Source organism: Peromyscus leucopus, chromosome 8a, assembly GCF_004664715.2.
Source record: "Peromyscus leucopus breed LL Stock chromosome 8a, UCI_PerLeu_2.1, whole genome shotgun sequence".
Classification (NCBI taxonomy): domain Eukaryota; kingdom Metazoa; phylum Chordata; class Mammalia; order Rodentia; family Cricetidae; genus Peromyscus; species Peromyscus leucopus.
In genome coordinates this window covers 41,856,799-41,928,887 of record NC_051085.1, presented here as the reverse complement: position 1 = coordinate 41,928,887, position 72,089 = coordinate 41,856,799, and the positions used below count along the sequence as shown (strand labels likewise).

At 45.0% G+C, this 72,089-nt stretch overlaps 1 protein-coding gene across 1 annotated transcript; it reads right to left on the bottom strand.

Moving 5' to 3' along the window:
- Window positions 1–37,556: 37,556 nt before the first annotated feature.
- On the bottom strand, window positions 37,557–51,739 carry Iyd (iodotyrosine deiodinase). The gene is made up of 5 exons (XM_028858205.2): window positions 51,530–51,739; window positions 47,537–47,728; window positions 46,157–46,316; window positions 40,940–41,096; window positions 37,557–38,791 (listed from the first exon to the last, which is right to left on the bottom strand). Exons 1-5 carry the CDS (start codon window positions 51,693–51,695, stop codon window positions 38,609–38,611), a joined length of 858 nt encoding a protein of 285 aa, XP_028714038.1. The 5' UTR covers window positions 51,696–51,739; the 3' UTR covers window positions 37,557–38,608.
- Between the last annotated feature and the right edge of the window lie 20,350 nt (window positions 51,740–72,089).

Genomic DNA, 72,089 nt, shown 5'->3' with positions numbered 1-72,089 from the left:
TCTAGGAGGTCCAACACTCCTACACAGACATACATGCAGGCAAAACACCAATGTACATGAAATAAAAAAAAATAAATGAAGGAAGGAAGGAAGGAAGAATCTAGAGATGGCTTAAAGTATACAGGAGAATAACCACAGGTCCTGTACAAATGCCTGTACAAATATATAGAGGACATGAGTGTCTAGAACTGGGTATCTCAGAAGGTCCTGGACTCAATCCTTTGTGGACATGAGGGGATCACTGTACTTGGAGAGACTGAGTGCCAGCCTTGTTCTAAGGACTTTGCACTTACCTTGTACTTAGAGTTCGTAGCTCTTTATCTACTTCTAATGTAAGGAAACAGAAGCAGAGAGATTTGTTGTCCAAGGTTACAAACAACCAGCGCAGGATCCCAGAGCCAAGGCCAAGCACTGGGCTCCCAGCTCTCGCCCCGCTGCTGTGCTTCAAGGCCTCCATGTATCCCAGATGTGTCTGTGACCTTTCAACTCCGGCTCAGTTTCTATGCAGCCAAGCGTCCTAGCTTTATTTCTGTTGCTGTGATAAAATAGCCAACAAAAAGCAACTCGCTGGGTAAAGTATACATTTTAGCTCACATTTCCAGGTTACAGTTCATCATTGCAGGGAGCTCACACAGAAGCAGGACCCCGAGGCAGCTAGCAAAGAGGAATGCCTACTTACTGCTCATCTAGCTTTCTCCATTCTTAAACAGTGTAGGTTCCCCAAACCAGGAATGGCATTCCCACTTTCCAGCTGGGTTTTCTCACAAGCAAGGCAATCCCCCACAGACATGCCCATCCTGATGCAGACTTTTTTTTTTTTTTTGCCAGATGATGCTAGGTTGTGTCAAGGTGATAATTAAAATGAAGCATTGCATCATACTCACTTGCTGTCTCTGGTCTAAGACCACTCACATGGCCTCCTGACTCTATCTTAGTTAGGGTTTTATTGCTGGGAATAGAATAGACACCATGACCATGGCAACTCATAAAGAAAAACACTTAATTGGGGCTGGCTTACAGTTTAGAGGTTTAGTCCATTACCATCATGGTAGGAAGAATGGAGGCATGCAGGCAGACATGGTGCTAGAGAAGCAGCTGAGAGTTCTAGATCTGGATCTGAGGGCAGCAGGAAGAAACAGTGAACCACTAGGCCTGGCTTGAGCTTCTAAAACCTCAAAACCCACCTCCCAGTGACGTACTTCCTCCAAGAAGGACACACCTCCAATACTGCTGCTCTCTATGGATCTACAGGGGCCATTTTCATTCAGACCACCACGATCACTTTTGAAAAGTTGATGTGTTGCTAGAAGTACGTGATGGCTTCCCTCCCAAATTGCCACAGATTATAATCCTAAATAGCAGAAATTACTATCCCTTAGGCTGGAGGCTGCTTCAACTATCTCTGTCTTTGTAGATGGCCAACCTCTGTCTGTATCCCTTCACATTGTTTCTCTCTGTATGTGTTATTCTTTGTTTCCAACTTTCCCTTTGGTGGAGGCACTATTCATATTGGATCAGAACCCAGGTTAATGATATCATTTTTAACTCAATTATCTCTGTAAAGACCCCATTTCATCGGGTCATGCTCTGAGGTCCTGGGGATTAGGAATCTAGCGTACCTGTTGAGGCGGGCACAGGGCAAATCATAATGCATGCCCACCCCCAAGCCAGTCATAAGGACAGGGAGCTACCATACATGGCTAATGCCAATGAAACTCATCCATTAGGGCTTAAGGTGAGATCCACCTTCTGTGAGACTGCGAGCAACATACAAAGCAGAGAGAAAAGAAAGATGGTCATGAGGTAGGCAACTAACCATTCCTGGACACCCATTTTCTTTACTTGTGAGGAAACTGAAGACCAGAGAGGTACAACAGCACAATTAGACCACATAGCAAGTTAGAGCAAGCCTTTGTTTACTTTCCTGGTACTGTGTTAGTGGGTTTACCCATGTGTTCTTTTCCTAGAAAAGAGAGTTGATTATCCTTTCCTCTTGTATGGATTCTCTACCCAGGATGCAATGGGGGAAGAAAAGACCCAGGAACATCTCAGGAATCTTGCACCCTTCCCTTGTTACAAAGGGAATTCTGGGTTCCCTTCTAGCTTCACTCACACCAGCCACTCCTTTGATGCTTCTTGGATGCAGCTAAATGTTTTGAGGCAAAACTCAAAACTAAGGCAAGCCAATGTTACCTTTGAGTTTTTCCCCAGATGCCTAAAGCACAGATAATTGTGGCCATGGCTGCAATGAGCTAATAGACAGAGACCAGGGGTCGGGATGAGGGTGAGGACTGACCAGACTACAGTGTCCTGTGGCCAGAACAGTCTACAGCAGGAATGACTGAAATTCAGGTCATGCCTCCCAAGCTCTTCTTAGACATGAAATCTTCAAGTGTAGCTTCCCCACAGACCCCCATCACCCTTGCCAGGGCCCATTGCCAATGATCCTCTTCAACTTTCCTGTCTTTGACTTCTTTCTTCTGTCTTACAAAGTATAGGAAGCACATGCATGTGCAGTCCCCAGCCCACCAGGAAAACCAACCAGAACAGCCACACACTAATCATGTGCCCTGTATCTGTCTTTGCAAGTATAAATACTTAGGCAATGCAAGGGTTAAAGGAGTGGTTGACATTTCTCCTCTAGTTTGGTTTGATAAAATATGTGGTGATTGGATACTAGCTCAAAAAGGTCATCATCAAATCTGTAATATTTCTGTACATGGGATGGAGAGGTAGTTTTGTGGCAGAGCCATTGGTCTACATAGACAAGGCTCTGGGCTCAATCCCCAGGTCCACAAAACAAGACCTATGTGTATGAATACATTTGCAGGCTATACTGTGTATATTAGCTTGAAATTACATATGCATAGGTGTCTACATATTTTGAATACAAGAGTATCAAAGAAAGCATGCATCATTTGTATGCCTCCCATGAAGAAATGAATCTCAACCTTGATATCCAGAGTTTTTCCTTTCCTGCCTTACCCTTGTTCTTCCATATCACACATCACACACACACACACACACACACACACACACACACACACACACACACACAGCATTTCTAACGATTTCCCACTTTGGTTCTGCCCCTCATCCCACCAACCCTGCTAGGTGATGAAGGAAGACTCCCCTCCCACCACACTTTCACTCTAGCCCACCGTGTAGAGCAGCAAGTTGTGAGTGAATAAGTTGGGCTAGGCAGCTTGGGTTGTGAGGACCTGAACCAGGATTTGGAGTGAAGAGTGTCTAGCTTCTGGACACGCGACTTGAAATATTGGCTCTTCCGTGAGAGGTGCTTGAGACAGCAGCTCCATGCCTTCTGCTTTCTCCAAGTGGAGGTTTCCTGTGGGCATGAATCCCAACCAGAAGTCCCCAGATGGTGTATGGGGCACAGCAGAGGAGACTTTCCTCCTTTGCCCCCCTCTTCAGACTTGAGAAGACAAGGACAGAGGCTACAACTCTAAATATGGCAGAAGAGGGAGAATTGGAGGTCAGGGGTAAAGAAGAATCATAGCCATATGAAGAGGGGAAAACGCCAAGGCAAGTAAGGAGCCTAGGCTGGTTTCCATGGTTACAGCAGAGGCGGCCCCCAAAGCCTTCTGTTTTCTTTTGCCCTTGCTTCCTCTTCAGATCACATCCGGTCCAGCTCTCACCTCCCATTTGTCACGGGTTGGTCAAGCAAAGAGAAGGGCTGGTTTCCTCAATCAGTAATGTTGGTACGGCAGGTTGCGGGGTTCGGCCCTTTCTTGTACCTTACAAAGGAGCCTGCAGCATCTAAGGCGAGGTCTTATCTAGTGGCAAAGAAGTGGTGACAGCCCTTAGTGATGGCGCACTTCCTCTGTTAATTGGTTCCTCTGACCCACTCCAAATTCCCTCACTGCCGACAATTTCACTAGTCAGAATTGGGTGGGGTCATTTAAAGGATGATCCTCCACAGGAAAACAATGTCAAGGGTTTAGGTAATTTAAGAATCCAAAGGGGGGGGGGAGAGAATATATCTGACTTCCATGAATGCCATTCACTTTGTTTTCAAAAGCTCATTGAGAGATGACCGAAGCCAGTATCTTGACATGTGGCATCTCTTCGTCCATGCTATTTTATGGGGTGGTGTGGGGGGAGGTTAGAAAGCTGAAATGTGAGTTCTTATCTTCTAAACACTTACCAAGATTCACACCTAAGGTTATTTTCAACTACTTGAAAGGCAAATGAGCCCAGTGATCAGTTTGGAGTGCTTTGAATCTGTGTGGAAACTGGTATGTGTGGGCCTAGTACATATTACCTAGGGTTTTCAATTTAAGCTGCCTTTTCAATATTAGAATTCGAGTTGGGGATGTAGCATAGTGGGTAGAGAGCTAGCCTCATTAACTAGAGACCCTGGGTTTGATTCCCAGCATTGCCTGAAACAAAGTGTTGGAGACACACACACACACACACACACACACACACACACACACACACACACACACACATCATCATCATCATCATCATCATCATCATCATCATCATCATCATCATCCCAGACACTCTGGAGGGAGAGTAGAAGCTAGAGGATCAGGATTTAGAATTTATGCTTGGCCCCAGCAGACTACAGGCCCACCTGGGCTACTTTAGGGTTTCATTTGTTGATAAAATCCCAGGTCTAGAAATTCAGCCATCTTTCTGTCTACAGATGGCAGGCAAGAAGTCTGGCAAGGCAGAGAAGGTGGTCTTTAAATCCTTAGAAGATCCATATCTACCATATCTGGGTAAATGTCTACCCAGATAAATGGAACCATGAAGACCTACAATGACAGTTTAAGTTTTCCACTTCCATCCATTCATAATTCATTCAATATACTCTACTTGAATGTCTACAGTTTGTTTCCTAAAATTAATCTTGACTCATTCTCTAGGTTAGACCATGGTTTTGCTTGTTTTATGTCGTTAGGGAGGTTTTGGTTGTTTTGTTTTGTTATTTACCAGCAAGAAGACAGAAATTTTAAGACATTTAGATACAAAAGTTGAAGAAGGTTATCATATCTAATGGACTGAAAAAGAAGGGGTAAGGATCTATAGGAAGGAAGCCTTCAGCAGTTCTGCTTGGCCATACCCAATTTGAGTATGGCCATGACATGTCAGGTTGATAGTTAACCAAGACCATGGGGGAGCTAAGGACTGGAGCTGAGAGTTTGGAAACCATCAATGCATAAACTTTTGCCCCCATGACAATGACTGAACTTAACCTTAGAAATCCTACGACTGAGCCCCAGAGCACAACCAGGAAATCTGGGGAGATTAGGCCAGTGGGATAAGAGGAAAATAACAGTATTGGTGGTCTGGAAAGCACGTGTTTTAAAACTGAGAATTGTTTAAATGCTATTTATTCAAGTGAGTCATGGGTTGAAAAGCAGCTGTTGTTCTGATTGGATGAGAATGGACCAGGACACTATGGCCTGAATGTGACTGCCAAAGTCTAAATGCTGGAAACTTCATTAGGAAACTCCCACCTTAATGGCATTTGGACATAAGGTCTTTGGGAGGCAATCAGGACTACATGGGGCCATGAGGTTTGGGTACCCATGATGGCCTTGGTGACTTTACAAGAAGAAACATACACTTGTTCTGTCTTCAGATGCCTTTCTCCATGTTTTGATGCACCATGGCCCTCATCAAGATACCAGAGTATGTTCATGGACTACCCAACTTCCAGCTTGTGAGCTAAAGAATTCTCTATTCTGGATGAAATAACTACCCCACCTCTAGTATTTTGTTATAGCAGCAGATCAAGATGAGGGTGGTATTGTAGCTAGTATCTGTGCAGACATATGGATAAAACCCTGATTGGAAAAGACTAAGAAGAGAAGGAGCAGATTCTGTCTCCAGGGGACCACTTCTCTTACTAGGGAATGTTCCTTTCATTTTCCCTTTGAATCTGAGCAGCTATTTTCTCTACCCAGCTTCTTGTGGTCTTTGCTGTAGCACACAATGATGCCCTCCTTTTTGATGAGTATCCTCCAGATTGTCCCCAAACTAAATAATACATTCATCCCTCAACATAGATCTAAGCAAAACACCATTCTCCAAAGAAAAACATTTGTCCAGTGCCCCACTTTTCTGGAGGGTTAGACTGATGTCCTGTGCTATACTTATTGTCATATGATCCAAAGTAAAACAAGGTTAATTCTTAATAATCCTGATGCTAACAACAACCAGATTTTGCCCTATAAGAATGTAAATTATTTCTAAAATGAAATTGGAGGTAGAAGTTTAATTCCATGTAATATCTAAATGTAGAGCTACTTCTAAAGATTTCATCATCTAGAAAAAGGGCAAGTTGTGGTTGTACTTTATTCTTCTATACAGGAAAGCATAATCCTAAAAGATGCTGGAATGCTTGATGGGGTTTGGGTGGACTGTCCCCCATAGAGATGACAACAGCCCTGAGTGAGACCATCAGGTTTAGACAGTTCACCTGGAACCTGGCCGGAAACACTGCAGACACCTCATTCTGTGCTGTCCCCTCCCCAGCTCATTGGCATAGTTTAGGTCCAGAATGTTCTCCTAAGGACCGTGTCCTTGGTCCACAGGTTGGCACTGTTGGAAGATGGAACTTTGACGGAGGTCATTAGGTCATCAGAAGTGTATTCCTGAAGGAGATTCAGGACCCCTGTGCTGGCTGCTTCCTCTCTGGTTTTTACTTTCCAGAATATCAAGTGATAAGTGGCTTTGTTCTACCAAGTACTTCTTCAGTGAGTGATATGCTCTCACTAGGAGCCCGAAAAGTTGATTGTGAATTCTGGAAATAGCCCTCCCTTAAATTATACTCTCTTCTTTCTGTCTTATTCATTCATTTACTTATTTAGTTGTGACTTAAAGCAGAAAGGTTGAAATAAGGTGTGCATATCTTCATGAGCATGAAGGGTCCATGGGTTGGCTGGTCATCAGGTATCTAGGTTTGCTATAGTCTACTTCTGTGCACTAATTGAGCTCCGAAATTCTGCATGGTCTTGAGTTCTTTGTGATGTGGATGGTTTCTCGGTTGCAGACAGCCACTGAGCTTGGATGGGAGCTGGCTTTAGTGAGTATATGACAAGTCAGACTTCTGTTGGGGAGATTTGGTTCCTACATATGCAGAGACTGACAGGGTGGCAAATTTCTGCTCAACCACACTCATTGTTGCATTCAGTCATTTGGATCTGAGCTGAGGCCTACTACTGTTAGGTCAGATTTCCTGAGAACTTTCTCACTTAACTTTGACACAACAATCTCAATGGTCTGTAAACTGCTGGCCTCCCAACCAGTGAGACTAAGATTGGATCACAACCTTACAGCCCAACTTCAGAGGGAGCAAGCTCCCAGCCAGCATCTTTGGAGGGCTTCTTGACAACTTTCTCACACTGCTCTGGGCCAATTACCTGCCACAAGTAAATGGCTTTTGTGCTCTCACGCGTTTCCTTTCTTTTTTTAAATCGTACACAGGATCTCACAGCCTCCTGGACTGTCTTTGGGGACTCATCTCTTTGTAAATGGATGTATTGGTCAACTGCAAGAATTGATCTGGTTTTACCCTCCTAAGTATATGGACGGAAAGCCTCAACTAAAGTATTCATTGCTGCATCAAGACCTCAGTGTTCATTTTCTTCATCCTGGTGGAGGTCTTCATCTGTAGCACCAAAGACTTCCTCAACCCATCAACACTGGTCTGTGCCAATCCTCCTGGGGAGCTCTTTCTATTTCACGATCAGTGGGCCACCCCATGACTTCCTTGTTTGAGCGATAACCTCTAAATGTTCCTCAATCTTCCATTTTCTCATACTCACAAACTTGCAGAGGTTTGGAAAATTCCCCATAGTTAGTTTCTGATGATTGGGAAGTCACAAAATTTTCATGAAGTGGAAATTACCTCCATGCCTTTCTTTGAGCACTTTTGATAGACTACGGCTGAATAGGCATAAATGATGTCGGTCTCAGCATATATTGCAACCACCTTGAGTTAGACAACGAACACAGGAACTCTTGGACTTAGTGTTTCATCTCACTCACATGCTAGCAAGAAACACTGTTTCTAACCCATGCTAAGAGTGGTTGAGCCACAGATCTGGAACCCTGTGAACATCTGGTGCAGATCTGTGGGTGGCGGCTGGACTCCTGACTTCACAGTGGAGTCCATTAAACCTGTATGAAATCTGTCACACAGGTTTCTGCTGTGGTCTTTGAACTGTAATACATGAATCCTAGTGCCTTCTTGATGACAAAGCGTTGATGTCAGGGTGTAGCCTTGAAGTTCCCTGGACCCTAAGGTGTTGGAACACTGCTTCCTTGATGTGGAACCCTTCTGTCAGGAGTTATAGCTTGTTCGAGGATTGCTCCGGCTCTATCATAGAATTGAATAAATGTAGCAAGCCAGCAGGTGACAAGACAAGATGTTGATCCACTCTGGGTTGGAAGCTCCTCCTCAGCCCCTGGCACCCATATACCCAAAGAGTCTGGAATGTTCCGGTGGAAGTGCTACCTCAACTCCCCTCCCCCACCCCTCTCCCCAAACCTGCACCCTCAAAGCTGGCCAAACAGCAGCCTCTCCCCTAGAACTGCCCTCCAGTTCCAGACCCCTGCCCCTGAGTGAGTCAAAAGCCAAAAGCCAGCCCCTCCCTAGGGCTGCACAAGACCACACCTACAGGGTGCTTAAGGCCTGGTAGCCATTTTTACCCTGTGACTCTACCCTAGCCTTCCCAAAAGTAACCCAGGATTGCTTTGCTCTGTTCATTGAACCTGGATTTATTAATTCAGTTTGATTTGGCTTAATACATCAGGGGCAGTGGGAACCCAGCAACTGTGGATTTAAGACTTCTATGGTTCCTTCTTAAAAAAAAAAAAAAGAGCTAATTGTCTCAGGCACATTATTCTAGACATTTTAAAGCAGTAGCAAATCCACTGGCAGCATCTCTTCTTTATGAATGCAGGGCAGTTAAAGAAACATAAAAGAGATGCTTTCGGACTCTTGAGCAGTTGCTCATATTAGCTAAACCCAATTATTATCCAGGAATAAAATGAACAGTTGCTGGGGGGGGAGAGGGGGGAAGCAGTGCTGGAAAGGAATATAGAATTGGGGGAAAATTAAAGCTGGGAAAGGAGTATCCTCAGAAATTACCCAGTGGAGGGGCTGATCTCCATCTGTCCTAGCCCAGGCCCCACCCATCTCCACCCCTATCCCCACCCCCAGCACCAGCAGAGGAAAACAAGATCCTGTCAGCAAGGACCTCCCATAAAAACCTCATGTTTTTATCTTTCTTCCTTCAAATGTGTGTGCATGTGTTCATGTAGGGGCGTGGAAACGCACGCGTGCGTGCGTGTGTGTGTGTGTGTGTGTGTGTGTGTGTGTGTGTGTGTGTGCACGTGTGCGTGTGCGTGTGCCTGGAGCAGAGGTCAATTTCAGTGTCATTCCTCAGGCACCATCCACCCCCCCCCCCACACACACACATACGCACTCTTTGAAACAGAGTCTCTCACTGGAGTGGAGCTCATTGCGTAGGTTAGGTTGGTTAGCCAGCAAACCCCACGGACCTGTCTGTCTGTTGCCCCAGTTTCTGGGGTTGCAAGCACATGCCTGGCTTCTGTGTAACTTAGGTTCTGGGGATCAAACTCAGATGTTCATGCTTGCTCGGCAAGCACATTACGGACTAAACCATCTCCCCAGCTCAAACATTTATATATAATAAATAGAGTCCCTCTGGCTTCTTTTCCTACATTTTTACTGTGAAAAGTAAGTCCAAGATGGAAAAAAAAAAGAAGTCTTTTGTTGTACTTCAATGCTAGGAAAAGGGTGGTGAGCGAAGGTGTGGTGGAGTGACCTCATGCATATATTGACCCCGCCACCCCCGAGGAGCAGAGCAGAATAATTACCACCCCCCACAGGCACCCCCCCCCCACACACACACACCCAGGCTGGTTTATCTCCAGCGGCCAGAGCTGCCTGCCTGAGCCTTCACCCTTTGCCGCTGGCTCAGCAACCCATCAGGGGAGGCTGGAGCAGTGGGGTCCCTTCTTGTCATTGTTGCTGAAGCCTCTTCCTGCAAGAAGTTCCACAGGGTCACATCCTGCAGGGATGTTAGTTCTGCACAGCTGGATCTAAATATTTAAAGGCACCCTGTGCATATAAATTGGCTACTCAGCACATTGGGGGAAGTTTTATTCAAAAGCCTCATCTCACTCTAAATTCTATACACAGAAGTGCTATTTATTATTCCAACGTTATTGGCCAACTGATCATTGCTAAGGACAGTGCAGAAGTGTCCTTTCCCTGGGTCACTTTATTGTACTGGATTTCATAAGGCCATTTCCATTCAAGTAGATGATGTGCCCTGCACATGTTCACCCCACCCCTTCCTGCCTCCTCTTCCCCACCCCTCAAACACCCCCTAGACGGCATCACTTTACTTTTATGTCGCCCTTGTATGTGATTTCATTCAGGGTCAAATGGAGCAGCTGTCCAGAGGGGAGGGGCATCCTCCTTCCTCTTGATCCTGGGCTCTGCAGGATCCTCTCAAATGACCTTTGTTCTCAGGGTTCTTGGGTCCCTGAAGATTTCTAGGTTCTAACTTTCCAGGCTCCTCACTTCTTCTCTGCCGCACACTTCCTCTTAGAGTCTTTTTTGCCACATAAGCCCACTTCTGCCCCACATTCCAGCAGTCACCCGACCTCCCAGACCTCAACTTCACTGGTACGAACAAGTGGGTGGATAGGCTGACAAGTCACACCTCACACACCGGACACTGGGGAGCCCCGTGCTGCCCCCAGACACTGTCTCTCAAGCTCCCAGGTTGGCTGTCACTCCAAGTCTGGTCCTGATACCCCCTCTGACGCCCCTCAGCAGACACCAGAGGTGAGACCTTGGCATTCAGGGGTCTTAGGACAGCAGGAGGTGCTTTGCTTAAGGGAACCTTATCTACCTGGAATCAGAACCTATCATGGCATCCCTGCCAGCTCACCCATGGATCTTTGCAGCTTCCGGCTCCTGCGACAGGCACCGTGGCCTGGGAAACCCCGGACTTCCTTGGACCTGGATATATAACAGAGGGGTTGCTGACCATGGTCACTCACTCAGCACTTCACTTACTCCCTAATTGGCCCCTGGACCCTCTCGCTCCAATTCCTCCCCACTCCAGAAGTAGAGTTCCTTATTTTCTTTATTATGAGGGGGCTGCTCTGTAGTGCCCAGACATATTCACCAGCTGCTGCCTCCATTCCCATACGCATGAAGAACGTCCCTCACCCTCTGAACCTTTGCCTTGTAGCTAAAATCACATTATTGACTATTTTCGCCAAATGGCTTCAATGTGACAGTTTTCTAAAAAAGGAATCTAAATAAATTACAAAGTTTGGGGAGCTAGAAATGGAGGGATTCAGCAGTAGAGCAGACAGTCACAAAGTAAGGGTATTGACATTTATACAAGTGTGTTTACAAAACCCACCCTCGTGTTTACAAAATATGCTGAATGGCTTTGTCCATCCAAAGACAGTACAACCTGATATGCTGAATTCCCCAACCATGAACCTCTGGCACCCGGGTCTGGCAGCGCTTCCCTGAGCACCTCACTGACAAAGGTCTTGTTTGAAGCAAGCGACTTTCAATCCTTTGCAAACTCGCTCTACTGTAAGCTAAAGAAAAACAAAATGGCCTCAGGACAGTGCATCCTGGCCTATGTGCCTAGAAGCTGGATGGACTCTCTCCAGGAAATCAGACACATTTCGAAAGTTGCATCAAGCTTTTGTGGGTGTGCAAAGTGTGTGGCTGCTTGTGGGGGGGGGCCCAAGATGATGGTACGGACTTAGTGATGCAGACTGAGCTGTTCCCACTGCTGTGAGCATCTTAATAATGTCTTCATAGGAAACTGATTTTCATTGTGCGCCAAGCCTTTCATGCCCATTCCTGCTTTGGGGCCCCCGTTAGGAAGTGCCTGGTAAAATGACGCTTCAGAACCTTGTGCTCTGTGCGTGATTGCTTATTAATTCACGTGCATGCTTGGAATCCACTCTGGTGACTTCAACCCTCCTCCATGGTAGACTGAGCTTTCAAAAGCGATTTTCACCCCTTTTAAAGGTGCCGGCCGGGGCCAAGGTCACAGGAGTTAGTCTGATCTTGGGGCTCTTGTGCCCGGTGGAAATAAAATGTTACCTTTCTTCTCTCCCAGCCAGCTCAGAAGGGCACCTCGATCACCCCAGGTTTCTGTTCAGTATTCCAAGCTGGCTCTTTCCATACATACCATAACGGGAGGAAATTGGTAAGGCAAATTGTTGGACGCAAATGCCAAGTTTAGCCAACTGAAGCTTGCTGGCATTTGTGGCAACGGACTAAAGGTAAATACAGAAAATGAAAAACTACCAGCATGGTGGGCACTGTTCAGAGTTGAGACATGAGGTGTGGGGGCTGGAACTGGGGAGGGTCCCCAGAGACTGACTATAGGTGAGACCCATGCTCCTCCCTGCCTAGGGGGACGATGTCCCACAAAGAGATGGAAGATGGCCTAGAAAGGATGTGGGCTTGTGCTTATGAATATTTAATGTGTACCTTTTAATGGTTTGGGTTTTTTAAATAATCTTATTTAAAAATAATTCTGACTTCATTCTCCCCCAAAACATAAAGGAAGGCAAAATAGTGCTGAGAAAGCATTTCTTGTGGCTTTCTCCTCACTTTGCCCATCTTCTTACCCAGACTCATGGCTCCCTGGGTATATTTGAGGTTAGGAAGACTCTCTGAAGTACTTCGTCCTTCCTCACCACCCTCCCACAGTTCCTGTCCTTCACGGAGCCCATGCCTTTTACTGGAAGAATGTCTGAGTGATTAATTACCATAGACAGTCAGGCTAATTCGTGGACCCAGAGTCCCCCCTCCCCAAGTCATCCTGGAGAGTCCCTCAAGTGGGTGAACCTTGTGCTTGCTGTGAACACAGACACGGGAGAGTTAGGCTGCTTACCAGCCTGGTGACTTGTGGGCACAAGCTCATGCCGAAAGTCCCAGAAATGACACAGATGACAGGCAGTCGCCACCCCTGGAGTAAAGTACAGATACAGTCAACAGTGAGGAAGGGACAGCAATTGTCCATACCTTGCTGTCCTACTGTGTGTGATCTTGCCCTGACTGTGCCTTGGTAAATCAACAGATATGACCCCTCATTGATTATAAATTGCCTTTGGGGTATGCTATTACATTTTCAGGACCCTGATCCGAGAAAAAGCAAAAGGATAACTTCCTGCTAGGAATATTCCTTACGGACTTGAAAAGTAAGTAACCCAGGTAAGAGCTTTCTTCGCTGTTTATTGAGACACTAGACAAAACAAAAGAACAAGATGGTATGACGATAGCAGCCGAGGATTGTCCCTTGCTCTGTGACGTCTCCTGATGGACCACATTCCTTGTACATTCCTAGATCCGTCTGTACTTCCTAATCTTTCACTTCCTGCATCCATTCTGTCTGTCAGGGCTTGAGTACGAAATGCCCCCTGCAGGCTTGTATAGTGAATACTTGGTTCCTATTTGGTGGCGCTATTTAGGGGGGTTCTGGAAACTTTAGGAGGTAGGACTTAGCTAGAGGAAGCAGTCACTATGAGTGAGTCCTTGGAAGTATTTTGTCCCTAGCCTCTTCCTGTTTTACCTTCTGCTTCCTGTCTGACTGCCATAATGTCCTGCTCCCGCACATACTGCCAAGCAACCATGGACGGAACCCTCTGAGGTCATGAACCAAACAACAAACAAACAAACAAACAAACAAACAAACAAACAAACATCTCTCTTTGCTTCTGTCAGGCATTAGGTCACCATGATTATAAAAGTGACCAATACATTCCCAAACTGGCAAAGGGACAGCTCGTGGCCCCACCGATCAGTTTTCCGCCACGTCGCCCTTCTTTCTGGGGCTCCCTTCTGCTCCTAGGTAAGGCCCCACATCACCTTGACCCACCTCCTCTCACTTCCATAGCGTCCTTCCTCTGAGGGCGTTGCTCAGAGCAGGCAATTTTCCAGACACTCTGTGTTTTCTGGCCTCATGCCTTGGGCCAGAGCACCTCTTCCACCTGGACCAAAGGTCAGCACACTTCTGCTCTCCAGAGCCAGATGGTAAATATTTGACGCTTTTCAGGCCACACAATCTCTGTTGCGGCAACTCAACTCACAGAAGCAGCCCCAGGCACAATGTAAACAAACACTTATGGCCGTGCTCCATTGAGAGGCTGATTCACCCAAATTGACATTGGACTTTTTATATGGCACCATAAAATGTTATTCATCTTTTGATACTTAGGACCACTTAAAAAATGTAAAAACGATTTGCAGTTTGTGACTCTGACAGAACAGATGTGGGGGTTGGACTGGGCCTATGGACGTGTTTGCCCAGCCCCATCTAGACTGTGGCTAGTTCTTCACAGTCACCTCAAATGTGGCCCTTTGTGGAAACAACTGAATTTGGGGAGATGTATGGCTTTGAGGGTGGAATCCACATGAATGGGATTAGCGCCTTATAAGCCCCCCTCCCCCAAGAGCTGCCTTGTCTTGGCCAGTATGTGTGCACACAGGGAGAAGATATCATCTGTAAACTAAAGATCATTCTCTCACCAGATGTGGCATCTGTCTTAACCCTGAATTTCCCAGGTCCCACAATTGTAAGAAATGAATTTCTGCTCTGCGTAAGCCATACCATCTTTGGGATTGCATCCCAGCATCTGTAATAAGCTTAAACAGTGTGGAATGATACTTGAAACATGTGAACACTTAGAAAGGAGAATGATGGTACGAGAGGAAGAAGGTACCTTTCTCAGGTTCTAACTGGAGCCAAGGATGGCTCTCCTGACTCATAATAACCAGCCCTGCCCAGAGCTCTGAATTTCTCTAGGAGGAACATCCTCCAAATGATTCCTTTACGCCACAGCTTGAACCACACTGCTCTGTTAATCACAGACTTCTTAGTGCTCACTGATTCAGGCTGCAGGAAGGATGGCATGATGGGGAACACAGCCACTGGAGCCCGGGTGCTTGACTACAACACATGTTCCCAGAAGTCACAGCAGCCGTATATACACACAGAAAGCACTGAGTAGCTTAGTAGATCACATTGCACTCCATAGGTGCAGGTGAGCAAAAGCGGACAGTAGTCTGAACAGTGGCAGAATACAGAATGGGAGACATAAGGTGTGGTAAGGGAGCTGTTCCCAAGCCAGCAGGTGTAGCACAAGCCTAACTTGATAATTCAGTAGCCTAGATAGGTGTACAGCACAAGAAAGATGCACAGGCATGCACTATGTGGTTAGCCTCATTGGGTTTGATCCATCTCTTACTCTTAGGTGACACTGGACAGGTTATTTCAACTCTCCTTACCCTGGTGCCTAGTCAGTAAAAGCGTGATAACAGCAGTTCTTACCATACAATTGTGAGGTGAAATGAGTTCATGTATTTGAATGACTTAGAATAGTATCTGTAATGTGGCTAATAGCAGGCTATCACTACCATCACTACCACCATCACCACCACCACCACCACCACCACCACCACCACCATCACCAGCACCATCATCCTCACTATCACCACCATCATCAACATCATCATCATCACCACTACCACCACCATCATCAACATCATCAATATCACCAGCATCATCTCTACCTCCACTACCATCACCAATATCAAGAATCTACAAGCTAGTAATATCTAAGGGGATATTTATATTATCAGGTTAGTGCTTAGTAAATAGTTGTTAAATTGCTTTTTTAAAAAACTGACTTCAAGCTGCAACTGGGTTCTTCTCCATTCAGCATGTACTTTACTCCAACAGATGATGCCCTCCCTGTGGGGTCTTCCCAGAGAAATCTAGTTGACTTTGGGTGATCTATGATGAACACTTCCTCCTTCTAAAATGGTACTCCTCTGGTTTTGAATACTGATTGTAACTTAGAATATGTCATTTAAACACTCTAAGACTTCATCTGTGAGTGACAGCAACCTCCCAAAAAAGTCCTTGTAAAAATTTAAATGAATAGCACTCTACTTAAGGGATCACTTCTCAAAGAGCAAATCAGTCTTGAGCTTTGGGTACCGACAGACTTGGGCTGCTCTCAACATCAGTTGGTGAAGCTTCATTTTGCAGTGGACAGCAATCAATAGAGAAATGTGTAACAGGTCAAAGTTCTGAGAATAAGAGACTGCGCTGAGCCTCAAATAGAACATCTATATTAACCTCACCATCAATAAGGCTCAGGGAACATGGTGGAAGAAGAGGCAGAGGATGGGGAGGATGCTTTGAAATGCTGTCCTCAGGACTGAGCATAGCTGTTACATCACGATCTCACAGCAGCTGTGGTTAGCTACATCAGATCTACACAAGATCAAGCTAGACAACATCCTGGCATAGATGGGGTAGATGATCATCAAGCCCCATCCCATACTGAGGACCTACTGGCAGTAGAGAGTTTCTGAGGGCAGGGGGAAGAATCCTTATTGAGAATATGGCCAGTGGTAGTTTTACCATGCTCCCGTGGATGGCCCACATCCATGCTCATATGAGCAGTACTAACTGGAATTGAGTTATCCAAAATCCATAAAAACAAATTAAAAGACATGAAATTGGTGAATGTATATTAGGACGAGTGTCAGGGAAGTAGGAATAGGAAATTGGGGAGCAGATAAGATCATATTCTGTTGTGTACATGGATGAAAATTTCAAAAATAATGACAAAGTTTTAAGTAAAACAACCTTTCTATGAATCTTGGCTGTCAACAGGAAGAGATTTAAACTCACTTAGGAGACAAGCCCAGATGTCTGTGAGAATGTTTCCAGAGCAGATTAACTGAGGAGGGGAGACTCACCCTCAGGATTGGTGACAGCTTGCGATGGGTAGCCCGGCTGTGAAGCAGTGTGCCTGTTGCCGACTCCATTCTCATCAGACACCTCCACTTTGGATTTGTAACCTGAGCAGAGCACCAGGCTCTCAGCTTTCACCACTTCTGCCTCCACCGAACTGGGACTCTGAGGCATCTCACTTCATTGAATGAGTAGCTACTGGGTTCTTTGTCTTCCACTGTGCAGACAGAAAGTCCTGGATTACCCAGCCCCTGATACATAAGCCAATCTCATAAATCCCTTTTGTATATACATTCTATTGCTTCTCCTCTTCCAGAGAACCCTACCTAATACACTGGCTAAGGTAAACTGCGTATTAACAAACTTGATCTAGATGAAGGGGCAACATTTTTATGAACATTAAAAACAAAAACAAAAACAGTAAAGCCACTTAAGTCAGCGTTTCTTAACCTATGGGTTGTGACCCCCAAAGACCACCAGAAAACACAGATATTTACATTATGAAACATAACAGTAGCAAAATTACAGTTATGAAGTAGCAATGAAAATAATTTTATGGTTGTGGGTTACCACAACATGAGGAACTGTTGGGAACAAGAAGGTAGATACATGTAGTTAGCGTAACAAAAGTTATATTTTATTATGCTAAGGGTCATCACACATTACACTCTAAATTCTTAACTATGGTACTAAGCCTATCTCCCCAAGGCTACTCAACTGTGTGATACATTTTAGCTGAAGGTCAGGTCCGGTCTCTAACAGAAGTCTCTGATTTGAGGGTCAAAATCCCACGGGAGACTCTTCATAATAGGGCAGGTCAAGATGGCATCTCTCCAGACGTGGAGAGCAGATTACTGTTCTTGGTCTCTCTCTGAATATATCCGATCCAGTGGGAGCCATGGTATTCTAGGACTCTGTCTGGTTTTCTTGAATGAGTGATGTCACTGAGTTCTGGTTATCAGATGCAGCCTTGGGTGTAGCGGGGATCCTGACTAAGCTATTTTTACATGTCTAAAAGGCATTTTTTACTATGCTCATTACAGGAAATGTATTAAAGGGTCTCAGCATTAGGGAAGTTGAGAACCTCTAACTTAAGTCAAAGAAGTTTCTAACCAAAGGTACAGCATCAAGGAGTCCATTCTCCTGCATTTGTTGACCTTGTGACCCAGGACAGAATAACAGAAAGTACAGACAGACTGTGCTAGCAGTCCCCATAGGATATATCGCTCCTGAACTTAGTGGCTTGAACAATGACCTTTTCTATCTCTTACTATATATTTGCAGATCAGGAACTTGGGAGAGTCTTGACTGAGCAGTTTTGGCATGGGGTCTCCTGGGACCTTGTATACTGAAGATCACAGAGGGCGGAGGCCACCTGCAGCTCTGACTGGCACGGGGGATTTGATGCCAAGATGGCACACTCACATGGCTGGCGTGTTGGTATTGGCTGTTGGAAAGATATTTCATCCTCTGACATGTGGGCCTCTTTCTTTGTAGGGATCCTTGAGTGTTTTCACAGTATAGCGGCTGGCTTCCCTCACAAGCAAGTCAGCTTAGAAAGAGCGATGAAGCCACCAAGATGTCTTTGACCTCTTCTAAGAGACCACGCTCCATCAGTTTCAAAACATCTTACTGGTTACACGGTGATCCGTCTTCACCCCCGAAGGACACAGCACAGGGTGAATGTAGGGAGGCAGGAATCATGGGGCGTCCACATTAGCAAAGACGTAAGCAGGTGGATGTTTAAGGAGGCTGCCACAGAAACTAGAGCAGTGTGGTTCTCAACCTTCCCTACACTGCGACCCTTTAATACAGTTCCTCATGCTGTGGTGACCCCCAACTATGAAATTATTTTCATTGCTATTTCATAACTAATGTTGCTACTGTTGTGAATCATAATATAAATATCTGTGTTTTTTGATGGTCTTAGGCCAACCCCCGTGAAAGGGTCATTTGACCCTAAAGGGATCACGACCCATGGGTTGAGAACCACTGACCTAGAGCTATTTTCATCAGGAGGAATTTGAATCAACTTGAAAAATATCTGCTTTCCTGAAAAAATATCCTTGGTCAGAACCTCATGTAGCTTTCTTAGACTAGACACAGAATGGACAGAGAAAGTCATCTTCTAGGGCTAGTGTGTTCTTAGTCCTGTCTGGGTATGGTGTGAGCAGACTGGTTTTGTTGAACAAATGCATTAAAGAGCAGAGCAGGGCATTTCTTACCCTTAAGCTATAATGTTTTGAGCTTCATATTTCCTTGTTGTGTAGTAGAGACCAGAATAGTTTACCCTGATGCCCAGGCTCTCTTCTCCCTGAGCTTGCTCTTGGGGGAGTTCCCACCAATGGAATCTAAGCAGGAATGATATGTCACCTGTAGGCCGAGGCAGCTGAGTGAACTGTGAATCCTCCATTCTCTTCCCACCCCCACCCCCACATTTTTAATCTGTTGATAGGAAGCAAAGCAAACCTGACGGAGGAAGCCAAAGGAATAGAAGACTGTAGAATCACCAGATGGAAAGTACCTGGATCCCTGAGTGAGTACTCGGAGCACAGCTGTCTCTGTCTCCTAAGAGACACCTATCATCCACGCTGCACTGTGATGAATGTGGTAAGTATTCCCCTACTGAACCTGTCTCTTGTATCTGTATCCATCATTACTTTCTACAGCCAACATCAAGAACAAATCATGTCTTCAACCCCTTGAGATTAAATTTAGTTGTTATAAAACTGAATCCATGTCTACTTTCTTTAATATTTGTGTTTTCTTATAGGATGTGCAATTTAAAAATTTTAAAAGTAAAGGTGGTAGCACACGCCTTTAATCCCAGCACTTGGGAAGGCAGGGGCAGGTGGATCTCTGTGAGTTTGCGGGTAGCCTATCCTATGGAGTGAGTTTCAGGACAGCCAGGACTGTTTCACGGAGAAATCCTGTCTGGAAAAACCAAAAGGGAAAAAAGAAAAGTAAGAGTATCAAATTGTAAGGTGTCAATGTATTATGCCAGAGCTTATTTAATAGTACATGGGTCAAAAGGATAGATAGGAGAAAGGTAGGGCTTAAAAAAGTGAATAAAGGTTATAAAAATATTGTAATAGCATGTAAAAATTGATCTCACATATTCAAGAATTAAAGCCACCCCACTGCCTAACAATTATCAAAGCACCACAAGGCTCTTTTTATGTCCCAGAGAATGGGCCAGTTAAAAATAAAATCTTTAACCATATAGTTCTAGAATTAAAGGTCATCTCCAGGGACGGCATGCAGTAACACACCCATAAATAGTTCCTACAGTCCCGTTGACACAATCAAAGGCTGTTTCTCAAACCCCATAAAAAAATAAAAAAATAAACTAGATTACATCCTTGCTTTGTAATTCAAACCCTATTCTTTTTGACCTTTCACTGAGGAAACCAAGTACCACAAAGACATTGGGGGAGAACTGAGTAATGGGTCTACTCACTCCATTCACTTTCCACCTCGGATGTGTGGCTGTCTTTACTACTGTCCACTCTGGGGCTACTACTGGGTTGATGAGACTTGAGGGAGGGTGTGTGTGTGGGGGTGTGTGGCATGCATTTGTGTGTGCATGCACATCCGCCAAGATCTGAGGTCAACCTCAGATGTGCATTTGCCATCTACCTTGTTTTTTGAAACAATCTCCCTCCTGGGGACCTGGGACTGCTGAACGGGCTAAGCTGGCAGAGCCTCAGGGATCTATTCATATCCTCAGGCTTATACAGCAAGCACTTTACCCACCGAGACGTCTCCCCAACCCTCACTGGGACCTCTTCATGTTTTGTTACATCTCAAATGCCAACATTTCAGGGGGCAACAGCAGGGACCCAGTGCCCCAAATTCCTGACTTCCGCTAGACCAGAATCTCCAAGCAGTTTCTCAGGTCACAATTCCGCAGGACAGGCCCCCTGCTGGCCATATCATGTAAGTTCAGGCCATTCGTAAATCTCCATTCCTTTCCTTGGCTGTATCTGAACTTGTGCCTCATGAAGCCCTAGCAAACTTCTTCCCTGGGGTCTGCATGAGTGGGGTGCTGGTGGAGACCACAGATGGGCTGGGAGGTATCCTATGTTAAATGACCATGAACATGATCTCCTGGAGACACAGTTTCCCTAAGTGCCTGGCCTTTGGCTGGTACAGGCCCTGACCGTGAACAAAACTTCTTTACATTATTGGGGGCAGACAGATCACAAAGATGGGTAAATAAAGTAATCATGGGCTTTGGGGATCTCTCAGTGGCCTGCTCCCCATCCTGACAACCAGAATTCAGTCTCTGGGACCTCACAGAGTGGAAGAGAGAGAACTGGCTCCTGAAATTGTCCTCTGACCTCACACCTGTTTCTTCACAAATAAATAAATAAAGTTCAAGCTTTTTTTTTTTTTTTTTTTTTTTTAAGAGAAAGTAGTCATTTCCTTTATGCCATGGGACATTTCCTTTCCCTGGCATATTCACTAAAGCTGGAGTTTCAAAGGAAAACGAATGACATCTTTAAGAGAGATGGGACATTTATTTGCCGTACGAGAATTTCCTGTATATTAAAGATGAGTAATTTTTCCTAGGTCTCTCTATGTGTACAGAAGAAAAGAGGCCCTGGGCGCTGATGTAACTGTATGAAAGACTAAGAATGTGTGACAGGGGAATCATCGAAATATCTGAACAGGAAACAAAGAGAAGCAGCCCTTTCCAGCCCGGCTCTAGTTACCGAACAGTTGACTTAGATGACTAACTCTAACACATCTGTATTTACACGATCTGGAAGGGAGAAACTGCCAACACATAGGAAAACTTCGGCGGGGGGTGGGGGTGGGGTGGGGTGGGGTGGGGTGGGGTGGGGAATAACAAACAGTCAACTAAGCTCCTTGAAGTATTTGATGACATTATCCAGCAAGATTCATTGTCCCGGTTGTCCCTAGTCTGGCTCACATCTGGCGAGACTGTGCCACCTGGTGGTTGGACAAGGACTACCTCAGAAGGGACTCAGAATGAGTTCAGAAGAATTCCCACCTGCCGCAAGGAAAGGAGAAAGTAGTAGTTAGCATAGCCCCAGCACCCTCATGTGGCTACTTTCAAGTTTCTTGACCCACGCATGGAGAGGGAGCTCGCGAGCATCACACAGATGCCAGATTTCAAACTGCTGATGTCATCATCATGCCAACATGTCCCATGGCTGTGCACCAAACACCCGGTGGCTCTGTAGACTCAGCTGCTGCCCTGTACAAGTTTGTTTGCTGGAAATCGTTGCCCAATTTTGCTCCCCCTTAGTGTAGGTGCCAGGGCATGGTGAGTGCTGGTTTTAACACGGGGGAATGCAGGAGAATTCCCCGTTTCCCTGGCCAGCCTTCAGGAAAGCAGAGACCAATGCTCCGCCACTACCTTGATACTGGACTTCCCACCGGAATGCCGGGTGATACTTCTGCCTGTCCCTTGCGCGGCTTGGAGCCATCTCACACTCTGGCCTTTGCTCAGGTCAGTGAATGTCCATGTTCAGTCATCTACATTCTCATTTAGGAGAAGGGAGCTCAATGCCAACCATGATAGAATCAAAAAGAAGCTAACAGAAGGAAAACTAGAAAACAGTTCCCATGGAAGTAAGAGTTATAACATATCTGCTCTTTCCAAGAAGACCCATAGAAACCTCTGTGCAAAGAATGGTCTAGTGACTAAATATATAATAACTATAAATGATAGTGAAATGACTGAGCTGGGAAGAAAGCATGACTTCGCCAAAGCTCTTAAGGAAAAATCAGAGACCATTGAATAGAATGTATCATCGTGAACAACATGATGTGGGATACTTTTTACGAACACATACATCACAGACTAAAACCGCAGTGTTAAAGCTTACAGCTGTATGATTTTCAGTATAGTCTGAAATCCACGCAATTATATCAGCTCAGATTGATTCTAGAACATGGCTCCTGCCTCAAAAGTAGTTCTGTGTCCACAGTGGTTCCTCCCTATTAACCTCCCCACCCTCAGCCCGCAGCAGACCTTGGCCACCACAAATCTACTTTCTGTCTCTATGGACTTGCTCATTCTGGACATTTTCTACAAATGGAATCAAACAGCAGTGACTTCTAATGCCTGTCTTCCCTCATTGGCACAGTTGTAAAGTCACCTGTTGGTAGCATTAGAATTCTTCATTTCTCCAGCGATTCAATGGTTGCTCCTAGTAAGGCTGTACCACACATCAGCTGTATGTCCCTTGGTAGATGGACCCTGGGGGTTGTTCCCACTTCTTGACTAGTTTGAATAATCCCTCCATGAATATTGATCTGCAGGTTTATATAAATATGGTTTCAATGATTTCAGGTATATAGCTGGGAGAAGGATTATGGGATCACTTGGTAGTTCCACATTTAAGTGTGCTATTTTCCAGAGCTGTAGCACTTTATGCTCCCAGAGTTGAGAAAAGGGTGCTCGGTGGTAGAATACTTGATAATGTGTAGGTCTGGGCTTTGATCTTCAGCAACGCACGCGCGCGCACACGCACACACAGGCACACACATGCACACACGCACGCACACACACCCACACACACCCCACTCATTATTCAGCTAATTTATTCCACCCATTTTACATTCTTACCAGGAATGTACAAAGGGCCTGCCTTCACTTCTTTTCTGTTGCTGTGATGAAACACCAAAGTAACTTAGAAAAGACAGTGTTTAATTGGGCTTATGGCTTCAGAGGGTGAGAGTCCATATGGTGGAGCAGAGGTATGGCAGCAAGAACAGCTGAGATTCACATCTCAAGACACAAGTAGGTGGCAGAGAGAGCTTGCTGGGAATAGTGAGAGTCTTTTGAAACCTCAAAGCCTGACCCCAGTGATTCATCTATTTATGTTTGAGACAGGGTCTCTCTGTATTGCTCTAGCTAGTACTGAACTTACTATATAGACCAGGCTTGCCTCAAATTCAAAGAGGTCTACCTCCCTCTGTCTCCTGAATGCTGGGATTAAAAGTATGGACCACTGTATCTGGATATTTTTGTTTAAGAACTACTTTGTTCTTCTTTATGTGTCCCATCCAATTACTAAGTAGGGTGGACCCTACTTTGCTTTCAAGATCAGAGAGTATTTGTGTATTCAGGGTTGTGTGCTTATACACTATTTTAATTTGCATACATGCATGTGTGTGTGTGAGAGAGAGAATATCTGTGTGTATGAGAGAGAGAATCTGTGTGTGTGTGTGTGTGTGTGTGTGTGTGTGTGTGTGTGCACATGTGAATGCTGGTGCCCACAGCATCCAGAAGCAGCATTAGATCCCCTGGAGCTGGAGCTGCAGAGTGCTTGGAAACCAACTCTGTTCCTCTGCAAGAGCAGCAAGTGCTCTTAGCTGCTGAGATATCTCTCCAGACTCTGCTTTGGTTTTGTTTTCAAGGACAGTATTCAGGGATAATAAAATAGGTGAACTCTGGGAAAGTTCTCCTTTCCCAGAAAGCATGTCTCCACATTAAAGCTAAGCACAGTTTCACCTTATCCAGGTAAGTGAACAGGAGAGTGATCACAGCTGTGTGCCTTTCCTGCCCCTCTGCCCAGGTGCTCAGAGAACCACAGTCTGGGACTGTCTTAGACGTTCCTCCCACTGACGTAAGCGTGCATCTGATAATTATTGCATTCCATTCATCCTTCTCTAGGCAACTATCCTTTACAAGACTTAACCATTTTCTTCATAATTTCTAGGAAGCCCTTCTTTATCTCTAAAGTCGAGACCACGTGACACGATGAACCTTAAAATAATGCCAAGTTACCTACCCTGACCGGGTCCTCGTTCCTTCTCTCTTTTTAAACGAACATCTTCAGAACTGTGCCATTCCTATAAAATCACAGCTTCTGTCCCTTTGCCATTCTTGACACCTTCTCCTGGGTGTGAAAACGTGCCGGCATCCATCTTAGTCAGGGTTTCTGTTGCTGCAAGGAAACACTGTGACCAAAAGCAAGCCGGGGAGAAAAGGATTTACTCGGCTTACACTTCCATGAAGGAAGTCAGGGCTTGAACTCAAGCAGGGCAGGAACCTGGAGGCAGGATCTGATGCAGTGCCCATGGAGAAGTGCAGCTTCTTGGCTTGTTCCTCGTGGTTTGCTCAGTCTGCTTTCTTATAGAACCCAGGACTCTGGCCCAGGGATGGCACCACCCACCATGGGCTGGGCTCTCCCCTGTCGACCATCAATTAAGAAAATGCTCTACAGGCTTGCCTACAGCTGGATCTTATAGAGGCCTCTTCTCAGTTGAGGCTCCCTCCTCTCTAGTGACTCACATCAACATAAAACTAGCCAGCAGAGCACCCTTCTAAAGAGGTCTTAAATAAGAGCAAGTGTGCACACAGTGAGAGCTCTGGTGGGCTGACCTACCTTGTTTCCTCTAATAATTCACTTTAAGAATTTGAAGCTTCTGTGACAGTTGCTCAGATTGGGCTTGCGGGCAGACGGCTAATTTTTCAACTGTTGCAAATGCTCTTCTGTCACTCCTCAGTTCTTGGGCAGTTGGCCTGGTTTGTGAAGCCTATGGAATATGTCTTTTTTGTAATCCCTGTTAACTGTTGTTTTCTTAGGCTGCAATTCTATCGTCTTAGAATTCTTTGGATTCACCCAACCATATCTTAGTTTTGTTGTCAATCAATCACAGATTAGCATGGCATATCTAGTTTCTCTCTCTCTCCCTCCCTCCCTCTGTCTCCCACTTCCTCACCCTTTTTTCCTTGCTTCCTTCCTTGCTTCCTTCCTTCCTTCCTTCCTTCCTCCCTCCCTCCCTCCCTCCCTCCCTCCCTCCCTTCCTTCCTTCCTTCCTTCCTTCCTTCCTTCCTTCCTTCCTTCCTTCCTTCCTACTGCTAAGCATTGAGTCCAGTTCCTCACACATAATAGGCAAGTGCTACACCTCTGAGCTACATTCTGGCCCCTTTTACGTTGTAGTTGGAGATGGAGATCCCCTCTGGTGCTCAGGCTAGACTTGAACTTATTGTCCTCCTCTCTCAGCCTCCCAAGTAGCTGGGGTTACAGGTATGAGTTACTGCAGGTGACTAAACTTCTCACAACAAATTTAACACAGGTCAGAAAAGATGCAGTTTGAAAGAAGAAATCACCTCAGAGTGTTTATAGCATCCTTTATAGAGTATTCTAGAAGGCATTCACGGACAATGTGGGGAAAACCAGAACTCAGTTTGGTCTGCAGATTCTCCCCAAGTAGTTCCCATAATTAGCTTCTATTTAAGGAGCCAGGCCTGTAGGAAGTGAATTATAATCTCATCTTATGCAAATTGACTGTGCTCGGTAGCAACTGAGGGAAATACAGCACAGCTCTGCCATAGATTATTTCTATGTTACCAGACGGGGGAAGGACTTTCCCTCCATGCTTTTCATGCATGCTCCAGATTTTCTGAAAATAAGATAAAATAAATAAATAAGACCTGACTACACCTTCTCTTGTCTTGCAACATTTTATTGCTCACTTAGAACTGTCAAAATGACTAAACTTGCAAGTTCCTCGGCGAATTAAATCTCTCTCAGATACGAAGATGCATTTCTGCATCTGTCTCTGACTGGTGACCAGCTGGTGAACTGTAGCAGTCGTGTCTTGCGTTTATAAATTTTATTTGTAAGGATGTGTGTGGGCAGTGCGGGCTGTGCATGTGAGTGCAGTACCCACAGAGGCCACAAGAGGGCTTTGTATCCTTTGGAGCTGAAGCACCAGGCAGTTGTGAGCTGCCCTGTTTGGGTGCTATGGGTGCTGGGAACCAACAGCCCTGGTCCTCTGGAAGAGCAGCAAGCACTCTTAACCTCAGTCATCCTCCCAACCCCAAGTTACGTCTTTCTTTAAGATGTTCCTTTGTGCACCCTCACGCCTTCTCTTTCCTTCTAAATTCCTGTTTTAATTCACTACATCATGAGAAATTAGACAGCTGTGCCACTTACAACTGTTTGTAAAGTAGACACTCAACGTGTCTGAAGACCTTGACTGTGGAGGACTGATCTTGACCTCTAGAATGGGTTTGGTGTGAGCTAATTAATGACCTGAGTTAAGAAAAAAAAAAAAAAAACCAATAAAACAAAACTCACTCACAGGTTGGGGCTCATGATTTGCACAAATCCAGACATCCATCAGTGAGTCGTGTTTGCACTTGCCGGGAGCTTTATACAAATCTCGTTGTCTCCTTCACAGAACTTGTGGACAGACTGCTGCAGCTTTGCAAGTCAAACCAGGACATGTAAACCACCGTGAGGACATTACAATGCTTTTGGTTTCCTACATTGAAATAGACAGCAAAGCTCAGGGTTTTTTTGTTTGTTTGTTGTTTTGTTTTGTTTTTGACACGGGATCTTACTATGTAGCCCTAGCAGACCTGGAACTCACTATGTAAACCAGGTTGGCCTCTAACATGTTTGCTTCTGCCTCTGAGATTAAACATGTGTCCCAGCACACCCGGCCTCTTCTGATTTTTTACAAATAGAAAATTTGTATGTGTGTGTGTGTGTGTGTGTGTGTGTGTGTGTGTGTGTGTGTGTGTGTGCTGTATGTGGAGGCCAGAGGGTGACCTCTGGAGCCTTTCAGTATCACCTGTTCACCTTATCTTTAAGACAGGCTCTCACTGTATCAGGAGCTCATCAGTTGGCTACACTGGCTGGCTAGAGAAAGGCAGGCATCCACCTGCCTCCACCCCCTTGCTCTAGTGTTTGCACCACACCCAGCTTTTATGTGATTACTGGAGATCCAAACTCAGGTTTTCCTGTTTGTGCAGACACATCACTGCCTGAGCTCTATCTCTGGTCCCCTAATCTAGGAGGCTTTACTTGAAGCAAATTCACTTAATCTGGATCCTCATGGTTACGTGAGTGGGACTAAGCTTTATCTGGCTGATAGACTGGGCTTCAGAGTGTGACCAGCATATTATGATTGGAGCTGTCGCATCTTTAAGATACCTTTCACACAACGGGATATTCACCCAAGAAGTTACTGATCTGTGCTCTGTGGCTGGAGCTCATTAGAAGTTGTGTCTCAAAAGCCCCAATGATTACTGGATTATTTTGACTTCATCTTGGAAATAAATAGTCAATTTATTTCCTTGTCTTCTACAATTAAGGGTGATTACACCAAATCTGTTTCACAGGAACAGACCTGGGATCATTGTATGGAGTAAGAATTGTTTGCAGTAGCTCCAGAATTTCTGTGCCCACTATGGTGGTCACATCTAAACGGAAGCAGAGCTGCAGAGTGTTGCATCATTGATACTCAGATTTGAGTCTCTCTCTCTGTCTCTCTGTGTGTATTATATATGTGTGCGCATGTGTATATACTTGTGTGTGCATGTGTATGTACTTGTGTGTGCTTGTAGAAGCCAGAGATCAGCATCAAGTGTCTTCCTCAGTTGCTTTCCTGGTGATGGTTTTGTGACAGACTCTCACCCTGAATGTGGAGCTACTAAACTAGGCTAGCCATTGAGGTCCACCTGTCCATCCATCACCCAACATCCCAGCATTACTGTCACAGACATGTACTACTGTGCCTGGCTTTTATGTGTTTGCTGTGAATCTGAATGGAGGGCACCGTGCACAGTCATCTTCCTGGGACTTTCTTAAATGAACAGCAAGGGCAGGCAAGCTGATGGTGCCCAAACCAAGACAGTCTTTGGATTTCTGAGACCAGAAATGACTGGAAGTGACTGGAGGCTTTGTAGAATATCAACATCAGGGTAGCTGCGAGCATCCACTTGTGAGACAACCTGGTTTTCTGTAATCAATAGGGTTCTGTACCATGTTGACCTAAGAGTTTTCAAGCTGTATTTGCTTTCTAATTTTCAAATATAATAGTCTTCACTTCAAGTCCTCATCTGATAAACTGTTTGAAATGATAAACCATTGATAACACACTAGAGAATAGAGCCAGTGAGCACCAGAATCATTTCTTACCTTCCTGTGGGTGAAGATGGATCTGGTGGTTGTCTGGCACGCATCCCAGTTTACTTTTTTATGATGAATCAGAGAACTATGGCTTAGAAGGGCAAATGGAATTTTAAATTCTATCTGTTTGCATGAAAGGCTCGGAGTTATTTTAGCACCATGATATAATTTATCATTTTGAAGGGAGCCATTTATCTCAATGGCTGTGATCTACAGCCTGTGCTGGGACACAGATGCCATGTGTCATGTGAAAATTGGCTGTGTCTTCAGGTTTACATGATGAAGAGTAAACACTGCATTGCTCTTGAGAAAGGCTCTCTCTCCACACTCAAGACTGCTTTCAAGAGACCTTCTGTTTGGCTAGCTCAGTGCAGTGTGACCATTTGGATTTAAGTCCTAATAATTTGCACTCAAGTGCTAAAGGTATGTACCCCATTACAGGCAGTCTGCCTTATTTTATGGTCTTTTCTGGGGTCTTTTTTTTTTTAAAGTAAGTTTCAATAGTGTCAACTGCTTTAAACCTTTTCAAAAGTGGATATTAAAAAATTAAAGGGAACTGAAGATACAGCTCAATGGTGAAGACCTTATCTACCATACATGAATGAAGCTGTGTATTTACTCTTGCACATACACACATGCACGCATGCACGCACGCACGCACGCACGCACGCACACGCACACTGGGATGACCCATAACCCTAGCACTTGAGAAGCCGAAGCGGGAGAATTGTCATAAATTTGATGCTACATAGTAAATTCCAGACCAGTTTGGGTTGCAGAGTAAAAATAAATCTCTCAGCAAATACAAAAATAAAATAAAAAAAAAGAATGAAGAAAAGGAAGGAGGGAGAGAGGGAGGAAGAAAGTCGAGGAGAGATTTCATGTGTCTAACAAACACCGGATTACACCCACTGTGGGCTTGCGAGACGGAAGCTATTGTCCATCTGCTTTGATTTTCGTGCCACAGATTAGTTGTAATTAGTGGACATCCTGCCTCTTTTAAGCTGGATTTTCGCCCCAGCTTTTTTTTTTCTCCCTTACAATTTTCCCTCATAGGTCACTGCCAGGGTTCACGCTGGCTCTGGTTTAGTTTCTGCCTCTAAGCTAGGAAACTCTGAGAACTGCTTTCAACGTGGAAAAAAAAAGTCAGCCACAGACGAGGATTTGGCAGAAGTCAAATCACTTATTCCCTTGGCCCTTAATTAAGGGAACTGCAGAAGTGTTAATTTAATTACACTTAAACACATCGTTGAAAAGCGGCAGCCCATTAGCTTCAGGCACACAACACCTCTGTGATATGAGTCCAAAGAGCGTGTTTCAATTTTATGAAACAAATGCTGGATCTGTGAGGAGTCTTATATTTTAATATAGTCCTAGTTTATTTCACTGGGTTCACTACATAGTATCTAATACCGTAAATCCTTATGAATCATGGCCCTTGTTTTTACTCTTTAACAAATTAGAACTATACTTATTAAAATACATTATTATATTCAGTTCCTAGCCACAGACATGAGCTACTTACATGATGCACATACATACATTCAAAACATCAGTCATTATATACAAAATAAACAGTTCTTTTTTTTTTTTTTTTTTTTTTTTTTTTTTAGTTGTTTGAGACAGGGTTTCTCTGTGTAGTTTTTGGTGCCTGTCCTGGATCTTGCTCTGTAGACCAGGCTGGCCTCGAACTCACAGAGATCCGCCTGACTCTGTCTCGCAAGTGCTGGATTAAAGTCATGCACCAATGTGGCCCGACACAAAATAAACCATTCTTTAAAGAAAGAGAACAAGAAAAAAAAAAGACTATTTGGTAGTGGGTTGGAGTGATGGCTCACAAAAGCATGAGGAACTGAGTTCAAATCCTCAGCACCCATGTAAAAAGCTGGCTGTTGCATTATGCCTTTGTGTCCCCTAGCCTGGGGAGGGGCAGAGATAGGTTGATCCCTAGAGGTCACTGGCAGGCCTAGCTGAATCAATGTGCTCCAGGTTCAGCGAGGGACCCTGTCTCAACATAATAAGGTGTGCATGGGGTGATGGAAGAAGCATCTGCTATTGACTTCTAGCTTTCATGTGCATGTGCACACTTGTGTAGATACACCCTTTTGTACATATACACACACCCACACATGTAACTGTGCCTATAATACACACACACACACACACACACACACACACACACACACACACGAAAGAAAGAAGAGAAAGGACGGAACGAAGGAGGTGACGAAGGATGGACTATTTGGGAATTAGTGAAGGGTTCACTAATACACCCATTTTCAGGAGAACAGGTTTTGAATACACTGGCCCCCCTGCCAAGCAGTGGTGAGGCCCAGGCATCATCCATCCCCCGCAGGTCCTCTGGACTCATCTGGCACTCTGGCACAGCTTCAGATGGCTGCTTCACCAGCTGACTGTCAGGCCCTCACTCCACAGGTGCAGCAGGTGAACCTGATTGGAGTTGGGGCAGCCACCGAGCTTAGCAGTCACTGAGATATCATCTAGGGACGAAAGAGCCTTACTTATGTTTCTGTCTTTCTGCTTCTAGTCTGACTGCATTTGACCAAATGCTGGTGACATTTGGCAGGAGGTCAAGGCCAAACTTGATTTCCAATGATGGAAAGAGGTATGTTTGATTAAAGGCTAAACATGTATGGTATTTGATCTCATCCAAATAGCCTCACAGGAGAAGGGGTTTCCAATAGGGAGGGCTTTGTCTGAGGACAGGTGAGTCCCTGCACCACAGAAGAATCCTCTCAGGACTGAGCTCACATTACATTATTGTTCAGATGTTCAGACCCTCATCTTCACAACCCTATCACAACCCTAGGAGGCAGGGACCACTGTTAGCCACCACCTCCACCACTTTCCATAAAGGAAATATCCAATGGAGTGGTTAAAATACACACCCATGATCACTGTTAGGATCAGGGCCAAGTCCTGTGGCTCCAGGGCCATGCTCCTGCCACCAGTAACTCTAGGAAATAGGTAAGATTGGGACCGTGCTTTGCACTTCACATGGATGCTCTGGGGTTAGGCTGAAAAGGGGTCGGTTCTCTACAGTTCTCACGGGGTCTGAAAGCTTTATGCTTTTTACTTTTTCCTGTGCTATTTTCTGCTTTCGTATTACTAGTAAGCTATCAGATTTCCTTTTCTCCTATTTTTTTTTTGTCTTAAAAAACAGATGAAGAAGCTGGGCAGTGGTGGCACACACCTTTAATCCCAGCACACTGGAGGCAGAGCCAGGCAGATCTCTGTGAGTTCGAGGCCAGCCTGGTCTACAGAGCGAGATCTAGGACAGTCACCAAAACTACACAAAGAAGGGGGTCATTTGCTGAAGCAACTTCTGGAACCGTTGTTCTGATCTGCACTGGGAGGGCTTTTACCATGTATGTGTATCACTGTGAGTTCATGCTCAGCTTTTTTTCCCTGGGACGGAACATATGGAAGTACAACTCAGAAGACTCTTTTGACAATAGCTGCTTCCTCTTAGTCAGGTTTGACGCAGTCAGTAGTGGGGTCTCAAATTCTGGTGGGTGGGTGACCTTAGACCAGTGGCTCTTTACCTTCCTAATGCTGCAACCCTTTAGTACAGTTCCTCATGTTGGGTGACCCTCCCCCAACCATAAAAATTATTTTTGTCGTTACTTCATATCTGTGATTTTGCTACTGTTGTGAATCATAATGTAAATATCTGATTTGCAGGATATCTGATATGCAACCCCAGTGAAAGGGTCATTTGATGCCCCAAAGGGGTCACAACCCACAGGTTGAGAACTCTTGCTTTAGCCATCTCACAAAAACTCTTCAGCTTCTATTTGTTCAAGCATTCAACACACAGACATGTAGCAATCCTTTGGCTTACACGTTAGAGGTATAGAGATGAACGTATTGAAGGTTCATATTTTAAAGTCTTCATCCTTACAGATGAGCTATGGAATGGCAGTGGAACCTTTAGCTAATGACAGGGATGGTCATTGAGGATGTCCCCTTGAAGGGAATAGTGGAACCCCTTTTCTTTTTCTATTTTTATTTTATTGTATTTTTACTTTCTGGCCATGAGGAAAGTACTTCGATATGTTCTCCTTCCTCCAGAGTACTAGTGAAGGCCTGCAAAGAATGGCTGGACACTGGGAGTCCAGGGCCCCAAATAAGTCTTTCAGGAAGTCAGTTACCACAGGCATTTGTTTGAGTGACAGAAAACTGACTTACCACAGAAAAACTGAGGTAGTCAAAAGCTTCTCAAGAGGTCACAATTGAGCTAAAAACAGCCAGCTACAACAATGTCTAGAACAGGGGCCTTTGAGGTAGAGAGAGCACCTAGTGCAGAGTTCTGTCATGGGGCTGAGTGTTTAACACACACACACACACACACACACACACACACACACACACACACACACAGAGTTCACAAGGGAGCCTGCCTGGATACTGGATACTTGGATACTGAGCATGCTATAAGCAGACACAAGACTCCTGGACCAGAGCAAAGATTTTATTTTTCACAGCAGCGTTTGACATTGCTTCTTCACACTCCTTTGCCATAGACAATATTTGGAGGTAGAATCAGTAAGGTTTATTAATGTGTTTGGATGTTGGGGGTGAGAGAATAAGTGGAATTCAAGATGCTTTCCAAACTGGAACCCTAAGAAAAGGAGTATGAATTCATAGTTCAGATAAGGCCTGGTGACTTAATAGTACTATTTTGAACAGGGAAAGTTGGAGACTTAAAGATGTCTTTGCAAAGGGTATGGAAAGTAATCCAATATGAGAATCTGGAGCTTAGGAGCAAGATCCAAGTCTGGAGGCACACTCGTTAAACACTCCCTTGGCAGATGTAAGTTCTTAACCATCATAAGACTGATGTGTCTGCTAGAGATTGCTGTCCATGTTTCCCTCCTCACCTGGACATCAGACTCCCTTGCAGCTATGATTAAGTACAGATCCCTGTTCCTAGATCCCTCTTGTCTCTTTCATTTGAAATTTTTTGTGATCCAATAGATAGGTAGATGGATAAGAAGGTAGATGGATAATAGATTGATATTTCTGTATACATTCAATGTACACACAGTATTTTTGAAAACTTATTATGCTTCCAGAATTGAGCTTGGTTGTGATGGTTGAGGCCAAGGCAGCCTCTGTGGTTATGAGACAAGGGCAAGAGAAGCATGAGGCTGGTTCTGATTTCTCTGATCTGATAATTTGGTTCTGAATGTCTTCCTCTAAGTATGATGAGGGGAAAATAATCCAGTTTGTGTAAACCACCACAGCTGGGTTTTTGTTACTTTTTGGCCATGTTGCAGCTTCAAACAACCCCCTAAAAGCATACTCAACTGCCAAGGCAAGCATGCTTGGAGACAAGGCCTGATGGGAAGTATATAGAGGCAAGGCTGTACCTCTGTGAAGTAAATTATGCTAACTATGAAAAAGAATTTGAGCTTCCAAGTTTGATCTCTCACTCTCTAACTCGTGATGTCTTCAGGCATGTTATACTACCCAAAACAACTCCTATGAAACATGCCCTTGGCCTGCAGAACTTTGAGTCAAAGAAACTTTTCCTGTTTATAAATGGCCCCATCTGATACTTTGTTATAGCAGCACAATATAAATTAAAACTGACTGGACACACATCTTATTAATATATAAATTTTAAATAAAATAAAATTAATCTCCTGGAGGAAGAGCAAATTAGATACACACTTCATTAACTCAGGCTGAACAAGTCAAATTCCATTAAAGTTTGAGTCTCTTAAAAATGTCCAACTCCTGAGGGCTAGAGACATGACTCAGCAGTTAAAAGTGCTTGTCGAGTTCCCAGAGAACCCAAGGTCCCAGCACCCATGTCAGGTGGCTTACAACTACCTGTAACTCCAGCTCCTGGGGTCCAATACCCTCTACTGGACTCTGAAGCCATTTGCACTTACACATGCACAGACCTACATACATACACACACACACACACACACACACACACACACACACACACACTATACAAAATAAATTAAAAAGTTTTTAAAATTTCCAACTGTTTGTATACATGCATTATATTTAAATTTTTAGCATTTCCAATAATTAGCATGATGGTTTACATCCAATTATGCCATTCTCATGTACTTTTTAATTTATTTTTGAGAGTGTATCACTCTTGCCTAGATTGGCCTCAAACCTATGGATTCTCCTGCATTGGTCTCTGGAGTAGCTGGGATTACAGGTGTGTACCAGAATGCCTTGGAATTCTCATCTACCTAAACATCTCTACTAACTCTGATAAAGTTATAATGAGTCTGTTCTAATATTGCTAATGAGCTATGTCAGGTTTTCATCTACCTCTCTGTCAAAATCACAACCCAAACACCAATTTTGCATTTTAGCTTCAGATCATGCATGAACTCTTCAAATACCTAATTCACTTAAACAAGCAAGGAAGGACACAGTGAAATTCCTCCTACAGTTAGCCTGAAAGTATCAGTAAATATGGATGTGGAGCTTTTCAACATCTCTGTGTTTAGTTCTACATGTCCCAGGACTTGGTGAGTCACTCACTCAACAAGGGAACAGACTTTGTACCCCAGGGGACTCAGGGGTGCTACGTTGCTGTTCATGAGCATGAGCACAGCATGGCTGGTACCTCAGGTCAGCTGAGGAGGGTACACAGGAATGAGATTAGTTCCCCAGAGCTGAGGAATGAGGATCCCAAGCCTTGTTTGGGGTTATTATGGCACAGACAAGGGGTTTCCAGTCTGTACACTTCAGGAGGATGCCACTTTAGAGCCCATGCTCCAAACTGGAAGTTCTACCTGGCTTATGTCTCTTCCTGCATGGCTTCCTCGGCTCCAGCTCTCTGCAGACACTGCGCCAATGTTTCCGTGTTGCCTTAAAGCCACTCCAATGCTGTTGCATTTGATGCTGACCCACAGTTCTCAACTCACAACACATGCCAGCCCCCTGCATGTGCCTTTTTAGGAACGCTCCAGAATGGGATTAGAGCATTTCACATTCCATCAGCACCACTCTGTTTGACTTGGCCGCCCTGCTGCTTGGACACTGTTCCCTCCCGAGTCCCCTCCTGAGTCTCCCCAGCACGTTCTCCACACCAGCTGAGACCACCCAGAAGGGTGTTGGCTGCTCTCTCCACTCTGCTTTGTTTTAGTGGGGGAGGTGGGGACACCATGGAGGCAGAGCTGGTGCCACTTTGGTTCTAATATCTCGCTGTTTGTACTTCTGTGCAGATTGGCAATATTATATTTCATAATTCTATTTCACCCAAATAATAAGGGGATACTCTGTAGGTAGCTGGAAAATTGCCACTATATTTCTTGTCCCTCTCAGGCAAAATATCCACGGATAACCCTATTTCTTCCAGTTAGAAGTACTCCTTAAAAAATTTAAAATACTTTAAAAACAGTTTATTTGAATGCTCTTCAAGAACTCAGCTCTTTGGAGACATCAGTTGGTGAAGCATCTCTCTGATGATCAGTCATCCCTCTTTGTCCGTGTGGCTGAAGATGGAGTACATGTTGGTGTTGGGGCATGTGCAATATCCATTTCCCCCCAATTTCACTCATCAGAGAAAGCACTTTTCCTCCAAGAAGGAGGAACAAATAAGAAACAGGAAAGATTGTCTTCAGCACTCCTGAGATGGAAATTTAACCAAAACAACGTACATGGTCTATCTATCCTTGGAAGACGCTAGCAAGGTTTGCTCTATCCCACTTTCTCCATGTGTAAGTACCACATCCTCCTTCTTTGTCTTTGCAGGAAGTTGTATATGTGGTGCTTTGTCCATGTGTACTTTGTCATGTGTCACACGTGTACCTTCTATCAACACCCAAACCACAGAGCTCCCTAGCTAGTAACTACCACCATCACTACCACCATCCATCACCACCACCACCACCACCACCACCACCTCCACCTCCACCACCACCTCCACCACCACCTCCACCACCATCACTATGTCCTGAATTCCCCAAAAGACATCTGCCAAAGCCCTTCCCAGAGCTATATCTCTGTGCTTTTGTTGAACATGAGAAACCAGGGTATGTATCTTTAGGGATAATGATAGGAAAAATGACCAGCTAACTCCCTGTGATGATGTCTGCTTGAGGACCCCCCTCATTCCACTCCTGTGGAACCTTGACTTCCTTCATCCTCTCTGGTGGCTGTGTACTTGAACAGTCACACTGGGGACCCTCTTCCCTCCCCATCTCATGACCAGCTCCCCTGTGTGGGGGACAGGAGGGACCCTATAAAGGGGACAAGGTCCTTTTTGCACCTCAGTTTTACTCAGTAGAACAGATGGAAACACCACCAAAGAAACCTTTAAACTCCGTTTCCAGACCTTAGAAAAAGGTGACGTGTGTGGGTGTGCACTTATTTATACTATGACAACAAAGTATGTTTATTATTCTGATATTTGGAACTCAGAGAAACTTTGTCCAATACAACAATAAGATGTATAGCAATTGCTTCCCATTCCAACCCGAGAATCTACTAATACCACAGTAGCATTAAAAGAAACCTCATTTCAGCAAAACCCCAGGGACACATACTTGTCTCAAGCGAGGGGAGGGGAAGTACACGTAGAGAAAACTGAAGATATGTGAAGATGTTGGGAACTTCTAGATACATCAAAGGACCTCAAGGCTGAAGGTGTTGGCTCCTATAAGTCTAATTCTATTTCAGAGCAAAGAAAGTCCATCCTTCTCCCTGACATGAGGGGCACCAGCTTTCTTTCATCAATGATCCAGCTGAGGTGCAAAGAAGAAAAGGAGCAACAGCAGGAAGAAAAGGACAAAAAGAAGAGGCAAACGGGGGGGTGGGGTGGGGGGGGGAAGGAGAAGTAGGAGGAGGACAAGGAGGAGGAGGAGGAGGAGGAGGAGGAAAAGGAAGATGCTGTGGCAGAGACACAAAGTGGAGATAGACCAGCTGGATGGAGAACTGCCCAGACAAAAATATAAAGACATGTACATCAGGCCCCTGGGAGGGCCGATGGCTGTGGAGGGGTAATTGACTAGCTCTGGTAGGTCCAGCTGGATACCTGGGACCAGGGAAGTCCCAAAGAGTATTGCTGTTACCTGAAGAACAGGTAAGTGTGTTTCATTAGAGCAAGTAGGCAGAAGATGCTGTGTGAGGCAAATAGTGTCTCTGAAAAGCTGAAACTGCTCAGTGGTGGTTGCCAACTCCTTTTGTATAAACACTTTCACCATGGACAATTTTAAGCCACACTGGTTAAATAATTTGTTTTATAAGTCCAGAGTCTTTAACTACCAGGTTCTATGTGCTAGTATAAGCCAGCTCTGACACATGCAGCTCACTCATCATGTTCAGATAACTGCCAGCTAGATCATGGCATGCAGACATCCCTCCCTGGTTCTGTGAGTACCATAATTTAGGGACTTTAATGGTTATTCATTCAAGATTAGCAGAGTCTCCCTCCATGAAGTCCAGTGGCAGAATAGACCTCCATTCACAGTCTCAAAGCCACCAGAAAGCAGAGGACCGAAGGACCACTTGATTAGTCAACATTTAAACTAAAAACCATTGTAGAGGTAACTTGTGGAACTATAGTAAATTATCTAGTGTGACTTCTCTATATTAATTTTTTTAAGTAAATGAAAAAAAATCACCTATAATCTTGTAAAGGAGTTAAGGCGTGCATGCTTCTTGACCTCTTGCCCCACATGTTCACTAAAACAGCTCAACAAAAACAGTACTTACTGGATGGAAAGTTCTAGAGAGTGCAGAAAGATATGCCATGAGAAGCGCCTTCCCTGTGCACCGGTTTGCAAAGGAGACCTGACTCAGAAAGCTAGCGAAGCCAGCAGCCCCAGGAGGAGAGAAGCGAGCGTCATCCCAACAGAGGGTGGCTGATTATACTGTCACCATGATCTGGTCCAGAGCTTTCCTCCTGAGGTCAGGCACGGTGGCTTCTCTGCTGGGGTACCCCACAGGAAGCAGCACCAGCAGCTTCTCATGCGAGGGGCGGCCCAGGAGCACCCTCAGACGCGGGCCACAGTTTAGGGGCGTGGTAGTGACGGTCACCAGCCCCGCGTTCTGAAACGAGAGAGAACAAGCTAGCATTTTAATGTCGGGCAACACCCCAGCTCTTTCTCCAGCCTGGGGCCATTCTCGTCTTTTCTATTCCTGCTCATTTCCTTGGTCGCTGAAGTTGGGTGGCAAAGAGGCTGCCAGCTCAGGTAAAGCACGGTGGTGAACCTTGCCCGTGTTCCTCCACCTGCTGCCTCTCCAGACAAGCCTCAGGAAACATCTGGAAGAATAACATTTTATTTTCTCGTGATGCTTGGGCAATAGGAACGGTTATTTTATGGAAACAATCTTGAAGAAGGGAACTATCCTTACAGAATGATAAAGATAAGCTAGGATCTGGTCTGTACCTTGTATCTGACTGCAAGAGCAATGGCAGTCCAATAGTCCACGGCCTAAGTCCACTATAATTTTCCTGACAGATGTTCTTTTCGGAATTCCAGTTACCCATCTGACTATAATTTGTTATTAATAGTCATCATAGTTAACATCTGAACCCATATATGTATAAGGCTCTGGAGTGAATTACTACGGGCTCTCCTGAGGCCTTATACACATCATCGCATAGCTTCATCCATAAAAAGCATGTAATGCCTAGGGAGATCACCCCATCACTGAAGAACGTGCCTTGCGAGCATGAGGGCCTGGGCTCAACCTCACAGAACCCCTAAAATAATCAAAACCAAGGCATGGTGACAGATCCTGGATAATCAGAGGCATACACATCTGTACAAACGTACAGTGCTCTCTAGGCCCCTCCCCAGCTGGTCCTCCTCCTACCCATGCTTCCCCAGTCACCTGGCCTCCTTGAAGCCTCAGCCAGGGGGAAGGCCGGGAGCTGTCCCTGGCTTCATGCGTGGCCACCCCATCCCATCGAGTGGCTGTGCTGGGAATCAGGTTCCAGGAACAGTCTCTCTCTGCTCTCAGTCATAAACTACCTTGGAATTCTCGGAAACCAGAAAGTAACAGGCTCAACTGGAAAGCTCGAATGGCCAGCCCTTTTCAGAGGCCAAGGGCACTGTGGGAAGGGGGCTGACACCAGGCTCCCTGTGCTTCTCCTAAAGCCTAAATCCACTGCAGTGCCCTATGCTCTGACACTGGCCCAAGACACCTTCATTTATCTGCCTAGAGTGTCGTGAGGGAAAGCAATAGCCAGGCTCTCCAGGATGGTTTGAGAAGCACCAACAGCCATACGTTGTAAGGTGTTAGACACAAGCCACGTCTTTCTAGGACATGACGAGGAACCTCATCTACACACATATATGGAATTGACCCTTCCTTCAAAGCAGGACCATTCTCTCCTACAATATTTTGTGTTGCATTAATTTGTATGTTTAGCATCTCTCCGTCATCCCTCCCCTGAATCCCAAGTCTCCATCAGATGAACTGTTTATGAGCTGTCTAATCCCGTGTTTCCCAAAGACGGCACAGGGTCTAAGAGGCAGAACTCAGCTCTGCTCCATTTCACTCTTGCATTGCTCTGGTGCCTCTGCAGAAAAGCAGTTTGGAAGCACATGGCCCTCTTTCTGACGCAACAGAGCACAGTAAACCTCTCCAGGAAGGAGCGAAGAGTCTGGTGGCTGTTTCGTCATCCCACCAGCCTAGAAAAGGGGCAGTACGTATTTGAGGGGAGTGAATCTCTGAGACTTTCGGACTCTGGCTTTCTTCTCGTATGACTGCTCCAACCCCCAAGATGCATGCTATCTATGGAAGACAGCAAACACAACAGCTTTTCCGACCCTGAGATACTACAAGTAAATTTCCAGGGAGAACCCTGATACCCACCAACCCAGGTTTCCAGCATTTGTTGTCAATCAGTTACCTTTCCTAGAAACTCAACTTTAGATGAACAATTCTCAAAGGACCCCTAATAGGAAACTTGGCTGAAACATGGAACTAAAGCAGTGGTTCTCAACCTGTGGGTCGTGACCCCTCCCAACCATTGGAAAACACTGATATTTACATTATGATTCATAACAGTAGCAAAATTACAGCTATGAAGTAGCAACAAAAAGAATTTTATGGTTGGGGGGCAGTACACCATGAGGAACTGTGTTAAAGGGTCGCTGCGTTGGGAAGGTTGAGAACCACTGTGCTAATGCCACTCTTGGTCCGCGTCTTCCTTGTCTCCCTCAGGCCTGCAGGTGGGTGACATACCTGGAGTGCAGTCAGCAGGATGCCACAGGCAATGGACACGCTGATCTCATTGTAGTAGTGGACCTTTTTCTTCCCATTTGCAGCAAAACCGTGGACTTGTTTGAAGACGAGAATCAGCACCGGGGCGGTGTCCAGGTACTCCTTAATCCAGTTGGTTCTGGAGGGATGGGGGAGAGAGAATACCTGGGAGAGTATTTCCTCTGAATTTTTGGCTTTTTTCCCCCTCCCTTTTTAAAAACTACCTTAGCTTATCTACAATTGTTAAATTCACATTTACTTGTCTTTTCTATTTAAACTGAAAAAGACTGGATTTTTTATTTTGTTTTTGCCACATATATCTTTTTTTATAAGGCAAATGAAGTTGATAAACATATATTAGTGTTGCCCAGCATGGCAAAGCATGCAAAATGTTGAAAGAGACAAAGCTCCTATAGCCTCAGATCACCAAGCTGATCCTCAGCAGAGTGAAGCTTGCTGAGCGCTACTAAAGAATTAGATAGGCCAGGCGGCAGTGGCGCACGCCTTTAATCCCAGCACTCATTCGGGAGGCAGAACCAGGAGGATCTCTGTGAGTTCGAGGCCAGCCTGGTCTACAGATCAAGATCTAGGACAGGCATCAAAACTAAGCAGAGAAACCCTGTCTCGAAAAACAAACAAACAACAAAAAAGAATTAGATAATAAGCGTGTTGGAGCACTCTGAAAACAAAGTGCTGATGCTGAAAAGAACATTGGAGGCCACAAAAAAGGACTTCAGTTGGTCCATGAAGATGAGGAAGGAGATTTGCAGAAAGGGCTTCAGGAAGAATGAATGGATGCATACAGCCAGTAAGGAAAGAGGATGTCTGGCAGGCCAAGAATCTTCCTGAAACCTGCAGGATGGAGGGCATCCCAGGACATGGGTGGGCTGGTGTGTACACGCAGATTCTGCAGGGTACTGGCCCTCATTTGGTAGGTGATGGAGGGTTTACCCCACGCATCATGTGATCAGATCCACTTCAGAAACATGGGCTGTGTGAGTGAGAATGATATCACCAAACGTGACATTTGAAATACCAACAACGAAGTCAGCCTAGAGGGAGGGGAACCATAGGCTTGGCCGTGGCCGTGGCCCAGGCAGGAGGGTAGTCAAAGGAGGGCCAGGCTGGGGAGGACTGACTGGGGAGGTAAGGGTTACAGAACCAGGAGTGGAGGAGATGGCAGCGGTGGCAACCAGAACTGACAGATGTCAGGACAGGAAGGGACCCTAGCTGTGGGACGAGACGGTGCCTTCTGAGGGAGCCGGTGGCCATTCATGTGCCTATCAATGATAGCTTGAAAACTTTGTTTTCCAACTCCAAATGTATCTTCCTGGATTTCATTACCCTGCCCCCTACATCTGTGCTGAAACTTCCTTCTAGAACAGAAACTGAAAGGAGAGCTATAGGCCCTTAGAACCATCTAGTCTAAACCGCTTCCCTATCCCCACGGGATAGTACATGTAACTAATTATCAAGAGGTGGTTACTGTTCATTTTATGGTTTAGCCTAGCTAGGCTTCACCGACTGAAGACACACGAGATATGTATATTCCTCTGCTGACCTCAAGCCATCGCTTTCAAGGATCTTCTCCCCCATTCAGCCAGCTTAGCCCCATTCGTTAGTACTTTTCCCACCTCACAAAGAGGGAGAATGTGAATCGGTTAGGTCAACTCTGGAGCCAGGGGAGCTGGCTACATTCTCACTGCTGCTTCCTCGTGTGTAAAGCCTGCTCCTGGGCTCCCATCTTCCATGGTCATGGTGGGGGTGAAGGAGGCTAATATCGGAAAGTGGCTTTTACTAATACGAGAGTCACGCTTTGAAATCACAGAACTGCCGACATCAGAGGATCCCTTCTAATCACTGTCTGGACTCTCAGATTTCTGGCATTCAGCAGTCACCGATGACACATGCTGCCCTCAGGCCATGAGCAGACCCAGCAGTTGTCCTCTGTGTGCACAGAGGGAGCTGAATGCTGCCAAGAGGTTGTGTCTGTGCCCCAGGCTGCATTCAGCTATGTAAATGGTACTGTGTTTTTGACATTTTCATGATTTAAGATTCTGATCATATTTATAATGATTAAATTTAACTTTAAAAGTATTTATTTTTATTATGTGGGTATGAGTGCATGTATGTATGTATACCATGTGCATACCTGACCTAGGGCCCAGAGAAGCTGAAAGAGGACACTGGATCCCTTGGTACCAGAGTTACAGACACTGTGAGCTGCCATGTGGGTGCTGAGGACCAAACTCAGGTCCTCTGTAAGAGCAGCAAGCTAGAACTGGGTTGGCAGCCAACAAGTCTCAGTCATCCTCCTGTCTCTGCCCTCCACTTCACATAACACTGGAGTGGCAGGTGTACTCAGCCATTCCTAGCTTTTTTAAGAACATTGTTTATATTATTATTTAAATGATACGTGTGTGTGTGTGTGTGTGTCTATATATGTGTCCTTTCTCTAGACCTGTTTAAATTTCAAAAGTGTATAAAATAATTATAGAGTAGTAAAGATAAATAATACAAAATTTTAAAAAGATTTGAAGATGATTAAGCAGCTTGTCTATATCCTAAGGCAATAATCGGATCATTCAAAAATATTTTTGTATTTACTTGGCCTAAGCATACCTTATCAACTATTTAGTCTCGGTTAATTCAACTTTATACTGATTCATTAAGATGTGTAAGAGCCAATAAAAAGCTGTCAAGTGCAAGAACTCCTGAAAGGAGAGTTGGCATTTTCAGGTCTGGGTAGAAGACCCCAAGCCTGGAATGGTCAAGTTTGAAAGGTAAGTTGGACCCACAATACATACTGAAAATACCAGCTATGGGCTTCAAAGGCAGCTGAAAAGGATGGCTGGATACATTGTCCATTTGCTGTTCAGTGTGTGTGTGTGTGTGTGTGTGTGTGTGTGTGTGTGTGCGTGCGCACGCGTGCACACACGCGCGCGCGCCTGTGGCACATATGTATGTGGTATATGCACGTGTATGAGGTGTGTACTGGTCACATGCCCATGTACACATGTGGTGATAAGAGGGGGATATCAAGCCACCTGCTCTATTGCCGCCCCATCTTATTCCCCAGAGACAGTATCTCTCACTGAAGCTAGAGCTGGGTTGGCAGCCAACAAGTCTCAGTCATCCTCCTGTCTCTGCCTTCCACCTCACATAACACTGGAGAGGCAGGTGTACTCAGCCATTCCTAGCTTTTTTAAGAACATTGTTTATATTATTATTTAAATGATATGTGTGTGTCTGTATATGTGTCTGTGTGAGTATATGTCTGTGCATGTGTGTCTCTATCATTGGTGAAGCAACTCTATAACTTAATTGTATGTATTCTGAAGAGGTATTTGATTGGTATTATGAATCTATTATCAAAAAAGTCTATAAAATGAGAAGAAAAGTAAACTAATAAAGTGCTGAGTGGTAGCTATTCTAGATATATGGAAGATGTGTGTGAGAACAATGGGCACAGATGAGAGAATAATTCTGCCTCGGTGACGGGAAGCAAGAGGGGCGACGACTCCTGAAGGTACGGTGTCCAGCTAGTCTAGTATTTCACCCAATGCAGAGGAGCTCAAAATGACTTTTACTCATCCATTTCTTCCCGTGAATACACAATAAGAGTTAGAGGTTCATTGTTATTACCCCACACTTATCTGGGAGCACGGTATGAAGGTATGCACTCCATAATACATTTGTTCCGATACAGTATAAACATCATAGAGAAAATTGTCCTCTCGAGATGATAGCAGGGGCCAAGAGATCTCTGTCTCCTTGTTCTTGCTCTCATTCCTGGTCTAGAAGTCCCACCCCGGCTCCAAGCTTATGGTCCCCCCATTCTCCTCAGTCCCCTGTCACTGAGGTATCAGGTGATAGAACTTGTCACAGTAGGCCCACCTCGGGGAGACAGATGTACCAGGTCTTGCTGCACTCCAAGAGCTGAGCACTTGGGCTTGCCTCCTTTAGGGCCTTCTGAGAGGTGAGGGCCAGTACCCACCCACCTTGCCCCCTGTCACCCTGATTTCTACTCCGTTTTCTTTTACAGGGAGGAGCCCACAGCCCTAACGTCTATTTGATGGCACAGATCTATTAAGCTTGCCCTTAAAGCAAAACACGGTTTTCTTCCTTCAAGATTTTTTTTTTGTGATATATATTTTTTATTTTACAATACCATTCAGTTCTACATATCAGCCATGGGTTCCCCTATTCTCCCCCCTCCCACCCCCTCCCCTTACCCCTAGTCCACGCCCCCCATTCCCACCTCCTCCAGGACAAGTCCTCCCCCGAGGACTGTGATCAACCTGATAGACTCAGTCCAGGGAGGTCCAGTCCCCTCCTCCCAGACTAAGCCAAGTGTCCCGGCATAAGCTCCAGGTTTCAAACAGCCAACTCATGCAATGAGCACAGGACTCGGTCCCACTGCCTAGATGCCTCCTGTGGCATATAATAAATTTCAGTTTTACTCAACTATTGAAAAAAAAATAGCCAAATGAATGGAAACACATGAACTATGAACCAAAGGCTGAGGGGCCCCCAGCTGGATCAGGCCTTCTGAATAGGTGAGACAGTTGATTGGCTTGATCAGTTTGGGAGGCATCTTCCTTCAAGATTTTAAAAAGCATGTCACAATCTTATTTTCCAGATGAGTGGAAAGTGAAGTAATTGTTAAGTTTCAGCAAAGAAGTGATTTCTGGGCTAGAGAAATGGCTGAACAGTTAAGAGCTCTTTCTGCTAATCCAGGGGACCAAAGTTCATGTTCCAGCAGCCACATCAGGCAGCTTTGAAGCTCCTGTAACTGCAGCTCCAGGGGATCCTATACCTCTGACTTCTGTGAGAACCTGCACATATATACCCCCTCCCCCCCCACATACACACACATAATCATAATTTTAAAATATAAAATAAATCTTTAACCATTTTAAAATAATGAAGAGAAACAATTATTTGGGTCAGAGCCTTTGCAGAGGCCAGGTCTGACTTTGCATAACCATTTTAAAATAAAGGGAAGAAACAATACATGCAACATGCAGGCTGTGTGCATGTACTCAAATGCCACACTGAGCCATATTAATATAAAGTTAATACATCATCAAAATAAGATAATTAATAAAAATAATTTAAACCCCACAAACCCAGGTCCCCCAGTGGTAATTCTATACTCTGTCAAACCAAGCATCCCTAGTTACACCAGTTCTGTACCTCAGTTTCTTCAGGTCCGTGACCCATCGCTCTCCCATCCTCTTCATGTAATTTATCTCTTCCTCCTCCTCGATGATCTCTCGGATCTTGTGCTTCACGTCTGGGTCCTTCACCACCACAAAGGTCCAGGGCTCAGTGTGGGCCCCACTTGGAGCGGTTCCTATTGCCCATTAAATTAAAATCAACGTAAGACTGAAAAGAAGTGGAAAACTGTTCATTAAGAGGAAATACAATCGCAGTGTTGCGATGTGGGCCTGTAATCCCATCCAGCACTTGGGAGGCTGAGTCAGGAAGATCACAAGTTCAAGTAAGACCTTGTGTCAAAAAGCTGTAGAACAGTGATTCTCAACCTGTGGGTTGGGGGCGTGTCACATATCAGATATCCTGCATGTCAGGTATCTGTCTACATTATGATTCATAACTAGCAAAATTGCAGTTATGAATAGCAATGAAAATGATTTTATGGTTGGGGGTCACCACAACATGAGGAATTGTATTAAAGGGTCACAGCATTAGGAAGGTTGAGAACCACTGCTATGGAATGAGGAAGAAGAGCAGGCAGAGGAAGAGGAGAAGGGAAATTTATCTTAATTTAAACACACACACACACACACTCACTCACTCACTCACTCACTGGGTAGAGGTTAATGATTGTTGCCACTTAGGTAAAGGATACAACTATCTAAGGCATTTGTATTCTCTGCAGAAACAAAATATTCTTGATGCCTTTTGGATTAGAGACGGATCTCAGTGGATATGTAACAAGCAGCCCACTCGAACTTAAATGTGGCTTAGATGGGAGGAGACATCAGCAAAGCCAGTCACAGAAGAGTGTGCAGCATCATAGTTCTTAGTTTTCTCTCTCAGTGGAAACGTGAATTTACATTTAAAGTGAATTTATCTTGCTTCGGTTTCCTTTAGAAATCCCCAGAAGGAAACCACACTATGTTGCTAGCTCAGCCAATCACTGCACTAGAATGTCCCGAAGTTTGTTTCCTGGAAGATAAACATACAAATGTGACTTGTGTGTGGAGGGAGGGGCCTGTTTCAAAGAGGAGAGAGATGTTTCTCCTGCGATGTTATACTAACCTATTCAGGATTTTCAGTTTTAAATGAAAGTTCATATAATGTATTGACTTCGGAAGTTTTAAACTGTCGCCACATCTGTTTTACAAACAAACAAATAAATAAATAAAGAAGAGTCAAAATGTGGCAAGTGAAAACCCACATGTTTCTGGCTGTCACTGACAGTGAGAAAGCCTTCATCAATGAACACACCACTCCTGCTCTGTCCTCAAGTTTGGACCTCAGTGCTCTTCCAAGATGTCACAGCATCTGGGGAGCTGACATCCTCCAAGCCTCGACATGCACATTACCAACCTGCTGCTTTGATGACGTTATCGATGACTTCCATAGGGACTGGCTCACTGCTGATAAACCTGACCGAGCGTCTCTTATTGAGGAGTTCATAGAATTCCTGAGATCTTGTCTTCATTTCCTGCTCTGGGTACCGGGTGTGAGAGAACGGGATGTGCTCCACACTCTCCTCGGATTCTTGCCATTCATCAGCATCTGCAGAGAAGAGACAGAAGCCCAGCAAATTCGGCTACCTCCCTAGACATAAGGTCACTCGGGAATAAAGTTCCAGAAAAGTCTACATGGTTATATGATGGCAAAACAATCAACCGAGTTTTTAAAAAGGAGAGAAAAAAAAAAAGATCTATAGAATTTTGACCACTGATCATGGCCATCCTTCAAATTCTAGACCTGTTATAAATCAAAGTAAAGGAGATTTTTGCCTACAAAAAAATAACAAATGGAAGTCTCTGTTAGGTGGCAGAGTAGGTTATTTTGATACAATCTCCCATTAGGGTCACCAAAGAAGGTGGCTTTTGTCTTTGTTGAAGCATTAGGCTGACAACATATAAGAAATTCCCACGCCAAAAACAAAGGGAAAATATGCATCTAGAGAGGTGTGGGCAGAGGCATCTTTCCTGCTTGATCTGCCAATTCCTACAGGTCTGGTTTCCATTTTCTGATCCTCGAGCATGAAGAACGACCAAAACCAAAGCCCACGGTGCACAGACCGTTGGAAGCTGGATCAGTCCTGACCCTCAGTTACATCCTTTGGGAAAGTCTGGATTGCAAAGAAGTCATCTTTCAGGGGCCTGTGACGTTTTTGCTGTGCCCTTCCTCTAACACCCCAGTTGTCTGACAGAAGCAAACGACAATATATAAAGAATTTTAGGAAAAATTCACAGGAATTCACCAATGCCATTCGGCACACAGTGGCGGGAGAGATAGAATATCTTGAGCAAAAATTAGTAAAGTCAGTGTTTGACACTAAAGTCATGTGTCCCAGTGCACCAAGAAGTCACAGGCTCAAAAGAGCAAACAGCTATGACACTATGCTTAGAGAAGGAAGTGAGGTATATAAATCTCTAGAGTATTTCTGAAGGAAGAATAAAAGTGGCATAGCAGAGATGAAAAATAGAACTTCTGAAAAATATTAGATTTAGATTAAACTGCCTAAGTAAAAGATAAGTGGATGATTAGTCAGAAAAAAACCATCTAGGACAAAGAGCAAAAGACAAAAAACACAGAAGAAAGATCAAGAAAAACCAGAGCCACTTCATTTAGGACCATGAAGAAAAGCAAAGAAAGAAATGAGTTTCGGAGTTATTGTGGCTTCGGTAGGGTGGGAAAAAAACAGAGAGGAGAGAATACCAAAAGGCAGGCCCACGAAGTGTATCTAAAGGCCTTTAGGGTTCAGTCTCATGGGCCTGCATGTTAGGAGGAGAGAACCAACTCCTCAGTTTGTCTTCTGACTTACATACATGCATGACATGGCATGCACATGCCTGTGTGTGCACATGTGCGTGTGCGTGTATACACACACAGGCACACACACACACACTCACAGGCACACACAGTCAGTAGCAAAATTACAGTTATGAATTTAATTTTATGGTTGGGGGTTCACCAAAACCTGAGGAACTGTATTAAAGGGTCACAGCATTAGGAAGGTTGAGAACCACTGAGTCAGAAGGAAATAGTTGTGAGAGTCATCACAAATACCTAGCTATTAATCATCACACACATATACCTAGCTAGCAATCATCAAATATGCCTAGCTATCAATCAGTTCTAAACAAACCTGAGCCTTGCCAGGAGTTCATACTACACACCTTCCTCAACAGTAACACTTTCCAATCACGTAAAGTTGATTTGGAAAACCCTGTGGTGTGAGGAAGCTGTCCAGGAGCAGATGTGTGGAATGCTCCCTTGATTGTTCGAATGACGTTACCAACCCTTAAGACCCAGCGGTCATATTTGCCCAAGCTATAGGCAGCCCAGGAGCACAGCTGGCCTCCAAGACCAGCGTAGCTCTCCAGATGTTGCACCGTGAAGCGAGGAGCTGCGCGAGGCTTCCCAATGCTAGCTGTTGTCTCTGACCAAGGCAAACAGAGACCTCATCACAAGTGGTGGGATTGTCTTGAGTGACGCTCCCAGGCTGTGCACTGTGGGGCCACACATCCTGCAGCCTCCTCTGGGGCAGAAGGTCCCCAGTCTGTCGGTGGAATGGGGACCGAGACAGCACAGAGGGTCTAACCTAGGAGCTCAGCAAACTCCTGCAGAGACCTCAGTGGAGAGCTTGCTGGGACCTCTAAATAACAAACAGTGCCTCTTCTCTCTGCTCTTGAACTCCTGACTGCTCCCAGGAATGCGGCCTTGGAAGAGAAAAAAAAAAATCTCTGAAACTCTGTTTTCACATCTCCTTTGCTGGGAGCACTACCCAGCAAACAGCTCTACACCTGGATCCTGGAAACAGACTGCCAGAGGCCTACCTGCCTAGGTGAGTGGTACCCTCCTAGAGCCTCAGTCCCCCATGATGGGGGATAACGGTAACGCCTACCTCGTTGTAGTACCACGAAAATGAAGTGGCCTGCTCCACCTATGACATGGCACCAGCTGGCTCCACTATGCTATGTGAGAGTGTGCTGTGGTCCCCAAGTCTCTTTGCTCATGGCATCTTTCGGCAGTACATCTCTCTACCATATTCCTCTCACCTTTGGGTGTCTCCCGAGTTCTGCCTTCAGTCTTCTTTCCCACAGGACCCACTTGGTGAAGTCGTAAGTTCTTCAATCTCTGAGTGCCACCTCAAACTGGCTAGAATCTCTCACCTAACATCGTGAATGTCTTAAATCCAGCACATCTTCGCATCGCCCCCTAAACTGGATCCTCCTCCCTCATCCATTGATGGCAGAGTGTGAACCACTCACTCTGTCTTCTACAATATTTAAAACCTGATGCTCTTCACTGTAACTTGGGCATCCATGACCCTCCCACCATCCCACCATTCTTCACCAAAGCTTAAAGCAGGCATTTGTGTTAAAGGAAGGGCTTCCCGAATGGGTCCAGACGGTTCCCTCTTTACATTGTCTGACTTAGAAGTTTTGAACTTTACAATGTCACAAAAAACACAACCATCCAACCATCCCGTGCTTCACTTTCAGTGGAGCATTTGACAAACCTCCTGAGACTCAGTGTTTGATTGTGAGGTAGATGCTGTATTAGATGGCTTGCCTCACTCTAAGCTTTCTGAGCATGCTCACTGGTGGCTGGCTGAGCTGTGGAGTTTGGCAGGCAAGGTGTATCAAGTGCATTTTCAATTCCCAGTATTCTTAACTTGCCACAGGCTTCTCAGGATGTAACACCATTGCACAATGATGCATGTCTCTCCCTCACCTGCCCATCCTCCCATCTTCTTGGAATCTCTCCCAAGCATTAGACCATAGGTGTAGGCTTCTACTCCTCCTCTGACATACCTCTTCCCTGCTGCTCACCCCTGTTCACCCCCCAGGTCAGTGTTGTCCTTTTCCAAAGCCCCAACAGGCCCCTAGGCCATCCCTAAACAGTTTCATAGTGTTTGCCACTTGCCTGGTGTTATCTTGTTCTCTGATGGACTTTTATCTTACTGAGCATGGAGGCTGCTCTTGTCTCTAACCCCTAGGGCCTGGCACAATAAAAAGCAGCTAGTCCCTAGACATGCCACTTTCTCAGTTTCAACATTCCCAATCAAAACCTGGCCAGGCTCACTGCCACTCTATACAATTCCCCCACCCCACTCCAGAGAGAGACTGTGTTCACCAGAGGAGGATCTGAGCTGGGAGAGACCTAGGCCCCCATGGCTTTGGACTGAGCAGGGGCTGGTACCACCGAGTGACCTGAGAGAGGACCCATCTTTGTGACACCCCGTTCTGCTTTCACAGCAGGAGTGAGGTCTGACTGCATGGCTTGCTTTCTGTAGCCCTGGCATCAATTTACACGTCACACACAGGGTGAAGCCCTGGTGCTGCAATGGGCTGTTACCTTCTTCCACTTGAAGGAGGTCAGTACTGTCTTTCAAGTCTTCATCCACCCAGGGGCGAGCTCCAGCCGCCCCCTTCTCTCTCTCCAGGCCTCTATCGGCATTTTTAAAGACCCATACCACCAAGATGCAGACAACCGCCACCAACACTGGAGTGAGGAGAAACATGGTCCGAAGTCTGACCCGGAAGGTCGGCACACTCCCACACTGGCATTTATACAAACAGAGATGGAAGCAGGGAATGCTGGGATTGGAAGCAAGAAGAGGGAGGTGTGCCAGGAGAGGAGCAAAGTACACACTCTCAAGCTCCGAGAGGACTTTGCAAAGGAGCAAAGGTCACAGTCTTGCGCATGTGAGTTTGGTCCTGCTCCAATCCATGCATTTTTAAAGAAATTGTGCACTTGCTCAATATAGTCTCAGATGTTAATCACCATGGGATACATTAAGCACTGTAATGTGCTAGATCTTGCTGGTAGTGGTTAAAAAGGCACTTAGCCCTTCTCCTGTTTAATTGTTCTCTGAGAGTGTCTTCAATCTGCCTGAAGCCAGAAGTGCCCAGAGAGTTCACTTTTAAAAGAATGGATTTATAAATATAGATTCTGATGTCCTGAAAGAAAGTGTCCAGAATGAGGCTGTCCAAGTGCATTTCAACTGCATATATTTGAGGCACTGCCCTGAGGTTGTATTATTATTATTTTTTTAACAGCACCCATGCCAACATATGCAACAGAGAAGGAAGGCTCATGTTTTACATTAGAGAAAAGAATTTAATCTGGAAAAAGTGATGCAAAAAGTTAACAATGACTATCTCTAAACTTGAAGGTGTTTTTTGTTTGATAGTTTTTGTTTTGGTCTTAGTTTTTAAACTTTGCCTGTGTCTTTACTGTTCAGGTTGCCATAACAAAAATATTACTGACTTAAATCACAAAGCATGTGTCTCACAGTTCTAGAGGTTGGGAAGTCCAAGCCCCATATCCCAGAGTGATTTGTTCTTCCTGGCTTGTATATGATTGACTTCTCCCATTGTCCTTATAACTGGGATGGGGGGGAAGAGAGAGAGAGAGAGAGAGAGAGAGAGAGAGAGAGAGAGAGAGAGAGAGAGAACTGTTCCTCACTGAAAGCTTACCATGTGGTTCCCACAAACTCCACATACTAAAATCACAGATGCTTCACAAAGACCTCCTGACAGAGATCCCTCTGTTACCCCATTTTCACTCAAATGAATGAGGCACAAGTGGGCCACATAACATGCCAAAGGCCAGTAGAAGATAAATGAACCATAAATAGTCCCGTCTATTTGCCCAGAGGGGGCCCATGTTGTGTACTTCTGCAGAGTGGACTAGAACTCTTAGTTCAGAGCCTTCAGTGTTAAACACGCCTGGGTCATGGTGGGAAGCTGGGGACATGTGTTGTGAAATATTATTTTAACTAGGCAAAGATGTGCTACATTTGTTTATACTGCATTTGTTTAATTATGTAAAGATGTGTTGCATTTGTTTCACTTTGCCCAGGTACCTGATTGGTCTAATAAAAAGCTGAACAGCTAATAGCTAGGCAGGAGAGGGATTAGTGGGGCTGGTGGGCAGAGAATAAATAAGAGGAGAGAGAAGAAGGAAGAATGAATAGAACGTGGGAGAAAGAGAGGGACAAGTCTGGGGCTAGAAGCCAGGCAGCTGCCAGACAGACAGACACATAATAGAACATGCAAAAAGAAAGAAAAGTCAAAAGCCCCAAGGCAAAATGTAGATGAAGAGAAACAAGTTCATTTAAGTTGAAAGAGCTGGTGAGACAAGCATACGATAAGACCGAGCATTCATAACTAATACTAAGTCACTGTGTCATGATTTGGGAGCTGGTTGGTGGCCTAAAAGAAAGCCTGCTACAGACATGGGTTTTCTGTGTTAGTATGGGAGGTGTTGGTACCTGACTACCCTATAGCTGAAGTTTTCCTGTGTCCTGCCCGGTCCTCAGCTGCTCAGACCCAAGTAAGCACACAGAGGCTTATATTAATTAAAACTGCTCAACCATTAGCTCAGGCCTACCACTAACTAGCTCTTACACTTAAACTCAGCCCATTTCTGTTCATCTATATGTTGCCATGTGTTCCGTGGCTTTACCTGTGTGCCATTACATGCTGCTCCCTGGATGACAGGCTGGTGTCTCCTCCTCTCCACCTTCCTGTTCTCTCAATTCTCCTTGTCTGCTTATCCTGCCTATACTTCCTGCCTGGCTACTGCCAATCAGCATTTTATTAAACCAGTGTATAAAAGCATTAATCCACAGCATTACCCAGACACATGCTCAGCTCTGGGGGTTACAGAAAAGTGTTTTAAAGCATACACATCCAAGGGCAAGAAGCTCAGCAGCTGTATCAGCCGCTGAGGGTGGGTAGATCAGCCAAGGCAGAAAATGGCTTCCAGAGGGAAGAAGCTGGGACTCCAGAGTTTGAAACCCACATATCTTCCTATCCCAGAGCACCTGAAAGTTTTGAGGGGGGGGTCTGCCCCCACTGTTCATCCCTTGCCCTGCGAATCCCTTCAATTGTCACCTGAGCTGGGCTCAGTGAGCTTCATAGTCCTCTACACCTAACGTCCTCTCAGTGGCCAGGCTTCCGGCTTGTGATAGTGTCAGTAAAGGACAAAGCTCCAGGTCACCCCTGTAACGCACACTTACGCTAGAACAGCGTGCCTTCCCTTGAGGAACGGAGCTTGGGGAACTGGGTCAAAGTATACCACATGGCTGATCTGGGGGAGGCCCAGGTGGGCCCTCTTTACTCAATACCTCTAGAGTGGTTCTCAACCTTCCAAATGTTTCTACCTTTTAACAAAGATTCTCATGCTGCAGTGACCCCCAGCCATAAGATTATTTTGTTGCTATTTCATAACTGTAGTTTTGCTGCTGTTATGAATTGTAATGTAATGTAAATATCTGTGTTTTCAGGTGGTCTTAGGTGACCCCCAAGTAAAGATCATTCTATCCCCAAAGAGGTCAGGACCCACATGTTGAGAAACCTGCTCTAAAGGACCCTGGGTTACTTGGTTTCTGTACTTTGTCCTTGTCTGGTGAAGACAAGGAAGTTGAAGTGAAGACAAAGAACATTGTAGGAAGGTACAGGAGATGGCACTAGGTGTTTTCACACCACCCACCGCTGCTCTTCATCACTGCAGATTGGTCATCGTTAATTCATTTTTAATTCATCGTTTGGGGGTCCGCAGCCACCTTGCAGACCACACCAGGAAGAGTACTACTCTAGGAGACACACTTCCCCCAAAATATGGTGCTGCTGTTAAATCTATGGCATCTGCCTGTGTTCCTGCTTCCTAAAGTCCCCAGTGTGTGTTTGCAAGAGGCAAAGGCGGGCAACAGGACTCTATAGAGAAGAGGCTGCCCGGGGCACTGAGTGAGCCCACAGAGTTCACAAATTCAAACTGTTATCTTGCTTGAGATCCAGTGCTCCAAGCAACTGTGAAGGCAGCCGTTCAAGGAGAAGTCAAGACGGGGTGAGCTGAACTCTGTGATCTGATCTCAGGTCAAATATGAGGTCACAGAGACACGAGGCACTTAGAAGAGCATTTAAATGAGTTAGTCAGCCTCATCTAGATACACACAGCCACCTTCACTAATTCCATCCCACCCAAGGACGTGTCTCCACCTGACTCCCCTTGGGCTGCCTCATACCCACACCCATTGTGTCTGTGTGCCAGTGATGGCTAAGTCAGGCCTTCCTCTGTTTGCATTCCCCATTGAGTCCACGGGATGAGACACTTTAAATGAAACTCCGCTCTTTTTAAGAAAACAGACAATGAAGGTCTGTGTGCCGTGGCCTACACAGAAGACCAGTTAGACCAGAGGTTCCAGAGTGAGACTTTGGGCCACTAAGAGCAGCATCCCTGGAGGGGGCAGTTGTTAGATATGCTAATTCTAGACCTCATCCTAGGCCTCGTGACACCCAGGAGCAGGGCTCCGCAGTCTGGTTTTTACAAGCCCTCCAAGTGACACTAGCTAGTGATGGCTAAAGTTTGGGAAAGACTGGGTTAGAGGGAAGATACTCCACACTGGCTTTACCCCAAATTCAGATTCTTCAGACTCAAGTCCCCTCTCCACCCATCATCCAGAGAAGCAGAGTATCCTACAGTTCCATGTTACCTAAAACATTTCCCTACTTCATGTTTTGGCTGTACTCGGTATCTTAGAGACAACAAAATACCAATAAGCATCAGTTCAGAGTCTTAAGACTGAAAATCGGTTTCCCTAAATTATATTGAGATGATAAATCAGGCGACATCAAAGGCTGTGTTTGAGAAAGCAAATGGCGCCTTCTCCTGTAGCTTTCCCATGGACACTTGCAGTTCAGGCAACAGACAACAGGAATCTCACCTGGGTGGGATCTCACCACTGAGCAACAGCGTCAGACACAGTGTAACCAAAGCTTACATCTCCCGTCTCCAGGCAAACCACACATTCAGACCTATACTCAGTCTGCCTCCTTATGTTCCCCATAACTAGGAAAGTGTGAGATTTCACAGGCTTGATGTATTTTTTTAACCCACTGGACCTCTAAGAGTGCCAGTTCTGGAAGCCCCCAAGGACAGGCTCTTGGCTATAAACAGCTCTCATGAAAGAAGCATAGAAATCATAGGAATCAGAAGCTAGGGATAACAGAAGCATGTATCCATCCGTTGTGACTGTCTTTGCTCTCAAGGGCATAATTCTGAGACTGGAGGACTCCTTAGTGACTTCCCTCACCTGAGCAGTGCTTTTCAGGGCACAAGCTGGGCCCTGCAAGAAAAAAAAATCACAGGAATTCTCCTATCTCTGCATTGCGTCATCTTTTGAAATGGATGCTTTCCTGGGAAAGCTCTTAGCTATAAGCAAAATGGCAAGATAAAGGAGGCAGCCACTTTGCTGGGTGAGTTGTAACAATAATTACTGATCGTATCAGGTAACTGATGCTGTCCTGAGGTTTTTCCCTTGGTGAGCCTGGCTTCATGAGAATATTCCCATTCTCCTTCCGCTTCTACCATGGCTCCCCAGTCTATTCTCCCACCCACCCATGTTCACTGCCTATCAAAGGAGGATCCATGTATGGCTCCCAGGGCCTGACAGCATCTGTGTGTTCCTTGTCTGCTCAAGTGGTAAAGCCATCAGAGCAGAACTGGGGGTGGGGTGGGTGGTGGTGGGGCTCAGCTCAGTGGTGATGGGAGAAGAATGAGACTTTGGTGTAAGGAAGACATAGGAGCCTGATTCCACCACAAGTCTCCATGCTTTCTACAGTTGACTTTTCCCAGTAATAAAATCCATATTTTTGTTTGAACTGTGTAACCCCTGGGTCTGTGTCTGAACTCCAAGGAGCAGAGAAAGGGACATGGAGAACCCTGAGGTAGACATACTTACTGATCTTATTTTGTAGAAGAAATTGAACCTTGAAAGGCAAGCAGCATCCCTGTGTGTCTTCATCTCAGGCCACCATGTTAACACTGGACACCAGTGATGGAAGCAGCATCATCCTGAAGTTCCCAGTGTGGCACCTCCCGTCCCATACTCTGATGTCTTTTGAAGGAATGTCTTAGGAAGGGAGTTCCTGTGTGATGGGAAAACAAATGTTCACCTTTGCAAAATAATCAAACAGGCCTCCGAAATATTAATTGCTTGTTGGTCCTATTAGTGTTTTATTTAACCTTAAGAAAAAACTCATTTTTGCATTTGTTAAAGATAGCAAAGAAGACCTCATTCAGAGCACTGCACTAACCAAGGTAGGAGAAAAAACTTGGCCTCAGCATCACTCAGGACAGAGACAAATGGGGATCAGTAACCAAGTGAGATGGTTGGGGGTCAGTGGATGGAAAGTTACTATGGAAACATCAAGGCTAGGGGGATTCTTTTTTAAGATTTTTTTTTTATGTGCTTTGGTGTTTTACCTGCATGTATGTTTGTGTGAGGTCGCCTGATGCTCTGGGACTGGAGTACAGACAGTTGAGAGCTGCCATGGGGATGCAGGGAACTGAACCATGTCTCTTGGAAGAGCACTCAGTGCTCTTAACTGCTGCGCCATGTCTCCAGCCCCAAACTAGGGAGATTCTTGTTTGATCAGCAGAAAATAGGCCAGAGTGATAAGATATTAAAATTGGGGTATGAGCAATTTGATTATGTATTGAAACTGGAGAATCTTTAATGGAACTGACTCAGCAGGAATCTTGCCCAAACTGGACTAGACCAGCTGATGACAGACCCTGGGTAAAGACCTAGTCAAGGAGCCTGTATTAGTTTGTTCAAGGAGAGCTTGGTCTGTAAGTTTCTGCTCGTGTCCATGTCAAGTGCCATTGTTCCCACAGGAGATACTTACTGAGTAGCCTGTACTTGCCTGGGTAAGTGAGTCTCCCTGGGTCAAGGAGAACCCTCCAGAGGTAGTTGGCATGGAACCCTCTTGATGGCACCCTGACCAAGGAGGCTGCCTTGTGGGAGGTGAACCCCAGGAGTAACGGCCAATGGGGCATCCATGAGAGTGGGACCTGAGGGAGTCAGGAGGGAGCTCAGAACCAGTATTCATGGCTCCTGGCCAAGACAAACTTTTTAAAATGTCAAAATAGCAGAGTAAGTCCCAAGAGGAACATTTCAAAAAACTGGTTGTATAGCAATTAAAAAAAATGTAGCCATATATTTTACCCTGAGCACACTCAGCCCCAGAAGCTAAGCAGGGTTGGACCTGGTTAGTACTTAGTTGGATGGGAGATTATGCAAAAATGTCTATTTATAAAAATAGTAAATGTGGAATTTCAAAGCAAATCATAACAATTATCCTAGCTATGAGAGATAGAAAATAGGTTTCATGTGTTTAAAGTTGCTGCAAATCTAATAGGCAAAAATTTTTGTCAGCTATACATCTGAGAGTAGATTATTATCTAAAACTTATAAAGAACACACACACAAAAAATTAAAATATTAAACCAAATCACTCACTCAAATGATAAATGGACAAATAAGTTGACTAATTCTCAAAAGAAGTACAGATGGCCATGAAAAAAAATTCACCATCAGAGAACTACAAATCAAACCACACTGTGATCTCATCTCATCTCAGCCAGAGAAGCTGTCCCATTATCAAGAAAATAAATGACAAATGGTGGTGAGTATTGTATGATAGATAGATAGATAGATAGATAGATAGATAGATAGATGGACTGATGGACAGATGGACAGGCAGACAGATGACAGATAAATAAATTGCAATGTAGTTTTACTCAGGTATAAACAGAAACAAAAATTTGTCATTTGCAGAAATATGACTGGGACTCAGGATCATTATAGTATGAGAAATAAGCCAGACTCAGAAAGACAAATATCACATTTCATAAGTGAGATCTAGATTTTTTTTTTTTGAAGTGAGAGAACATGACATTGAAGGGAGACTTGGTGGGGAAGAGGAGTAGAGGAGGAGAAATGGGGACAAGACAGGGCAATGGGAAAAATCTGAGCAGAATACACTGAGACACATAAGTGAAGTTTCACAATGCAATCATTTTAGTGTTCCTTTCACTTCTGTTTTCTGGAATGGTCTGGTAGAATTTGACAGCATTGGGTTTTTCTTTGAAAGACTCTTTGCCTTTTCAGTCTCATTGCGCATAAAAAATCAATTTAAGTCTTTTGTGTCTTCTTGATTTAATTTTGATAGGATATATATATATATATATATGTATGTATGTATATATGTGTGTGTGTATGTATAGATGCATTTATCAATTTTCTCCTAAGCTTCCTGGTTTTATGGTTTGAATGTAAATTGTCCTCAATAGGTTCATGGGTTTGATCACATGGTTCCTAGCTGGTGACACTCTTTTGGGAAGCTGTGGGACCTTTAGGAGGCAGGGCCTATGTAGAGAAAATGGGTGACATAAAGGCAGGAGTTCTGCCTTATAGTCTGGTCCCATCCCCATCTGAGTGCTCTGCTTCCTGGCTGCATCATGCTCATGCCACCACAGTGACAAGCCACACCCACTGCCATATCTACTTCTCCAGATGGACTGTATCTCTCAAACTGTGAGCCAAAAAGAGTGCTTCCTCCCTTAAGTGACTTCTTTTGTGTAATTTGTCACAGCCACAGGAAAAGTAACCAATAGAAGCCTATAGCACAGTATGAAAATACACTGTCTTAGCTAGGGTTACTATTGGCATGGTAAAACACTAAGACCAACGCAACTCAGGGAGGCAAGGGTCTACTCGGCTTACCCTTTCACATGGTAGTCCATCACTAAAGGAAGTTGGAACAAGAACTCTAATAGCGTTGGAACCTGGAGGCAGGAGCTGATGCAGAGGCCATGGAGGGGTGCTGCTTACTGGCTTGTTCCCCATGACTTGCTCAGTCTGCTTCCTTATAGAACCCAGGCCAACCACCTACAATGGGCTGGGCCCTCCCCTATCAATCATTAGTTAAGAAAATGCCCTACAGGCTTGCCTAGAGCCAGATCTTATAAAGACTCCTTCCTCTTTGATGACTCTAGCTTGTATCATGTTGATATAAAACTAGCCAGAACACATACTACCTATATAAATATCAGAAACAGTACAGAAAAATTAAGGGCTTGTAGAAAAAGATGAATACAACCAAACTCTGAGTAGTGCTTGGTTTTAAATGCCTTATTTATATTTCTCAATATTTTTATATTTTCAACATATATATACATATATTTCTATAAAATTTAAAAGTTGAAAATATGTTTGCAGTAAGAATTCCTTTGGTGGTATGCCAGGGCTTGGAACTGTTTATAAAGAGAATCAGGTAATGGTGAGTGTATCAGTTACTTCTTGGCTGCTGTGACAAGAAAAACAAAACAAAACAAAAAAAAAAACCAACAAAAAAAAACCAGATTAAGGGAGAAGAGGCTTGTTTTTAGCTCATGACTTTGTAGAACAGAGTCCACAAGGCTGGGAAGGTATGGTGGGGTGGCTGTCTCCCAGGGCAGCGTGGACTTGAATCCCAGCTTATTCACATGCTGGAGGTTCAGAAGTCAGAGATCTCAGGCTGAAAGTCAGAGATACACATAACCTTTAAGGCCCACCCCCTGCAACCACTTCTGCTGGCTAAGCCAGTGGCCCGAAGATTCCATAGCATCCCTAAACAAAGCCACAAGCTAGGACCAAGTGTTCAAACACAGGGCCCCGTTGACGACATTTAAGATTTAAGGCGTAATATGGAGTGTCCCCTCTGGGTAAAAACAGCTGGGTTTCCATCTAACTGACCACGTATTTGTGGTACAACCTTGAGCCTGTTTTTGCCTACATTTCCTCCTTTATAAAATACAGGCAACAATGACATTTTGTACCAGGCTTTTTCTTTTAGTATACCAACCAGCCCCAAAATCATGACATGGGGACTTCTTATTAGTTATGAATGCCTGGCCTTATCTTAGCTCTTATTTTAATCTGTTTCTCTTTATCTATGTTTTGCCTCAGGGCTTTCTACCTTTCTTCTGGCTGGTGGCTGCCTGGCTTCTGGCCCTAGGAGGCTCCCTCTCTCTTGTCCTCTCCTCCTTCTTCTCTACTCTACTTCTTGAGCCTAGATTTCTTCTCTTTATTCTCTCTGCCCACCAGCCCCGCCTATCCCTCTCCTGCCTAGCTTTTTATTAGACCAATCAGGTGCCTTAGGTGGGCAAGGCGAAACAAATGCAATACATCTTTATATAATTAAGCAAATGCAGCACAAACAAATGTAACACTAACAAAGGCAACAGAAACAAACGTGGTTAATGTTCTGCAGCATAAACAAATGTAACCCATCTTTTCCTGGTTAAATATTCCACAACAGTCTTTAGCCCAAGAAGCTAAGAAGTAACTAGGTTAATATATATATATATATATATATATATATTACACACACACACACACACACACACACACACACACACACACACGCACACACACACAGTAGGAGATGGAGAGATGGCTCCACAAATAAGGGTGCTTACTGCCTTTGTAGGGAATCCGGGTTCAGTTTCCAGCACCTACATGGGGCTCATACCTGCTTCCAGCTCCAGTTCCAGGGGATCTGATTGATACTCTTTTCTGTATCACTTGTATACCTACATGTATGTGGCACACACAAATTCACATGAGTACATATACATAAATAAACAACAACATCCAGGCACATACACATAAACAAACAAACAAATAAGAAATACACACACACACACACACACACTCACACACACACAAGGATAGTATATAATATATACAAGAAACCCTGAAGCCTCATCACCCCTGTGACAGTTCTCATTGTACAGAACCAAAAGAAAACGTTTGCCCCAGTTGCACAGCACACTTCTTACAAGCAAGGCTCATTTTCAATACCTCCTTCCCCACCCACCTTCCTAAAGAACCCAGTTCTGCAACAGGACTAGCCAGGACTAATGTTCTCACAGGTCCTGTCACTCCTGCAAGAGCATTCACAGTCAGAGATGACATGCCCAGCATCTACCACCTGTGAAGATAAATGCACCAGCAGCATTGACATCATCGCGTTTTTATAACCAATCATTATTATTTAATATTATTAACGAACCCAAAATAGACCTCTTAGCGTTTTACTGATGCGCACGGTTTTTTCTTTTGGAGCAACACTGCCACCTACTGGCATACATGGAACTACCTGAGTCCTTAGGCACCAGTTCACTAGAATGGCTTTGTTCCAGCTAACATCTGTCAAGGATGGGGAAACAGGATCACACTGAAAGGAAGCTGTGACGTAGGATCAGAGCAAGGTGATATTGAGTCTGGGGAAATAAATGAGGACCTGAAATGAAGAAAGAGGATGTGACAAAGCTTGTTGGACTGGGTGGGTTCCATACAGCATCACACCGTCCGGAGGCAGCCCACACCCCTGTTATGAATTCCCAAAGGCCTGGCCTCAGGCCCAGATCTGGACAGCCTTAAGGGTCATCCCACTCTCAGATGTCCCTCACGGGTAGGCTGAGGGAACTGCTGGAATAGCATCCCTCTGCCTAGTCCTGCTTCTCCCTCCTCCGACCCGAAGAGCAGGCCTTCGGCAGGGCCTGTGCCCCAATCCTTACCTCAGAGTCCAGAACAGCCCTCTTTCTGTAGAGCGGACACTCACAGGGGAGCCACAAGGTGGCAAGGAAAGCAATACATGCTTTCACAGGGCAGTGAGTGCCGCTGGCCCTCCACTGGCACCGAGCATTCTGCATCTGTGCCTTCACCATCTCTGCCAATGGAATAGCTGGGGGAAACTGCCTGCTGTCAACCTGTACAAACTTCCCCTCAACAACGCGATTACTGGAGCAACTGCTAATATAGCATTTGCATTGAATTAGATGTTGTAAGTAATCTAGGGTTTTTTTTTTTTTTTTTGGTTTTTTGAGACAGAGTTTCTCTGCGTAGCTTTGTGCCTCACTCTGTAGTCCAGGCTGGCCTCGAACTCACAGAGATCCACCTGCTTCTGCCTCCCAAGTGCTGGGATTAAAGGCGTGCGCCACCACCGCCCGGCTGTAATCCAGGGTTTTAAAGCATCCCCAGGGAGGTGCACAGGCTATGTGAAAATAGTGTGCCATTTGTAGAAGGGACTTGAGCAGTCTTGACTCTCACTCAGTAGCTGAGGGGGAATTTCTTGGAACACTCCCTGCCCCTGGATACTGAAGGAGATTTCTACTGGGTGTAATGTTGACCAGGGGAGACGGGTAAGCACTAGAAGGACTGGGATAGGCTGCTCAGGAAGGCCACTCTGAGGTCATGACTGTGAGTCAGAACTAAATGTCAGAAAGCACGGAAGGAGGCCAAGACTGGGGCTAGTGGCCTTTACAAAGCAGCCAGTGGTGGTGGACACAGGAGCAAAACCGTCCAGGGCGAGAGAGAGGGGAAGTCCCGTTGGAGCCCAGGCTAAACGGAGCTTACAAGCCATGGAAAGGAGGTGATTTATTCTAACTGGGCTGGAGGACCTTAAGTACTATGAAACTAGATTTAATTTATCTTTTTAAGAGATTACTCATGGCTGGGCAGTGGTGGCCCATGCTTTTAGTCCTAGTATTTAGGAGGCTGAGGCAGTCTGACCTTGGTGAGTTCTAGGCCAGCCTGGTCTACATAGTGAGACCCTGTCTCTGTGAAAGGGAGAGGGAGGGGGAGGGGAAGGGGGAGAGAAGAGGAGAAGGAGAAAGGGAGAACAGAGGAGGAGGGGGAGGGGAGGGAACAGGAAGACAGAACAGGGAGGGACAGGGAGGGAGGAAGAGTGGGAGAGAGACCCCCATTGCTAGGGGAAATCAATAGGAGGGAAGGAAGAGTTCCGCAGGGGGCTGGGGAGGTGGCTCAGGAGAGCTGCTTGCTGTGGAAATACAAAGGTCTGGATTTGGAGCTCCAGCACCACATAAAAAAGCTGGGCACACCAGTACTCATCAGTCACTCCAGAACCACCCAGAGATGGCAAATGCTTGGTACCAAGAGGCTGAGGAAGGCACCAAATGCCAACCTCAGGCCTATACATGCGCGCGCATGCACACACACACCACATACACACACATACACACACACACTACACACACACATGCACACTCACACATACACACTCACACACATGACTACACACACCACGCACAAACTACATACACCACACACACACAGTACATACATACCACACACATACTACACACTCTCTCTTACACACACACCACAAACACACACACACACCACACATACACACACACTACATACACACCCCCACATACACACACTCACACACACTAAACACACACACATAAACACACTCATACACATTACTACACACACCACACACAAACTACATACACCACACACACACAGTACATACATACCACACACACTACACACACACACTCTTTCTCACACACACACACCACAAACTTACATCCCACATACACACACACACTACACACACACACCCCACATGCACACACACTACACACATTACACACACATGCACACTCACATTACTACACGTACCACACACACACTACACACATTACACACACATGCACACTCACACACATTACACACATTACTACACATACCACACACACACTACATACATACCACACACACACTACACCACTACACACATACTCTCTCTCTCTCTCTCTCTCTCTCACACACACACACACACACACACAGACTCACAGATTTATGTGTGTACACTCAGGGAGTTAACATAGATTTCTGTGTTAATTTAGGCCACTGGCCCTCTGAATAGCAGCTGTAAAACCAATCAAAGGCTGTTAATAATTTTTAACAAAATCACCCAAGCTAGAATTGAAGAATGAATTGTGGCATTTTAGAACAATAAATAGTGTTTTATGGTGCTTAGGAGAGTTAAAATATTTTTGCTTGTATGCGTAGGACCCAAACTAAAAGCTAATTTCTCCCCGTGGATCTTAATCATAAATGTGAGAAAGCCACTGGCCTTTTTGGTTAGAAAAGACTGACATTCATAGGCTGAGTTAAGAAGCCAAGCTCGAAGAGAAGAGGAGGAGAAGGCAGAGGAGGAGGAGAGGAGGAGGAAGAGAAATACCATGCTAAAAGCACAAACTATGGTGCCCTAGAGCAGTCAAAAGGACCAGAGACACCCCGAGAATATCTAGGGACAGAATGGGCTAGTCCCAGTTTGGCCAAGAGGGTAGGGAGTAACTGAGGTGAGTCACTGTCTTGTATGGTTTGGGCTTCTAAGCAACATGGAGGTGGTGGTGGGGAGTTAACCTAACAAAATCTAGACTGCACCACAAGATGGCAGGAGAGAGCTGTGTTTGGCCGGGACACGGGCACGCCTGTGGGCGGTGAGTTCTGTGGCTCTCCAGGAAATTAAAGTGGCAGGATGGCGTCAGAGCCTTAAGGCATGGAAAGAACGTGGTAGGCCAAGCTAGAGGAAGTGTGGAAGGTTCACCGCAAGGCCTTGTTAACACCCTGACCTTCAGAGCCATAAAAAACAAACCCATGTTGTTTTAAGCCGCCCAGGCTGTGTCTGTTGGACAGCAACCTAGGAAGTAGCTATCCTAGAGAGCTGCACTTTCCCTAAGGTGTCCTGCAGGCCTGAACGTCCGTGGTTTGAGGCACACGGACTAGAAGAAATTATCCTACTGAAAAGTCTGTTCTACTCCCGTCTTAGGGTTTCTGTTGCTGTGAAGAGACACCACCGTGGTTTGAGGCACACGGACTAGAAGAAATTATCCTACTGAAAAGTCTGTTCTACTCCCGTCTTAGGGTTTCTGTTGCTGTGAAGAGACACCATGACCAGGGCAACTCTTATAAAAGAAACACATTTAATTGCAGTGGCTTACAGTTTCAGAGGTTTAGCTCATTATCATCATGGCAGGACATGGCAGCATGCAGGCAGACATGGTCCTGGAGAGGACGCCGAGAGTTCTACATCTTTCTTAGCAACAGGAAGTGAACTCAGATACTGGGCTGTATCTGGAGTGTATATGAGACCTCAAAGTGCACTGCCTCTACAATGACACTCCTCCTCCAACAGGGCCACACCTACTCCAACAAAGCCACGCCTCCTAATAGTGCCTCTCTATTGGTGAAATTATTAAGGCCACTCCACATAGTTAAAAGGGAGGTTTATTTAGTGGCATAACTTACAAATGAAGGGATAGGTAGGTTGCAGGGTCTGAGAAAGATGTAGCACAGTCTAGCGGTGTTCTCTGGAGAACTCTGCTTGGTCTACCTCCAGCGTCCAGGGTCCAGGAAACAAGAGAGCGCAGCGCATCCAGATTTCGGGTCTTCAGGGCCCTCTCTTGGCCCCGACTTGTAGGTGTGATAGTTACTGAAGCCTCAATGGGGGTTGGAACTTCCAGACCAAAGCTGGAATGGCTACCCACTATACCTCTCCCTATGGGGGCCATTTTCTTTCAAACCACCACATTACCCCCCCCCCCCCCCCCCCCCGTGAGGCTTGTAACTATGTTAACTCCCTTCCCATGTATCATACAGCATTCTACTTTCAGATGTCCAAGCAGAAGGAAGATGAGCCTGTGTCTGGGAGGACTCCCTGCAAAGCGCAGGCACTTAGCTCCACAGTGCCTGCCCTGGCTATTTGTCTTGTTGCTGTGACAAATACGTACAGAAAGCAAGGTCTGGTTGAACCTCCTTTCTGAGGCACCGTCTATCCCAGCAGGGCGGCAGTCACATGCATTCACAGTCAGGCAGCAGAAGTGTTGATGCTACTTTTCTTCTTCTTCTTCTTCTTCTTCTTCTTCTTCTTCTTCTTCTTCTTCTTCTTCTTCTTCTTCTTCTTCTTCTTCTCCTTCTCCTTCTCCTTCTCCTTCTCCTTCTCCTTCTCCTTCTCCTTCTCCTTCTCCTTCTCCTTCTCCTTCTCCTTCTCCTTCTCCTTCTTTTAAAGATTTATTTATTTATTATGTATACAGTATTTTGCCGGCATGTGTCCCTGCAGGCCAGAAGAGGGCACCAGATCTCATTACAAGTGGTTGTGAGCCACCATGTGGTTGCTGGGAATTGAACTCAGGACCTCTGGAAGAGCGGTCGGTGCTTTTAACCACTGAACCATCCCTCCAGCCCAGCTACTTTCTTCTTATTTAATAAGTCCAGGACATTTGCCTGGTGAACAGTGCCACCAACAATGAAGGGAGGTCTTCCCACGTGAATTAACCTAATCTAGACAGTCCCTCACGGGCTTTGCACAGAGGCTAATGTACTCTAGAAATCCTTTCATCCGTATGCCTGCCAAGTGTGTCTCCTCGGTGATTCACAATGCTGATCAGCATTAACCATCACTGCTTCAGAGTGACCTTCTATAGTGTTTCCAGTTCTTGGTGCCAGTCACAATTCCTTCCTGTCCCCCTTGTCACCCATCAGTGAGGCTCCCCTGCCCGATTTATTTATGGGCAATGGCAAACTCCCAAGCTCTCCTCAACAAATGCTGTTTGTGTCTTCATTCCATTAACTCCAACAACACAAAAAGAAAGGACAGAGATCTTATTTCTTATCTACAGGGAATGGCCACAGAGTCATCGACTCCACTAGCACAAAATTAAATCATAGGAGAGAAAGCTCAACACACTGTGTAGAATTGAACTGCCCTTTAGCGCAGATGTTCCTGGTTCACCCTTATCTGTTTAATAGAGCACTGACCTCCATTACCACCTGCAGTAAAACAAGGAATAACAGAGCAATGCTTTGTTACAGGGCAATCCCAGGAGAGTGGGCAGGTGCTGAGCTGAGGTGGAGTACCAGGGAAGTGGTGTTGCCATGCCTTGCCTCGAAAGTCTATTTCTTCATGTGGATTTGATTAAAGAGTTCCTGTGATATGAACTTGTTATTTTTTTGTTTCCCTTTTAGTGGACTATCATAGAAATTGGGGCTCTATTTGGAGAGCTGAATCTCATTACCAGTGGAGAAAGGGCCAGTTTGAAGGGTCATCTCCAGTCGCAGACAGGTTAATGAAGGATACGAGGTGGTGGCTTCAGTGTGTGACGTCAAGTCCGAAGGAACCACAACTCTAAGAGTTCAGATGGTAACACTGGCTCATTGCTCACCTTCTAAATGTCAGCTCTCTTGAGAAAGAATTACCGGCAAAGCTGTGGAAACCCTCAACCAAAACTTCTGCCATATTGTAATCAGGCAGCTTGCAACAGCTTAGGACAAAGCCAGAGCTTAATTTTGGATCTCTGCAGCACAAATTACTTAAGGAGGCTTGAGAACAGTGAGGAATTTGCTAATTCCCCAATGATTTTCTTCAGGTAGCCTAACTTCTAGGTAGGAAATGAGTTCTCACTGGTAATTACTAGTCTACAAAGTCAATGTCCATCTTTTTTATTATTTTTTATTTTTTTTTTAATTTTAAGAGATAGGGTCTTGCTTCATAGCTCAAGCTGGCCTCAAAGCCATGAACCTTCCACCTAAGCCTGCTGAGTACTAGGATTGCATGTGTGTGCCACTAATAACTAGAGATAAGTAGAAGATGGAAAAGATGGTCACATATCCTAGCAAACAGAATCAGAGAATATCAAGGATTTCCCCCCCAGGGAATCACAATTTTCTAGATGACAAGTAGCTCCCACCATATCTAAATCATTAACCATACTTTTTCATGCCCAGGTCAGAGTGTTTCCTCCTGAGCTACATGTCAAAATCCCGATTCTTACTTAACCACCTAGATTTCTTGACCTTGGGCAAATCATTGAGCTTCTCTGTCCTGGTTGTTTGTCAATGTGATATGAGCTAGAGGACTCTCAACTGAGAAAGGGCCTCTAACTGATTAGCCTGTAGACGACTCTGGAGCATTTTCTTAATGATTGGTGTGTGAGGGCCCAGCCCACTGTGGGAGGTGCTGTCCCTGGCACGTGGTCATAAAGTATGTAAGAAAGCAGGCTGAGCAAGCCATGAGGAGCAAGACAGTAAGCAATGTTTTTAATGTGGTCTTTGCTTCAGTTCCTGTTTCTAGGTTCCTGCCTTGACTTCCCCCAGTGATAGAGTGTGATCTGAGAGTTGTAAGATGAAATAAACCATCCCCACCCCTACTACCCAACCCCAACAAGGTGCTTTTTTTTTTTATCACAGCATCAGAAACTCTACCTAAGACACTTCCCAATATTCTTTTATCATCTCTAAAATGAAGGTGACAAAATGTCTTCACTCTTCCTGCTTCACTGAGTGGTTGTAAAATATAGGAGCAGTAAGTGAAGCCTTGGGAACAGGTGGATGTGTTGCAAAGGGAAGGCAGGGTAGACCGCCCCTCATGTAGGTAGGACTTTATTGTATGGAGTGAGCCTTTTTCTCCAATGATGAGACTTCCTCTCTGTGGGTGGGACTTCCTTCACAGTTAACCAACAAGAGAATGGTATGTCAGCACAGCAACCTCTCCACATTCCTGGTGTCATCTTGCTGTACCTTTTATTTGTATGTCACCACAACCAGATGTCTGACAGAAGGAACTGAAGGGGGGACTGGTTTATTTCCGTGCACAGTGACTGTGACAGGGAAGGCCTGGTGAATGAAGGGGCTGACTCCGTGATTATGAGAGCGTGTAGCGTGTCCCGTACCTGATCTTCCTGGGTCAGGAAGCAGAGTGAGGTTGGAAGAAGATATTACCCCTTCCCACTCACCCCCCCCCCCCAAAAAAAAACCATGTCAACTAGCTAGGTGACAGTCCCAAAGGTTCTACAACCCTCCAAATCAGAGTCACCAGCTGGGGGCCAAGTAGTCAGGAACGTGAGCCTTTGAGGGACACTTCACATCCAAACCATAACAAAAGATGGCAGCGCTCCCCCCCCATCAGCTTCCATTCTGCACGAGCGTCTGCCTAAGGGAAGCAAGTATGTGCATGTATACGAGCATCTCATATGCCACTTTTGACATTGCTTCTCATCAGACTAGCATCTCAGCCTAAAATGTGAGAAGAAGGACAACTATTGGAAGGTATTAGCTGTATTCCTTCAATTTAAGTTTCCTTCCCAGGAAATCCTTCCAGCTCGTTTTCACTTTCAAAGCATGAACTAATGTACAAACATGATTGTGTCAGGCTTTATTCCAGTGCCAAGTCTGAGAATAAATACAACTTAAAAGGGGAAGATACTTCACATAGTACCCGTCATCATAGGCATCTAACACATATTTAATAAATGAATAGATGGATAAATATGCTTGACTATGAAAATATCCAGCAGTGAAACCTTAAAATTTTTCTTGAAAGTCCAATAATTGCACAGCCAATCCACTCTTAATTGATTTCCCCACAGGGACGTTTGAGGTATCTCTTTGTATCCCAATAAGACCATAGCCACAGAATTTTAGAGAAACAATTTTTTTTTAAATTCTTATACCTTGGCTTCTATTGCATGGGAAGACATCTGTTTAAAAAAATGAAATTGGGTTTGTTCAAAAAATATTGTTTTGTTTGCACACTTGTACAAATGATAATGACCCCTTGGGGAAGTTGCCATAGAAGACTCTGAGGGTTCTCCACTCAGAGTTTACTTTGACCCCTCAATTCTCTTTCAAGTATGTAAGACTTAAGTCCCAACTGGTTCCTAAACATGAAGTGTCAAGTGTAACCATGAGAAGAATGCTACACTGTGATAAAACTACTTTATGTTTCTAATCAATATAGACAGTGTCTTAATTAGGGTTACCATTGCTGTAATGAAATGTCATGATCAAAAGCAAGTTGGGGAGGAAAGGGTTTATTTGACTCATACTTCCACATTGCTGTTCATCACTGAAGGAAGTCAGGACAGGAACTCAAGCAGGGCAGGAACCTGGAAGCAGGCGCTGATGCAGAGGCCATGGAGGGGTCCTGCTTATTGGCTTGCTTCCTCTGGCTAGTTCAGCCTGATTTCTTATAGAACCCAGGACCACCAGCCCAGTGATGGCACCACCCACCATGGGTTGGGCCCTCCCCCATGATCAACTAATTAAGAAATGCCTTACAGCTAGATCTTTTGGAGGCATTTTCCCAATTGAGGTTCCCTCCTTTCAGATAACTCTAGCTTGTGTCAAGGTGACATAAGACTAACCAGGATAGACAGAAACCAGGGCATATGTGTGATGATAGAAATAATGGCAGGGGGACCATAAAGTCGGGTCAGACCAACAAAGGTCGACAGAGCAGGTTCCTCACCTAAGGCTGGAACTCCAATAGTACTAACTGCTTGGCTGACTGAATCAGGACTCAAAAAAGGCCCATAGTGAGTGTGCCTACCATGAGTGTTTGCCAGATCTCCCTGCACTCGCTGCAGAGGAGGGGATTTGCATGCTCCGAGAGCCTGGATAGTGTGATGCTGTGAAATGCATATTTGGTCTTCCTCCTGCTTCCTGGCATCCAATTCCTCAAATCCTTGGAATCCCCATAGTGCCTTTCCATGCTAAGGAATGGAGTGATAGTTAGCCAAGGCTGAATAGCTCAAGTTAGGAAAAAACAGAAAGAAAAAACAAAAAACAACCCCCCCCCCTCACAAAAACCAATCAAAGCCTGCAAATGGAAGAGGACATCAAAATGCTACAGTGTGGGATGCCAGGCCAAGAGAGATATGAGTGTGTAGACTGAGGCTTTTCTGTCCTGCCTGCCTGGTCTCGCACCTGCTTTTAAAATAATCACTCAGAGGCTTTATATTACTTATAAATGTTTGACTGATGGCTCAGGTTTCTTACTAACTAGCTCTTACATCTTAAATTAACTCATTTCTATTAATCTATGTATTGCCACGTGACCATGGTGTTACCAGTCTGCTGGCATCTTGCTCCTTGGGCCGCTGACTGGCGTCTCCCAGACTCCGCCCTTCTCCTGTATCTCTGCTTGGATTTTCTGCCTGGCTCTATCCTGCCTTGCCATAGGCCAAAGAAGCTTTATTTATTAACCAATGAGAGCAATATATATTCACAGCATACAGAAGGACATCCCAGTGCTTAACAACAAAGAGGAAAAATGCTAGCTTTGATGGAGGGGCCTCCAGAACCAGGCTCTATAGAAATTTCCTCTACCATTTTCTTTAGGCCCTTTAAAAACATTATCCCCTAGTCACATTTCAAACTGGGTTCAAGTAACCATCCATATACCAATGGCTTTTTTCCTAA

Excerpts from the sequence above, each read along its gene's own strand:
- Iyd (XM_028858205.2), bottom strand. The coding sequence starts at position 51,695 with ATGTTTCTCCTCACTCCAGTGTTGGTGGCGGTTGTCTGCATCTTGGTG. Across the intron at positions 46,317-47,536 it reads TAACGTCATCAAAGCAGCAG|GAACCGCTCCAAGTGGGGCC; the intron begins GTTGGTAATGTG and ends AATGGGCAATAG. Across the intron at positions 38,792-40,939 it reads TCCTGCTGACTGCACTCCAG|AACGCGGGGCTGGTGACCGT; the intron begins GTATGTCACCCA and ends CTCTCGTTTCAG.